Source organism: Hydra vulgaris, chromosome 04, assembly GCF_038396675.1.
Source record: "Hydra vulgaris chromosome 04, alternate assembly HydraT2T_AEP".
Classification (NCBI taxonomy): domain Eukaryota; kingdom Metazoa; phylum Cnidaria; class Hydrozoa; order Anthoathecata; family Hydridae; genus Hydra; species Hydra vulgaris.
In genome coordinates, this window is record NC_088923.1 from 46,912,973 (window position 1) to 46,982,500 (window position 69,528).

The 69,528-nt window shown below is 27.6% G+C and overlaps 1 protein-coding gene and 2 long non-coding RNA genes across 5 annotated transcripts in view; 2 read left to right on the forward strand and 1 right to left on the reverse strand.

The window, feature by feature from the left end:
* Positions 1-24,884, reverse strand: part of LOC136079847 (uncharacterized) — a 26,707-nt gene extending 1,823 nt beyond the window's left edge. Inside the window, exons 1-3 of one of the 3 annotated variants that reach the window (XR_010638267.1) lie at positions 24,194-24,884; positions 23,790-23,881; positions 22,798-22,882 (exon numbers count right to left, since the gene is read on the reverse strand). This is a non-coding gene — a long non-coding RNA (uncharacterized LOC136079847). Of the gene's footprint in view, positions 1-638; positions 1,105-22,797; positions 22,883-23,789; positions 23,882-24,193 lie in introns of those variants that run through there. The other 2 variants (XR_010638269.1, XR_010638268.1) reach the window with 2 other exon arrangements.
* Positions 24,885-34,769: 9,885 nt separating this feature from the next.
* On the forward strand, positions 34,770-35,148 carry LOC136079848 (uncharacterized). Its single transcript, XR_010638270.1, has 2 exons — positions 34,770-34,905; positions 34,989-35,148. It is a non-coding gene; the product is annotated as an uncharacterized LOC136079848 (long non-coding RNA).
* Positions 35,149-50,419: 15,271 nt separating this feature from the next.
* On the forward strand, positions 50,420-51,605 carry LOC136079098 (uncharacterized). The gene is made up of 2 exons (XM_065794819.1): positions 50,420-50,759; positions 50,875-51,605. Exons 1-2 carry the CDS (start codon positions 50,709-50,711, stop codon positions 51,259-51,261), a joined length of 438 nt encoding a protein of 145 aa, XP_065650891.1. The 5' UTR covers positions 50,420-50,708; the 3' UTR covers positions 51,262-51,605.
* The last annotated feature ends 17,923 nt before the right edge of the window (positions 51,606-69,528 follow it).

Below are 69,528 nucleotides of genomic sequence, written 5' to 3' on the forward strand. Positions count from 1 at the left end.
TACAGTTTCGGAAACTTTATTATATTCGTATTCTCATTTGTAATATACACCTCAAGATTTTAAAATTTACCATGAAAGTGTTTAATAATTTACCAAGTCTCATTTATAAGAATACGTTCATCTTTATTTACTTATGAGTACACTTAGTCATACATAAAAGTGCAAACATTCATCTATATGAGTACGTTCATACATAATTTTGTGAGTACACAGTCATAAATATATACATATAAATGCAAACATTTATCAAAAGCTCAAATTTTGCGTTATTTTTTATCAATTTAAAAAAATTGCAACATATTATTATGAATCCATAGGCAGTTTTATTAAATAGGTGTTAATCGTGATTATAAATGCTTTTTTTATAAAGTTTATATGATGTTCTCATGAAATGTATTTAGTTTTATATAATTGATGATGGCCTCATAAATCAAAAGTTTATTGGAATAACGAAGATTCCATGATGAAGATTCTATAGAAAATTCCATGGAAGATTCCATGATGAAGTTTTTTAATACAACCAAAATTACATTTAAACTCAATTTACAAAACAAAATCGACGAATCTTGCAATCTGAAAACTAAATAAGTAATAAAAATAGTTAGTGGAAGAGAAAAAGAATTGAATGAAATACATACCTCAAACGTCTTTTCTTCCGTATAAGTTAAAGCTGTATTGAAATATTTGACAATAAAATGAAAATTGACATGAAGTTTGACATGAAAAGCTGAAACTTAAATTTTTGTTTGTATAAAAATGGTTAAAAGAAAGTCAACAGAATGTTTTGCGTTTAAAAAAAACAACGAGTTTAGTCGTATAATAAATAAACTTATGCTTCTTTTTGGTTTTTTTTTAAAAAAGATAAATCTTTTTTAAAAAAAAAAACTAGCAATATTTTTAGTTTTGCCTAAATTTTTAAAAGATTATTCTGTTTATATTTTACTCCAATGACTTTGTTTTCAACCAAAAAAGGTTGTGGACGACTTGAGTTAAACGTTATACCTTAATTAATGAATTTATTTAAACCAGTGATTTCTGTTTCGTCAATAAAAAGAAAGGTAATGCGTAGTTTATAAAAAGAAGGAGAAAATGACAGATAATACTTCGGCGAATAATGCTATTTAGTAAATGAATTTTACGTGAAAAAAATTTAAGAACTAAAAAAAAATTGAAATAGTAATAGCTTTTATATACATATACATATGCACGCACGAACATACACAAATACACACAAACATATTTATTTATATATATACATACATATATATATATATATATATATATATATATATATATATATATATATATATATATATATATATATATATATATATATATAATATAAATAGCCATAAAGTTAAAATCTAATCATCACTAAATAATCATCACTAAATAATCATCGCTGCATCACTAACATCAAAGGATCTCCGCATTTTCTTGTCCTTTTTTTTTTTTGAATTTCGCGCATGATTTTACGTTTTGATTTTAAAAATATTTTCAAATAAATTTAATTAGCGCTAACAAAAAAACTGGTAAAAGGAGAAAAATATTTTAATCATACCCTGTATTATGATGGTACAATCTGACTTTGAGAAGTTTTATGCGTTTAAAAAAAACATTTATAATTAGTCTAAACATGAATTGTTCCGAAACTATAATAGAAAAAAATATATACCGGAAACTATACAATAACAAAAAACAAAGAATGCCGGAAAATAAGCAAAATAGGAAAAAAAAAAAAATAACAAAGTCGGAAACCATAAAACAAAATAAAAATCCATAGCAATTCCATAAGATGGCCAAGCAATTTATTATTGTTGACCAGACACAAAAGATAATTTACTAATTAAACTTATTCAAATCATGTGGGTTGTATAACCAAATCGCGTTTTTTTAAAAAAAAGCAGTTTATGAAGATTCTCCCACCCCCCATATTTTGTTTCGTAAATCGACCCTATATGCATATATTTGTATATATATATATATATATATATATATATATATATATATATATATATATGAGTATATATATATATATATATATGTATACATATATAGATATATACATTCATACATACATACATACATACATACATACATACATACATACATACATACATACATACATACATACATACATACATACATACATACATACATACATACATACATACATACATACATACATACATACATACATACATACATACATACATACATACATACATACATACATACATACATACATACATACATACATACATACATACATACATACATACCTGCATACATACATACATACATACATACATACATACATACATACATACATACATACATACATACATACATACATACATACATACATACATACATACATACATATATAATCATTTAAAGCATTTATTTCAAAAGCAGCATAGTCGTAAGTAAAACAACCTCTAAATTTTAAAAGACGCGCAGAATGTTGACAACGTTAGGTTAGGTGCTTCTTGATGACGAAGTTTACTTCTCTAGTTTACTTTCGCAGACCCAAAATTTATTACCCAAAAATATTTATGCTTTCAATATGGTAAAATATAAATTAGCAAATAAAAATATTTTTTGTTTAAAATTATTTTAATTTTTTTAACTTTACTAGAGATTTTTGTTACTTAGATAACACAAAAATCAATTTTCTTCGCGAGTATATTCATTAAAATAAATATGGTTTTCCTTGTAAGATATTCAATAGTATGTGTAATTTTATAATATAGTAACGCAATACCAGTATTTTTTTTAATTTTAATACATAGAAAAAGTTTTTTAAAAGAAAATATTTTGGATCTGCGTTAAAAGATGTCGATTAAGTTATTAGAGAATAATTTTTTTTTGATGTCAATTTTTAGTTTATTTGATGAACCAGAAGTTTTTAGTTTAAATGTAAACCAGAAGTTTTGATAAGGACTAAATTCGTTTTGCAAAATAACGTTGTTATGTTAATGTGGAAAAAAATCAAGAATGAACAGCAGACATCATTAAATTTGATGCTTAACCTAAACTAAATAAATATAAACTAAATAAGTTCTTAGAAGTTAAAATTATTATACATTATGAAAGGATCTTTTTGGAACTTCACATTTAATAAGTATTCGTGATTAAGATAAAGGTGTTTGGATTTAAATTGTTTGCAATGTGTTTAATACCTAGATTTGACAGAGTTACATTTTATTCTTAGTGATATTTTAACAAAGATTGCATAACCATAAAGTCAATAACAACAAAAAACATACTAATAGTTTAAATTCAAACATTCCAAGAACTATGTTTTTTTTCACATGCTTAACTTACATACTTAAAATAAAAGCTTGAAAAATCAAACGTGTTTAGTATGGTAGTTTTTAAAAGCAACTGCAACGCAGTAGCTGCGGATCAGTATTTAGCGTAGCTAATTTCGAATCAAACTCGAAATCGGAGCTTTGTGATAAAAAACAACAAAAAAATTTTTGGAGTACTTTCAAACCCTTCGGAAATATATTCTTCCAGCTACTATATATATATATATATCTATAAATGTAAATATATATATATATATGTATATATATATATATATACATATATATATATATACATATATATATATATATATATATATATAAATGTAAATATATATATATATATGTATATATATATATACATATATATACATATATATATATATATATATATATATATATATATATATATATATATATATATATATATATATATATATATATATATATATATATATATATATATATATATATAAATATATACATATACAGTTACTTTTTATCTTTTCGTCTCGTAATTCTGTATTTTTTATTTCGTAACTAATCCATAACTAAGAGGAGAAAATACTTCAATGTATTTCAAATAATTTAAATTCAGGTACAAAGAAATAAAAACATAGAAATTTACTACTGTGTACAATTCACTGCTCGCGACTATATATATATATATTTATATGCAATGTTAGGTATCTTGGTGCAACCTACACTATACAACAAGGGTTTTAAACATCTGATCACTGATAAAACTTCAAATATAAACAAAAATCTCTCACCATCTCCTAAATGTAAAAGTTCTATATGGACTAACTCATTCTCTATTCTTGATTGAGCATCCTCTAAATGCAAACTTAAAATCAAAGAAAGTATTTATATTAAGCTCGAAAAACCTTCTCTCAAAATAACGTAAAACACTATACCATTACCATAACTATTGTTATTTGCCGTTTTCTTGAACACATTCAGGTAAATCACTATACACCATTATAATTGCTAAACATAAAACCTTCACTCAACATACAGTTAAAACTACATCATTTCTATTATAACTGTTGCTCACTTGATTATAAATTAATTACATACATGAATATATATATATATATATATATATATATATATATATATATATATATATATATATATATATATATATATATACATATATACATATTAATGTGTATATATATGTGTGTCTGAACTCTGCATACAACTCTGCACCACATCCACTGCTTAGGACATTTTGCATTATTTTTTGATATAGCAATAAATAGAGAAATTAAAAATATTTCAAGATGAAAAAAATTTTGATAAAACTAATGTTAAAAATTAAAAATGGAAGTTACCTTTCCAGGTCATTTTTTTATGGCCTCAAATTTTATTATTTTCATAATCAATTTTAAAATTTCATAAACCATTAGTGTTTCCTTAACTGGATGTATTTTATTGTATTATAAAAATAAAGAATTTTTTTTTTTGCTGTTGTAGGTTTAAAGTCTAAGAAATGTTTTTAAAATTCACTGTCTCTCAATTTCTCCTCCTATAAAAAACTTCTACATAAGTCATCAATCTTTATTAAATTTGCAAAAGATCTCGTCACGGTTACAAAGGACCGTGACGTTGTAACCATGCAACAGTGAATAAGAAATAAAAAAGAAAAAGATCTCCAATATGAAGCTCTTTATAGTTCTAAACTTTTACCTACATCAAATAGAGAATAATTCATTTTTATTAAAAGATCTAAAACCAATCTAAAACAAAATTGAACCATGTAAAAAAGGAGGAAAAAGATCAGCTTCAAATTTCAAGTTTACGTATGGATAGTTATATATTCAAACACAAACATTTTCCCACTTAAATTTTGAAAAAATAACATAAGTAAAATTCTTGTTTTTGATATATTATGCTGTTTGTTTAGGATATACCGTTCCATTGTATTTGTTTTGAATCTACTGCTCGTTAAGATAAATAAATATTTGAATATTAGTTTTAGGGTGGCGACAAGCTAGCAAAAAAAAAATAATAATAATAAAAAAACAAACATTTGTACGTATTCACTATATATAGATATCTATTAATCTTTGTTAATCAACTCTTATACTCATCAATTAAAGATTGAACAAGGCAAGCTATTAACATAATTGATTGATTAAACTAAGCAAGTATTTAACATAATCTCTATTGTATGGAACATGTTTTAATTGGTAACGATTTTAAAATGTTATTATAATTGCAATACTTATATAAACTATTATATTTCTACGCTGGTCCTGGCAATAGCAAAGTCTAAGTTCTAAAAGCAGTATCTCTATGAATGACTCTTAAAAATGAAAAAATCTGAAGCATTAATTTATGATTAAATAGTTTAAAAAAAAACATCTTTGGAAAGCTCATTGGTGTGTCTTCATACAGTCGGTATTTGTACAGCAAATTGAATTTACTACATACATTAAATTATAAACATTATTACTTTTTATTAACTTTTACTGCAAACATTATATTTAAAACTTAATACATACAATGTGCAAATACTAGAACTTGTTCCCAGACATTATATTTAATAAAGAATATAATTTACAAACTTACAGAGTAAACAATAGAAAAATGTAAACAAAGATTCTAAAAATTTTACAACGTTGTGTAATTTCAGGTTATGTAATATAACCTTAAACATGTAAAATGTTTCTTCTTAGTTATTTTATTGAAGGATCTATTATGCTTTCAATTCGACAATAAATTTTTTAAAACGACTTATCAATAGCTATTGTAGATATAAAACAAATTTGTAACAGTCAGTAGTTCAACAAGTCAACATTTCAAGTCAACATTTTGCAAATTCAAAACTTTCAATATTGACATCGTACCTGTATATAACTACGACAAGCTTATTGCTTCAGGTTGTTACTTATTTTTTATCATTGCTACAATATGTCATTAATTGCTAATCGCAAAGGCGGATCCATTAGAGGGGGGGGGGCCATCGCATCCACCCCCTCCCCCTCCTTCCCTTACATGATTTGAAGAAACATTTTTTTGTATTTAGTACTTGTAACCTTTTATAAAAAAAACATAAATGATTTGTTGGTTGTTTTAACAACTTATATTACAAATTCTAATTTACGATTTCCCAATTTTGCAAAACAGTCAATGAAGTTTTCAACGTTTACTGTGCACATTAAGTAAGGCCAATCCGACTAGTTTGTTTTCTGTCGACCGTGTTCTCAGCCAATTTTTAATACTTTGCAAGGTTGAGAAGCTACGGGACACTTACAGCACATGATTTGATAATTTCAAACAACTTGTGAGTGATTGCACCTGGTCACATAAATCAAAAACAACAAAAAGATCAGTAAGTAGTGATGTGACTCCTCCCTTATTTACGAGAATATTTTATCTACGAAAGAATAGTAAAACTATTCTTTCGTAGATAAAACTTACATTTTTCTTAATTATTGATTTTTCTGCGGCTCTAAAAATTTCCTTAAATATTTCTTTGCAGTTTTCTCTTTTATGTTTTGAAACAATTAAGAGGTCAAGAAGAGGACATGTACTGCACAGCCTAAAGACACTATAAAACCACTTTCTCTAATTGATAATAACAAAATTCTTGCTTTTGAAGAAGATATTCTGTCATCCCATTTAGATATATTGTCCAGTGCATCAATTATTTATGGAAGCTCAACGCTAAACGTCAGCAAAGCATTATATTTTTCAACTTATCGTGTTTCGCAGAGTGAAAGCAATTGTGAATTTAGCATTTTTTTTAAATAAAATTTCGTTTCGCAGAAGCATTGAAAAAAACAACAACTTTGATAATAACCCCCAAACAATTTCTTATTGCTTGTACGAGCGAACACTGGGATAAAGTTAAATTTAAAACATTTTTTTCCAACATGTTTATAACCGATTGACCAATAACTTTGCCGTCGAGAATAGGTTTATTGTAAATGAATACATTACTTTTAGTTTGATAATTTTGATCGTGCAAATCAACAAATCCAAAAAAATGTTCTCCATTGCTGGTTTATTATAGTATTTCAAAAAATAACTTCCTGCTTCAACAGTTTGCTTCTGATATGTTGCTTTTCATGACTTGTAAGATCTCCGTCCTTACCAAACAGCTTAGCAAATACCTTGCCAAACAGTTTAGCAAACACCTGTAATGGTTGCTTAACTAGCATCTGAAGTGCAACTTGTTTGTGAGATCCTGCAGTCCGGTGGTATGAAAATAATGCACAATATTTGGAGTATAGTCCCTTTTTCCTATCTGAACATACAAACCATTCGTATTTTTCCAGATGAGAATAATTTCCTCGATTATTTATCTGAACGTGAACTAAGTTTTTATAGTTATATCATCAAAAGTTGTATCGACAAAGTTTCCAAGGACATTAATAAACCCAGCATTTGAAATCTGACTTAAACATGTTCGGCTAATTTTAGTGGTTGCAGAGTCAGGTTGAGGTTTGTACAGATAATTTTTTAAAAGAATTTTAGAGAACAAGACAGAAAAAAGCTGAAAAACATTAAAAAAAATAGTTATATTTCTCCATTTCGGCTATGCCTAACGTTCAGTTTATTATGTCACTTTGAATATATTTGAAGAAAATATTACTAATTTCAAATTAGTAGTAAAATATTAAATTGCGTCATTAATAAAAAACTAAATGGAAAGTAAAATAGTAAAAAGAAATGTGTTGTAATGTTTTATTAGCAAAAATAAAAACTAAGGTAAGTAATTAAATAAAAAGAATTTAGATTTAGAAATTCCTATAAATTTCTTTTCGATTTTAAACTTTTAACGTTCTATTTAAGTGTGATTCAATTAAGTTGTGTCGCGTAAATTTCAAACCGGACCACTGAGAAACCAATACATGACGTCATTTCATAGTTAAACTGGTTAAAGTTGTTTATTTAGAATTTTTAATTCTTAATTTTTAATTAAAGTTAAAAAAAATATTCAAACGAAAATTATATTTTAAAAATTTTGAGGTTGGTGAAAAATCGCCCTCCCTTACTTGATGGTCTGGATCCGCCCCTGGCTAACCCTTAAACAAAATTGCTGTCGTCGCTGTTTAGAGTGTCATTGGCTAGTTGCTATCCCATTTCTCACCAGGTATTTATATTGTAAATTGTCAAAACTTTTTTGTGTTATAACTAAACTCTCCGCAAAGTTTACAAAGCAATAATTAAAAAATCTTAAAATCAGTTAAAATTGTTTCAACCTCACTTTTGCTTTCATTTTTACTTTCTTATACAAACTGCTTTTTTTACAATTAATGCTTAACAAAAATTAAACAAAAAACCAAAGCCATTAGGTTCGTGAAAAATAGTTGTTCTTGGGCTGGTCTGGGCGGCTTCAAAACCTATATTGGATTAAAAGAAGAAGGGTCGAAGTTTATCCAAACGTATTCAGATTTTTACAGAAACTTTAATAGAAGTCACATTCAAACATGCTATTATTTTCTAGTCTAAAAAGTTATCATTCTCTGCATTTTTTCGGCATGAATTGTAGTTTTATAAAATATTTTACAATAAACTCTGAAAGCCTGTTTAATATTCTTCTGATTGATATATAATATATGGAAGCTCACTGGTGCGGTTTAAGAAATAAAATAAAAGTTCGAAATTATTGCTTTTTCACTAAACAATTGGTCTATAAAAATTGCAACTTTGAGTATCTGCGGGGAAGCGCCAAGTGGTTTAAAAAAAATATTATTTCAGACCATGAAAATATGACTAATTTGCAACAATCTTTCATAATCAAAACTCTTTATATCGGATTTTCGCAAATCTTGAATTAATGCCACTTTTTGATTATTTCAAACCACCATGCACAGCCTCAACATGAGACCATTCAATGGCTTTTTTTATGTCACTTGCAAATGGTCGGTGTCCGTGTCTGATGTTGTGACATCAATGATCCTGAAAAACTCTACGCTGTTGATTAATGATCAATCATCAGCGTAATATGATGTTTAAATTTGTCTCGGAGATTGTTGATGCACAAACATTATTAGTTCTAAAAAAAAACATGTGGCCACTTTTTCTAATATAAAAATGTTTCTCTAAAAAAAAATCTTGTGACATGCCACTGGTAATGTTTCTCTAAAAAAGAATCTTGTGGCAGACCACTGGTGATATTTTTCTAATATAAAAAACTTGTGGCTCGCCGCTGGTAATGTTTTTCTAATATAAGATGGTTTTAAGAAAATATCAGAAAGTCGTATTCTTGGATCACAGCTTTTCTGATGTCTTCTTAAGACTTATTTTTATAGGTATTTTTAATGAATAATTTTAATAACCCTAGCTAAGTGATCATTTTATCTAGTACAGGTGCATGCTGTCAAATCTCAATGTAGACCAGAAGAAATTGATAACACTTTACTTGTGTGTTAGTCCTATTAAAAAGTCTTTTAGAACACACTGCCTAAAGTAGTTATATTCAAAAAATAATTCTTGAGTTTAACAAAAAAAAAATTTTTTATTATATCTTGCATGGAGTAAAATATCATTCTTTTTTTTTCTATTTTTCGCAAAGCATTGCTCAATCTAAAATAAATAACCCTTTTCAGGATTTTACCTGAAAACCTTTTTACCTTTTTTTTACCTTGAAGTTTAAGAGACAGTTGAGAAACTAGTAAAAGAACTTGAACTTGAATTTTGCTGCAAATTCAGTCTTGATGTAAGTGAATCCATTTCTACATCAAACAAATATTGCTGAGCATTTCTGAAATAAGAGAAAAAACTTTGCAAGAATTGAGCTCAGAAGAAACATACAACCTCAAAATATAATTAGTTTTAAACAAATAAAGCATGTAATACTTTCTTAAAATATTCTCTTGATATCTCCAATGAAACGTGACTCGATATCTACAATGAAACGTGTCTTAAAATCTTCTTATTTTATTTTATGTTATTCACCTATTCACCTACTTAAAGCCAAGAGGGTCATTAATATCGAGGAGACTACATTTTGTGGTTACAATTTTTTCTCAACTCTTTAACTCCAAAATATGAATTTTGGCAAACAAGGGTGCTGCGTGGAGAAATAAGTTAAGCGTGGTGCTACAAGGGACGTTCAATTATAGCAATTATAGAATGTCCAAAAAATAAAAGTAAACTTTGAAAAAGAACAATGCCCTCTTCAATCCTTCAGCATCAACTTGAACGGCAAGATGAAACTTATAAAGGAATTGCTTAAAGTTTAAGAGAAGCTAGTTCCTCTTAGGATGCCATCTCGGATAAGTCAAAAGAAGTAGCTTCTTCTCTTGGTTTTAAAACTGACTTTGTTAAAAACAGAAGAGGGAGATCCAGCAAACATTGTTTTAGTGGATTTGCAGTGGCCCTATTTAGATATTTTAGGCGGTTCATTGGAGTTTTACTCTCCGATTACTTATCACTAAGTAACCAATGAGCAGAAACTACAGTGAACTACTCAAAATGTCAATGTAGATCGACTAAAAATCCGCTATATAATGTTTGCTGGTAAGATATATTCATCCAGCAAATTACAGAGCAATTTCAAGCTCTGAAACACCAATAAAGGTTCTTTTCCTTTATCTAGTTTACGCCTAGCATTAATTCATACTTAACAACCAGTCAAGAGTCTAAAGTCAAAACCACCAGTCAAGAATCTAAAGTCAAAGACCTTGTTCTTCTGTATCCAAATGATCTTAGTGAAGACGAGTTTCTTGGTGAGTACCGCCACTTTTCGTCTATTCGACGCCGTCTATTGACAAGTGGTCGGTCCTTAGAAATGGTGAATAGCAATTATGCGACGGAACTTTAAGATAAATTCCCCCAGATACACTCATTCTTCGTATCTTTCTTACTTTGCCAGCATTTAAGACTGAAGGTCCTTTAGCCAGTTAGCTCTGATCAGAAACTCTCCAAGAGTTAAAAAGCTTGTAAGTTTTTGGTATAATCTCCGAAAAACTTAAAACCAATTCCAGAAATGTTTTTTTTACCTGTTTTTGTTTAACTGTTTGATTTGTATAAACTTTTAATGATCTTTGTCGAGCATCGTGAAGTCTCTGTGCGTTCTTGATTGATACAATACGCAATTTTATATTGTATTATTTTTAATATTATTGGAATATATTTTTTTTAATTTGTTACTTTTTTTGTTTATTTCCAAGATTTTTAAACGAGTTTTTTGTTGTAGTTGTAGTGGGTGTTGTTCTTGTGGTAGGTTGATGTAAATTTAAAAAAATAGAATGTTTTAAAGTTTATCCTAGAACATAACTTTTAGTATTTTCAAAAGTTTATTAACTTGATGTTTTTAAGATTCTTGGTACAAAAAATATTCAAATAAAAAAATTGAGAGAACAAAAAAGAACAAAAAAATATTGCATTGACTATGGAAGAAAGACGCAAGAAAGACATAAGAAAAAGTTTTGTTTAAAGTTATATTTACTTTATTTTAAATTTGCTGAAAAATGGTAATAATGGATAATCTCCTGAAAGTATATTAAAGCTTAGAAACATTAAATTAGAACAGCGTACCCGACACTGATAGTTTTATTGAATCATCAAGTGGTATTGAAAAAATGGTACTTCATTTTGAAATAAATTTATTTGTTAAACTTTTCATAGTAGATTGCAGCCTCGCTTTCCAGGCCTCTTTACATTGGTTACTTTGGTTACTCAAATATTATAAATGTTATAACAATGCATTTCCAGAAGTTTCAAAAATTGGTTAAAACAAAAACGCTATTAAACCCTTGGATTACTAAGGGTATTCTTAAATCTTCTAAAAAAAAATAACGACTATATAACAAGTTTCTTAAAAAAAAAACCATTCGTAATGAAATAATTATAAAAACTACCAACGACTCTTCGAGTCAATTGTAAAAAAATCAAAAAAATAATATTATTCAGATCAATTAAAAAAGCATTCAAATGATCCTCAAAGTACTTGGCGTATTATTAAGTAAGCCATTGGTAAAAATAATTCTGACAGAAATACTACTCCAACATTTCTCAAATTTAATAATAACTACGTTATAAAGAAACAATTAGTGGCTGTAACACTTAATTAATTTTTGTTAATGTTGGTCTTTCATTAGCATCTAAAATTGAATCCTCTTAAACCAACTTTGATGCATATTTGGTTTCTAATAACACTAATGTTATGTCTAATGATAAACTTACTGAAGAAGAATTATTAGTAGCAGTTTCTTTAATCAAGCCCAAAAAAATTATAGGAGTTAACAATTTAAGTAGTAGCATCATTATCAATTCAGTAAAACTCATTACAATCCCAATCTTGTATATATTTAATTCATCTTTTAAAGAGGGAGTTTTTCCCGAAAAGTTAAAAATCGCTAGAGTTGCCCCAATTTTAAAGTCAGGTGATCCTTATGACGTTACTAATTATAGGCCGATTTCAATTCTTCATGTTTTTCAAAAATTCTAGAACGAATCATGTATAATAGACGATTCTTTCTTAAACAAAAATAATATTTTGTATAATAAACAATTTGGTTTTAAATCTGGTCATTCTACTGATCACGCAATCTTACATCTTGTACATTATATATTAAAGGGTTTAATGAAAAAAGTATACTTTAGGTGTTTTTATAGATCTAAGCAAAGTCGATTATATAATTCTTTTATCCAAACTCGAAATCTACGGTATAAGAAATACAAACTTGGTTTGGTTTAAAAGTAACTTCTTTAACAGGAAGCAATATATTTTATAGAAGGTGGAAAAACGGATAATATGACAATCACATGCAGTGTTACCCAGGGTTCAATACTAGGAATCCTAATGTTTCTAGTTTATATTAATGGTTTGAATAAGTTTTCTAATATCTTAAACTCAATTTTATTTGCCGATGATACTAACTTGTTTTATTCCAATGAAGATACTAATATTTTATTTTTAACAGTAAACAAAGAACTTGATAAACTAAGCAAATGATTTAAATCCAATAAACTATCTCTAAACATTATTAAAACTAAATACACATTATTCCATCATGCTTCTAAAAAAAAATATTCCATTAAACTACCGAATCTTTTTTATTGATGATAATTTAATAAGGGAAATATTGTTAAAACTCTTGGGCGTAATTCTAGATAAAAAAAAAATAATTGGAGAGAACATATAAATGTAATTGAGAATAAAATTTCAAAAAATATTGGTAAACTGTATAACGTTAAACAGTTTTTAAATAAATCTTGTTTGAAATACACATATTTTTCATTTATACATTGTTACCTAAACTATGTATAAATGAATATACGAATGTATATATGAATGTCGACTCTCACGTAAAAAAGTACTTTTTAGTAAACTCAATATATTAAATGTTTTCAAAATAAATCTTTATCAAATTCTTACACGTTTAAACTTGATAAAAAAACGGCACCGTCTTTATTGTACTCAATATTAAAAAAAAAAAAATCATATATACAGCACAAAGTTCTCAAAAAATAACTTTAGTAAATCCAAAACCTATTATTAAGCCACTAAATACTCAATTACAAATCGAGGACTTAAATAATGGAATACACCTTTAAATTCTTCTACTAAACGGCAATTAATTAAACTTCTTCTAAGGCGTTAAATAAGAGTACTCTTATGATTTGATTTATGTAATCATGAATATATTTATAAATTTTATATATATACATATGAAAAAAAAAAATCAATTGTATACTTTTACACGATTTAATTTTATCATTTGTTTATTACTGAGGATGTAAAAAAATTTATCCTATATATTCTTGAAATTTTATGTAAAAAAAACCGCTAATTGTTTGGCATGTATTTATATGAGAGTGTGTGCAATCACTTTTTATCTTTTTGTTTTGTTATCTATATGTCTTTTTGTTTTTGTTTTTTTATGTTGCTTTTTTTTTGTTTTTTTATTTATTTAAAAAAAAAAAAAATTTTCTTAATTATTCTCAATCTAACAAAAGAAATTTAAAAAAGAAATCGAAGCGACATTTGATTTGTGAATCAAATCGAATCGAATAGATTCGCAGGGCCCTAGTTCATATCTTGTTAAGCAGCATGTTTAGGAAGAAATGATTTTCGCAAAGTACTATTCAATAAATTTAGATTCCAAAACAGATTCATCTCATGTCGAGCAAACAAAATTTACAACAGAAAATATTATTTTAGCGTATTGGTTCTCCCCTTCATCGAATATCTGGTTTCGGATGGTCGGATTAAAAATATAAATATAGATAAAGCTGGCTTTGAAAGACTTTTTCAAGCTAAATAATACCTCAAAAACAAGAAATGAGATTCATGGAGCTATTTTTTAAATAAATATCTTTCCATCGTTATGCCAGTTGTGTGACCCAGAATATTAATTCCTAGTGACTTATGCAACAAAGTCATTGATAGTAATGCGAACTTTGATATGAAGATTCAAATATAGAAATATTGCTATCACAATTAAAGTTCTTTACAGTTAGAAAGTAACGTGGAATGCAGCTAAACTTGTTAATCCTTCCAAAAGAAATTGTTTAGAAACATTATCAGAAATCAATTCCATGATAAAAATGTGGATAAAACGTGCGGAATCCAAATTCCGAGAGAAAAAAAATTATGTAGTATTAGATAATGTTATTGGAGGGCTTACAGTTTATTTTAGCGTCGTTAAACATATTTCTAACAAATAGACTTTGATACAGTAATCTATAATTTTGCGGTAGTGGCAAAAAAAAAAAAGAATAGTTACGCTAGCACGAAGGTTATGATAAAAAAGTAATTTTTTACCATGTAGTAGAAATCTATGAAAATTTTAATATTAATTAAAAAAATCACAGTTATTTCATTCATTTCAAAAAAGCGAGTGCATGGATTTATAAAAGTTAAGTATATTACTGAAAATATCTAAAAGTATATCAAGTTGGATCTCAAAAGAAGCGAAATTTTATAAAAAGTTAAAAAAATAAAACTTTTAAAAAACATTTAGTTTTTTTAACAATATCTTCTAGAAGCAGCTTACATTTGAAAAAGATCTTTATTTATGAAATCTCTATAAAATTTCACTTCTTTTGAGGTCCAACGTAATATACTTAAGAAGAAAAATAATTTTGGTAAATAAAGACACTCGCCATGCCAGTGGGTGTTTTGGAGCAGGTATTTTTTTTTAGAACCAGCTCTAATAATAATTTTCAAGTAATTAGGTTACAAAAGTTCATCGTTTGCGACCACAGGAGATAAAAAATTTTGCGAAAACTTTTTTAGTCATAATTCTAACTTGCACTTTTATCTTCTCCGTGGTCCTGAATTCTAATTTTACATTGATTCGTACTTAACTTAAAGACTTAAAAAAATATTTTCTCTACATAAAAATTGCATATAAACTTATATATTGGAAAAACAAATATTAACATGCGAAACTAAACCTGCTAACGACGAATATTTATAAAACTAAACTTTTACTACAATATAAATAATAACAGCTTTGTTCTCAAAAGCTTTAAGGATAAGTTAAGGATGTCTTAAGGACGTCCAGACGTCCGTAAGGCGTCCGACGTACGTCTCCCGGACGACGCATGCCCACTGGGAATATAAAATAATAACAGCTTAGTTCTCAAAAGCTTCAAGGATAAGTTTTTTAAAAATGTAAACAAAAAATATTTTATAAGATTAAACCAATGAAGTGCTTATAAATTGCTAAAAGTTATTTGCAAGTATTCTGAATAAGGACCAAAACACTTTTCAAAACTTGTTTCAGAGTTTGTAATAAAAACTGTTAAAAAAAATTATTTTAAAACTAAGCGAAAAATACTTTTTTATTCAACCCTAACCATAAACCTTTTCTTAAATAACAAACAACAATTTTTTGTTTATGAACTTTATAACACACTTGTATTAGCTATTAAATAGTACTTAGTCTTGTATTAGCTATTAAAAATACTTAGTCTGGTAGCTGTGGTGGCAAGTAAATTTTTTTGTAATTAGTGCATCGTTGTTGTTTTTACCGAGGCTTTCAAAAATATAAGGTTACATAGATTTTTTGCATCTTGAGTTATTTACAATAAAGAACTATCCCTTGAAGGAGCTATTTGACTTGCTAAGGCATCTGGCGAGCCTTCACTTGCAAATACCCCAGGAAAATATTTATATTTAAATAATTTTTACATACATATTTAAAGAAAATTATTTAAAAAAAGAAAAAAGATAGGCTTTGGGAAGTATATTTTTTTACAAGTTTCAAATCACTTAAAAAAAGAATAGTTTTAAAGTTTTTAACAAACTTTCTGAACAAAGTTTAATGTAAAGTCAAAGTATGTATATTTTGCTTTCAGGTCAAAGTGCCTGGCCACTATTAAGCGCCCCAAGTTTGACCTCTCTAGCTCTTGTAAATGTACAACTAAATACGGGACTATCAAACAATTGGTTAAAGAAACTGGTCAGAACTGTAAACCAAACATCAAGCAGCAAGCAGCAAGAGCCAAATATTTATAAGAATTTCTTAAGAGCAGGTCAATACTTGAGTGATTTCTTGACCTGCAGTGACTAAAAAATTATCGACGGAAAAGAAGATTCTAGTACAGTTAGGGTTATTGCCTACTGCAATGATTTATAAAGTCTAGTCAATTATTTTATTCAATATCGCCAAATTTTTTAAGCTCGGAATAGATGGTTATAAAGATTTTTTCAAGTTTTGTTTAAGCATTGTTGATACTGCGTTTAGGGTTGATACCAGCTCACCGCCTCAAAAACATCCTCTCGCTCAAAGGACCGGCAAAGACACTGGAGTTAAGAGACAATATCTTGTTGCGGTATCTTAAGATTTGCCATAAACTCACTCCAAAATTGAACAAATCTGGTCACCGATTAATGCAAATGGAGTTAAGCTAATTTTGGCTTGCAATATGAAAGCTGCAAGTATGATTTTTGGCCTTCAAACCCATTCAAGTATGCACCCTTGTACATAGTGTGACTCAAACCCAAGTGTTTTGCCAAATCTGCAAACTTGCGAACACTAGGCTCAATTAAATCTAGCTTTGAGTTTTTTTAACAATCTGGCTGGGTTGTTGCTCGTGCAAAGTTGTTTGGCATTGTCATTCGAAAGCCAATCATCAGTGGACCTAACAATGTTCTGATTTCGGAAATAATCCCACCAACGGAATTGCAACTCCATATAGGAGTTGTCAATCATCTTTTCAAGATACTTAAAACTGCTTGGATAGAAGCTGTTAAATGGCCAGCTGCCCTCCAAATTTAACTGAGCCCGTATCATGGAGTCATGTTAATGGAAGTAAATGCAAGAATCTTCTTAAAAATGTGGATGGACCTCAGCAACTTTGCTGATACAAACTCGGTTCCCAACATTCTTCACGTAATTAAAACATTCAGAAGTTTTAATTTAGTTGTAAATGCTGGCTTTTGATTTATCTTTCAGCCGGATTTTGCTGAAATAATTAAATATTTTAAAAGGTATTACTTAATGATAACTGGTGCAAGCGTAACATCCAAACTTCACACCGCCTTTTACCACATCAAAGCTTTTATCAGTTGCAAAGATTATCCTCCTTGGGGCCCTATAGTGAACAATTATCGAAATTACTCATCAAGACTTTTATAAACATCGGTCAATATATAAGCAAAACAATAATCATCCAAAGTACAAAAAATGATTAGATATTATTTGATGGTTGTATAATGTAAAAAACAGGGTTTATATAGTTATTTTTTCATTTCATTTTGAAAGTCAGTATAATTAAGAAGGTTTTAAAGGGACAATAAAAATTCTTTTAACAAAAATGTTTTTTTTTTTTTTACCAAATGATTGTAGGTAAAAAATTTTTACCCTGAAAAATGAGTACTTTTAGTACTTTTTTTTGCATTTTGGCTGTAGTTTATACTTTAAGAAATATTTGCGCCATGCATAAGCCAATTCAAACCACGCTTCAAAAGCAAATCAATATTTTTGTCTATAGAATGAAAATGGTACATGTAGCAATAAAACAGTTGTAATAAAAATTGTTGATTTTACCTAGTAAAACACTCATGTAACCTTGAAAATAGTAATCGAATATCACAGTAAAAAGTAAGGTTTTGAGGTCTAAGTAGTAAAAAAATAATCAACTATAAACTAAAACTGCCACAAGTCTATAAACAGTAAACTATTCCGACTAAAATTTTATCCAGAGTTTGATGTCATGTTAAATTTGCACCAATTTTTATCAAATTATATGTAGTGGTTCTCATTCTTCAGGTGTTTTTATTGTTGCACTCTAAAGTCAAAATTTCACTTAATTTGAACATTCAAAAATTAAATTATTTTCATTGGACAAAATTAAAAGACTTTAAAATTTGCATCACAGGGTACCTAAATGTGTACGCTATCATCCCATATAGGTGGCGTTCTTGGGTCAGCTAGGTTGGCATTATTAGGATCCGTGCAAACCGTGAACAGTCTTCTGGAGCAACATAACCCAGCGGGCACAGACGTCAAACAGACATCTTACGGACGTCTTAGTTAGGTTGTGACGTCTCAGACCAAATTAAGACGTCCTAAAGTCGTCCGGTGAAGATGTCTTTATTTGGACATCCTAGTGACGTTTACATTATTACGTTATAATGTAGACGTCACCAGGATGTCCTAATAAAGACGACTTCACTGGACGTCCTAATAAGGACGTCTTCAATAAGGTACGTTATTATCTATATTTAGACATTCTATTGACGTCCCTAAGACCTACTTTAGACGCCTAATTACCTTAGAAATAAGCCGTCTAAAAGACGTTTAAAGGACGTCCTCAAAAATTTTGAAATTATAAGTAGATAAATTTATATATAACCAGGGTTGTTACGAAATAATGTCTGGCAGATCTGTCGACATATTTTCAAACATATTTTTTGCTGACATATGTCTGAAAATATGAAAATATGTAAATAAGTATATGTCCTGTATATTTTCTATCAACGTATTTTGACATAATTTTATGTCTGCATTGTTTTCTGTGGACGTTAAATATTTCTAACATGTTTTCTGTAAACATATTTTGACATAATTTTATATCTGATTTATTTGCTGTTTTATATTCTTGAAGAACAAATCAAACTTATTTGTTAACATATTTTCATTTTATTCATCAAAAACTCTAAAACTCGTAACTAAATTAATAGTTTGATTTTTATTTCAAGAATATAAAACATAAAATATGTGCGAAATAAGTTGTGTCAAAATATGTCAGACATATTTTGACACAGCAGAAAATAATTCTTTTACTTTTTTGTCATATGCTGATAGAAAATATGTCAGGATATATTTTATGTCAGCAGAAAATAATTCAGACATTAAATATGTCAAAATACGTTGATAGAAAATACGTGGGACATATTTAATGTTGAGAGAAAATATGTCTTAGACATATTTGACAGATAACAACCCTGTATATAACCTTAACGCATAAAATATTATGTGCTAACTCAGTTAATTAAAAATGTCTGCTTGATTATTAATTTTTTATCGTTTAAAGTTATTTTTCAATTTTCTATACAATTTTTAAATGAAAGTTAAAAAAGTTAAGTAAGTTGAGTATAGTAAGAAAATTTTGATAAAAGATACGAAGTGAAATGTTATAAATGGTATTTCACTTTGTATTTTATAGAATTATTCTAAGAATAATAGTGATATTTTGTGTGTCTGTGTTATATATGTGTGTGTGTGTGTGTGTGTGTGTGTGTGTGTGTGTGTGTGTGTGTGTGTGTGTGTGTGTGTGTGTGTGTCTATATATATATATATATATATATATATATATATATATATATATATATATATATATATATATATATATATTTATATATATATATACATATATATATGTGTGTGTGTGTGTGCGTGTGTGTATATACAGAGATGTAGGTCTTGAAACCAAAGTCTTGGTCTCGAGACGCCTTGAGACTCATATTTAACTGTCTCGGTATTGGTATTGGTCTTGAAGCCTAAATTCTTAGTCTTAGTCTTGGTCTTGAAAGCCTAGAGTATTGGTCTTGGTGTCGGGGCTCTAATGTCTTTCACTTTTTTGATTCTTACGAAAAATATCAACAATGAATGGATTAGTTACTAATAACAGACCGTAGATAATCGCAACTTCCCGCTCTCAATGAGAGTTCGTCGCGTTGGTTTGACAAGGTTCTAACTGAAATTTTTTATGTTAGAAGAATTTAAAAAAAATCTTTTCATTTTTTACCCCTTACATGTGTGAGCATGAGTTTTACTGTGTTGGATTTCTTAGAATCTAAATTTTGATCCCGGTCTTGTAAAAACTTTGAAAGTCTTGGTCTTGGTCTTGGGTTGATTTTTTAATGTCTTGGTCTTGGTCTTGAAGCAATCAGTCTTGGTCTTGGTATTGAACTTGAGCCCAAATATCTTGGATTTGGCCTTCATTGTTTTGACTACATCTCTCTCTATATATACACACACATATATATAACGTAATTATTGATTTACTTATTTCTGCCGCATAGATATTACAAATCTTTGCCGAGTAGGATTATTGTAAACCCACTATAGTAGCAATTTTTAATTATTTGTTGTGCGGTAAGACATCATATTTATCTTGAACTGTTTTGGATGTTACTAAGTTTTTGGTAAATTGTTACAATAAGGCACTATCTTTGTGTGGATTTACTATGATATTTAAAGACGGACCTATTGGAGTAAAATAAAGTTTTTGAGTTTGGATGACACCAAATTACTTTGTTTAAATTAGTTTTATTTTGAAATGTAGGATGGGTTCCCCTCTAAATCTTCTAATTACGAGACTTTCTAATCCTTGCTTGATAAACGTTTTTTTTATATGAACTGTGCTTTGAACCTGGTACAAGTTTTTTAGCTTTTTGCTGCTTTGAAGTCAAATAAAAATTTAACCAAAATGGATACCATGCAACCTATTGGAAGAGTAATTTAGCATTCTTCTGACAGATTAAAGAGATCCACTAATATCAATATCGATCAATGATGACTTAATTAACTATAATTGACTTTTGTATTTTTAATTTATTTTTCATTGTAGTAATTTTCTTCTATTCATAATATACTATTGATTATACTCTACAGAATATATGAGTTGTTAATTTAGAAAGTGTAACTTTGTTTGAAAATTTTTTCTTATCTTTTGTAAAATTAATAATTTATTTTTCTAGGACGTCGTGAAAAGATGTCTTTAGGACTGCCCTATCCCCGACATTATGTATTTTGCTTTATAATTTTTATGTTATGCATAAAAGGCTCCAATTATTGTATTATATAAAGTTTTACGTCATGCTGAATTTAAAGTCATTAGTTGTAATAACTTTAATGCAACTGTTTAATTGGTTTTTATTTTAGATTATACTTCATACTTACTAAACTAATATATTGAAGTATTATTAACTAATTGTTAACTAATATTTTATATATTATATTGAATAATATAATAGTATATCTGAGTTGGATAAAAGTTTATTGGTTTACTAATTTTCAAATTGCCAAAAGTTGTGTCATTTTATTTAAAAGTTATTCACCAAGGAGTTATATTGTAGCTAGTATATTATATCTCAATGTTTTCACGTAACTATAAATTTGGTTTATTGTTGTTGCTAGGTAAACTATGAAAAATGATTAAAATCGTTTTTTATAATTTGTTTGTTTTGGTGCAAAAGAAATTTTTGTTGAAAGTGAGATTTGCCTTTGGGTGAATGGGGAGAAAAAATAGCCAATGTAACTAAAGTTAGGTAAAATTTAATGATTTTTCAGTTCTAATTTTAAATATTAACAATTTCTTTTTTTCTTTTTTTTTAAGAATGAATTTTAACTTGATTGAGTGAAAAACTCTTGTGAGACGTAACTGCAGTATCAGTTTCAGTCTCCCAGATATCTTATCTTGAAGAGTGAAATTAATCTGCAATAATAACTTCCAATTTTTTAAATGGGTCAAAGACCCCTTGGGCTTATATTTGTGTTACGTTTTTGACCGTTAGCACTTTAATTTTATAAACTAATGTTTTTAAACCTAAAGGATGTCAACTGCTTTAAATAAATTGAATGATATTTTTAATTCTAAAAATATAACAATATATTTTAGAATTTTTAGTTTTTTTTCTTTAACAATAAATAAACGTTTAAATTGTAATTTTGGATCCAAAAAAAAAAAACATTGATATACGTTTTTAATACTTCACTTTTGATAACATTGGCGTTAAATGGTAATTGATAATTAACAACGTTAGTTGTATATTTGATAACTTTTTTAAATGACTGAATGAAGATTCAGTTAACTTCGATCATGTCATACCCAAATGTGACAACACCGTTGACTTCTGAAACTACTTTTGATTTTTCATTATTAACTTGGCAAAATGAAAAGAAAAGTACAAACAATTAAAAATATGGAAATATTTTTCCATGAAGAAAAATAAATTTTTTCAATATCTTAAACAAATATCGGCTGCAGGCTTAACATTAGCAATATTTTTAACTTACAGGAAATACAAATGATCAAGTACAAACAAGCTTCTTACCTCAAGATTGACTAAGTTACTTGTTTTTAGCTTTCTCTCTGTGTTGAACATTGGTACAATTAAATGGACATCAAAATAGTAATTACTAAAACAATAAAAAGTCAGTTACATCTTTTTGTATTATTCAATTTTTATTTAGTATCAAAATTATAAAAAAAAAGGTTGTTTCATTTTAAACTACAACAAAGAAAAGTTGCACGTCTATCTTGCAACGTTTGTCTTGACCAACGTTTAAAGCAAAACGGAATCTAGTAACGCAAATAAAAACACTAAAACATTTACGTATTGTAACTAAATGTTTGAAGTTTAAATAAAAGAACTGAAAGCAACACTTATATATTGTAACTAGAGTTCAAAGTTCAAAAAAGAAAACACTAAAACCTTTACATATTGGAACTTAAGTAACAATTATTTACATTAACTGAGATCATGTATTGTTACCTGATAGTATACAAATCTTAAAACGAGTCATGGTTCAACTTTAGTTTCACCTCGCTATTTTGTCTTTATAATTATATCAAATAAATACTTGCTGTAATAAAAATACTTACTAATAATAATACTTCTAATACTTACTAATAATACTTCTAACAATGACTAAGTAGAACATACTCAAAGAATTTAAGGTAACTCTATGAGGTATCTATGAGGTAACTCTATGAGGTATCTATGAGGTAACTCTATGAGGTATCTATTATTTAAAGTAACTTAAAGGTAACAATAATCAATTAGCACACGCTTAAACTTGAACATTAATTTTATTTAATGCATAAAATTAAGAAAGACGTCATCTCACTTTTGTTTTTATCATCTGATATTTATTAAAGCTAATAGAAATAGATGTATACCTTATAAAAACATACTTTGAATATGTGATCTTTTCCATAAAAAAGATTATGAGAAAAAGTCATAAAAAAGCAAATGAATAAAAAAAGGAAATAAACATTTGAAGTAGTTAAAGATTTCTTCAAATTTCGTTAATTCTTTTAAACCTTGACTCTTTGATTCTTTTATCTGTGGTTTTCCATTTTCTTAGGCTCTTAGTTTATGATTTAAAAAGTAAACGCTGGACAAAGTTTTCAACCTAAAAAATACAATAATTGAAATGAACTTATATATTATTTACAAATACGCTAAATATAAATATTTATTGTCTTTATTTTCTATTACACTAAGTTTTTAAAACCCTAATTTTTTTATTGCTCTTAATATTTATTACCATTACTTTTATTATTTTCCATTACAAACAGCATTTTTTAGCTTTATTCATAGTTAAAACTCATACATATTTAAAATATATATTAATGCTGAACAATTAATCATGTCTTTTTAAAATTTTAAACTAATTCTTAGAAAATAGTTAAAAATATTAAACGGTAAATTAAAAAAATCGAACCTCACGAAGCCACACTGCACTAAATCTCGTGGAAAATACAAAATCTTATTAGACCACAGTTTTTTTTATTTACTCCCACTTCTTAGAGTAGAAAATTTCATTCTGAGTCGATCTGGATCTGCTTAAAATTTTGACACAAAAACAAATCATTTAGAAAAAAATTGAATTTATAAAATTAGATTTTTATTAAAAATATTTTGTATTTTTAAAATAAAATAAAAAAGATCATTTAAATACATTTAAACATAATGACTAAATATTTTAAATATACTACAGTCTAAATACATAGCAATTAAAATAACCAACCAAATATACAAGAAAACTGAACTACAATTAAACTTTGAACTAAAAACAAATAAACAATCATTAACTCAATTTCTTGATACCGTAAAAAATAATCTGCTTTTTAATACAATAATTTATTGATTGATCTGTTAAATTGAGAAAAATATATAACTCTTTGTGCATCAGAAACTAAAGACATAAATCTAGTTTTGAATACGTAAATCTTACAATTTGCCATCGGCTGTCGTTGTTAACAAATGGTAGCTATCAAGTGTTAAAAATGGCTGCTATCAAATGACATTAAAATAAATAAATGATCGATTTGCTAAGTTAGGCAATAACTTTTTTGTCGATAAGAATATCTATAAAAAAAATTATAAAAAATATCAACTAAACATAAATTGTATTAATTGTAAACTAAATTAAAAAAATGAACAAATCAACCATATAAATCTCAACAATTTTTTTGTTTTTATTTAGTAAATATTGAGTAATATTTACTAAAGTAAATACTCTTTTATCATACTGAACATAAACTGTAGTTTACAACAAATAAAAAATCTGTACTTTGTACCTTTTTTATAATTGTAAGAATAATCGTTCAAAGTATTACTTGTATAAAACTATTGAATTGTACAACATTGTGATAGAGTGTAAGTTGTTTTATATATATATATATATATATATATATATATATATATATATATATATATATATATATATATATATATATATATGTACTATATCGTTATACAGTGTAATTTTTATATCATATTGGACTGTACTACATCATAGTCCAGCAGTTCAGTTGTTCTATTATATTAGAGTGTACTGCATCGCAATTCAGTGTAAGCTGTTATTTCATATTACACAGGATTAAATCATAATACAGTATAAATTGTTGCACCATTTTACATAGTACTACATCGTAATACAGTAATAATTGTTATAGCATATTATAATGTAAAAGCTAAGAATGTCCAATCAAGTTGCAAAGTCAACGGACGTTCGACCGCAGGGAATATGAGTTCTTCAAAACAAAAACTTTATTAATCATTGATGTGAAGTTAATAAACTCAACCCTAATTTTACATACTAGACAAATTGTTTTTTTATTGGTTTTTAATAAACTTTTTAACTGTATAGAGTAGAATAAGGTCAAATGGTTAAGGATTTTAATTATTAATAGTTAAGGATTTTAATTACTTATTATGGTAAAAAGATTTTTAATTTTTTTTTAAGTTGTAGAGAATATTGTTTTTTAAATATATTTTTAAGTATATTTTATAAATATTGTTTTTTTTAAGTTGTAGAGAATTTTTTTTTAAGTTGTAAGAAAATATTAAGCTGTATTTAAATATATAAAAATCAAATAATTTTTTTTTTAAGTTTTTTAAGAAGCCATATTTGAATAAAAAGAATTTATTTCATTTTACTCTGACACTCGGGGAGAATGAAATACTCAAATATATGTGTAATTAAAACAACACATTATAAAAAAACAAAAAAAAATCAATAATAACAAATTAAAAAGCAACTAATAATAACAATTAAAAAATCAATCAAATAAAATAAACTTTTATTCTTGTGATGATGTTGAGTCGTTTAGAGGTACTAGAGGTTAAGTTTTGTTTTCAGTTGTGCGGCCCTTTTTGGTGCAATAAAACTAAGCGCCTTTTACATATCGCTTTGGTATGCATGTTTAATATAGCCTAACATTGCAATTTGAATTTTCACACAGGTACCATTCCATATTTTGATTTGCTGAAGCTTTGCCTAAAACTTTTTGACACTTCGTAGCTAATATTTTTGTTGGGTTTGTTGCTGGATTTATTTGCTGTTCGCCATTAGAGTAAGCTTACGTTGTTTTTTAGCATGCTTTGCTGCTTTTTTGCTCTCAGCATCTTTCCATCTTTCAAGTATTTCAGGTTTGTTGAGACACTCCCCTTCGAATCTTGGCACATCTACATTTTTTCTTTTTTTTGTGTCAACGTGTTGGATACGAAACATTTATTGCAAAGCTTCTGCAAGTGATTGGGCTAATTGCAGTTGCTTTTAAACCTCTTTTTGAATTTCTTTTTGATTAGCCGGAGTTACTACAACATTAAAGGTTGTTTGCAGACAAGATGACTTTGGAGCGGATGCTATGTGACATATGCTGATGCTAGATGTTGGTGTGAATTCAGAGGGCAGTGGCAAAGGTAGTGAAGATCATGGTGCTAGTATTAATGTCGGTAGGGGAGAGTGGGGAGAAGTGGGACACGTAAATTATTTTTTAGGGTAATATCTTTTTTATTTGATGTATAAACTGAACCAAACAAATTTTTACAAATAAACCTTCTTTTTAGGCACCGATTTAATCCCCTTAGGTTTCTAGTCAATTATAGCTAAGTATATAAATTTTTGCTTTTAGAGAAACCGTGCCATTGGGGTAAAGTGGGAGAAAGGTGAGTAGAAGCGGGACATATAAATTTAAAAAAAATTTTAACACAAATTATTAAATAGAAACTGATAAAATCATAAAATCACCTTAAAATAACGAATGGTGAAAGCTCTTGAACATAAAAATGTTCAAGAGCTTTCACCATTCGAAATAACCAAATGGCGACGCGAAGAAGCGGGGCATAAATATTTCTTTTTTCTGTCCCACTTCACTCCAATGTAAACACTTTTTTTCAACTTTATTGATGTCAAGTGAAAACAAGCATTAAATCTGAACCCAGTGACTATTTGAATACGTGTAAAAACTTCACCAGAGCTAAAAAGTTTTTTTTGCAGGTGACTAAAACATTATTTTGATAAGTTGCTGAACTTTGTCTCAGTATAAAACTGTTGAAATAATTTGCGAAAAACTTCTCTGACATGGCAATAAACACCGACATCTAGTGGCTGCAGAATATGTGACGAGTGTGCTGGTTAGCAAATTAACAAGATATTGTTTTCGATGCAAATAAGTACGACCCTATAAGTGAGATGTGTCACATATCTATTTACGACTAAAATATGAAGACCTAAAATTAGATAACTAAAACTAGGTGTAATCTTTTGTGAATGTAAAATTAGATAAATATAGTTAGATAACTAAAATTAGATTGAACTATTTACTTGGAATTTTCTTAATGACGGGAACATACACGTTAGTGAGCCACTGCACAATTTGCTTATCTTCCATCCATCCGGATGGAGGTATAGCCTATATGACATCGTCTGGACCACTTAAACACCAATCTCTGTACAGACGTTTTTTTGATTTAAAAATAATGTATGGAGCAAGACAATTACCCGCAGCATTAATGCAATTTCCAACTGTATAATGGATTTTTTCATTTCAACTAACTTTAATGGTCGTATTGCACCATGCCGGCAAGCTATATTTTGCTTACCTTGATCACCAGAAAAGCCAATTTCATCAAAACTCCAGAAATGACGTGGAGTGTTTTGTTGATACCTGCTGCGTTGAATTCTCTTTGCAGAGTGTTGAAATACTTTTTTATTATTTCTTGCGTGCATGAAGCGGCTCTGAATGATGAAATATTGCCTATGGATCTGATGACTCCACCGGTTTATGAAAAAGTTATATATGACTCCACCAGTTTATGAAAAAGTTATACCAATCTCTTCCTGGTGCATCATTAGGAAACAAATGAGATTGACCTTAGTGTTGCAAATAGTCGGTACCTAGTGTGATGACGTTATTGTAAATTTTACGAAAGCCTCAATCGGATATTTTGATGAGTGTCTCAAAAGTGATTCAAGTTGTTTTGACAATCTTGTGCTTTTGTGCAGTTTTACTTTTGTGCGATTTTGTACAATTGTTTCACATATGCCGTGGACACGCCTGCGAAGAGTTGCCACTGGTATGCTGAATGATTTAGCAGATTTGTTAAGTGAAAATTCACCGCTTTGTACCTTAACCACCGCAACTTGCTTGTGTTGTTTTTCTTTTTTCTTAGCATACAAGTTGTTTCGAGGCATATTTTTTATTAAAATAGATTTAATAAATAATTTGAAATTTGTGCCCAAAATTTATAGAGATAGGTTGGTCACTTGAGATTTAATTAATTAATAAAAACCGCATTTAACAAAAGAGTAACTAGTGTATTCCATTCATTCATTTAAATCATTTAATAAAAGCAGTCTGTAAGATTTATTCATTTAAATTCAAAAAATTGTCATTGAAAAAAATTTTTCAAAGCAAAAAATTTGTAGTAAATTGGTAACTTGAGATTTAATTTAAAAAAAAGCCGCATTTAAGAAGTGAGCTATTGTTTCACTTATTATTAGCAAATTTTATTCAACCCCACAATTATCCTTTTCCGTTTTTTACTCATAACTCTTTTTCGAAATTGCAAATTTAATTTTGAATAAAGATTATTGATCAGCGTAAAAGTTATATCAGGACACTTTTTAAGTTCAATGATATTAAATTTAACTTCCGAGAACTTTAAGTTCATTTTTCAAAATGATAAGAAAAATCTTATTACGCATAAAAAAACTCAATCTTCACCAAAAATAAAATTTGATATCATCTTACTCAGGAAAGTATTCTCTAAAACGTGATTTAAAAATGTTTGCAAAAAGATTATCCAACATTCTACCCTGATATTTCATTTTACCCTGTTTTACTCTCGTAGTTGTTCTTATAACAACTTACTTTGAAGGTTTTAAAAACATGCGGGGAAATTTTGAGCTTACTTAAAATTAGTCATTAAATTAAATAATGGGTAAAATGTGTCATTTAAGAATTTTAATGACCAAATTAAATTAGAAAAAGCAACCTCGATCGAACAAATGTGGCAGTAACATAACACTAGCCAAGGCGTTTCGTGTTGGTAGTGTCAACTTTTTAATAAAAGGCTTCAAAAATAATTAGTAAAACAATCTGGGAAATGTATATTTTACGTGACGTCTAAAATATTACATATTATTCTATTATGTTTAGCTAATCTCTTTCAAATGATGTTATTATAGCTAATCTCTTTCAAATGCTTTTACAAATATTATATTATAATATATATGAAGACCACAGGGAAAAAGGACACATATCACATTTTCCAATTATTTGAGTTATGTCCCCTACAATATATACATAACCCTGAAGGTTAGCAAAATAGTTGTGGCCTTTGTGGCATTCAACATAGTAAGCCATTCGTGTCTATTATCTAAATTACCTGCTTATGGAATAAATGGCTTAGCATTACAACTAATAACGGATTATCTATTTAACAGAACCCAGTATGTTGCGTATGATGGGAAAGTGTTTGAGTCTCATAAAATCTCAAAAAAAGTTCCGCAAGATTCAATTCTTGGACCTTAGTTATTTTTGATTGAATTTAATGATGTATCACACGTTTTAAAACATAGCTCAATTATCAAGTATGCTGATGACACGGTTAATTTCGTAGCTGATAATGACATTTAATTAATAGAGGAAAAACTAATTGAAGACTTAAATGGGATATCAAAATGGTTTAAAATAAATGATTTATTGTTAAACCTTCAAAATGGTAAAACTGAAGCAATGCTATTTGGAACCGCAAGGAAATTATCTAAATGCCGGTGCTTAAATCTACATATTAATAAAGTTCAAATAAACAATACCAAAACATACAAATATTTAGGAATCCATCTAGATCCAACCTTTTCACTTAACGACGATTTTAATTTTAAATGTAATAAGATCAGTGAGCGTATTAGCTTACTAAATAAAACACGACACCTGCTAACAATAAACGCTGCTAAATTAATTTATGTCTCAATGATCATGCCAATTTTTACTTACTGTGGTTTAATCAACTTAAAATACACGGCAACCCAATTAAACCGCATCAACCGTTTATATAGTAGAATAAAGCAAATAATGATAAATGAAAATAAAATTTCAAACGTTAGTATAAATTTGCCGCATTTTAAAGAAGTCAATGAAAAAAAATCTCTAACTTGCGTTTTTAATATCTTAAAGAAAGAACTTGGTTCATGTGTATTTTCTAACAGTTTTAAGGTAATTTGTCGTTCAGCAAACACAAGAAACAATGAAATATCGCTGACCATACCTAAAGTAAAGCTTGAATCCACGAAAAAAGGTTTCTTTTACCAAGGAGTAATTTTGCATAATAGTCTCCCATTCGCTGTTTGCCAGAGTAAGAACCTGAGAGAATTTAAAACTAAACTACTGGATATTTCTAATTTTTAAATTTTATTTTATTTTGTGGTAAATCTACTAATATATAAATATTATTTTATATTCTTAAGTAACAGTTAATTTTATTTATATTTTAATGCATCAGGGCCCAATAGGATAACAGCCTAATTTATTGTGCTGATTTGGCATTACCTGTATGAATATTTTTTAATAAATAAATAGTAAAATCCAACACAAAAAAGGCCCATGTAATGCTACAGAAACACCCAAATAAAAGGAATACAGGGGGAAAAGGGCACAAGTCCAGACTGTAAAAGGGAAAAAAGGCCTACGTCACAAACAAGAATTCCTAAACAGATCATGAAACTAGCTTCAGCCAATCCACAACCTCCATTTTGTCAACAAAGCTCCACTACTCAAAATGGCAGATCAAGACACTCCATGCGTTACTAATAAGCCCAAAAAACGTCGATCATCTGGCAGAAAAAAAGATCAGTTGAAGAAAGTAGGTTTTTCAAGTCATCAAACAGGAGAAGAATGTAAGTGCAAACGATTTAAATATTTTTAGGCCACAACAAGAGAAAAGAGAGACCGCTTCATTACTGCTTTTAATGAGCTTCAAAACAATGGTGATCAAGACGCTTTTCTGCCTACACTAATCGGTGTACTAAATATTGCAAGAAGAAGACCAAAAACAGATGGCACAGATCTAAAACCAAAAGACAATCCTACAGTTACAAGATCAAGGTTCAACGGGATGACAAAGTTAAAGAAGTAGGTTCTGTGTCAAGGGATTTTTTGCCATTTTTGGAATCAGTCACAAACGAGTAAGGTCAATACAGACAGCTCTGAAAGAAACTGGTAGGAAATCTAGATTACTATTATTATTATTGTTATTTTTATTATTATTATTATTATTATTATTATTATTATTATTATTATTATTATTATTATTATTATTATCTTAATTATTTTAATATTAATACTACAGAAATGTTTAATGTTTAATGTCGTTTTATTAGTTATGCTTTGAAAGAACGCGTTCTCTAAATGCACGCGGTCATCGGAGAAAGATCTCTTAAGCGAGTTGAAATTTTTTTCCTAATGAAATTTAATCATTAGTTTAGATATATTACATAAAGAATCATACTAAGATAAATAATCATTGTTAAGATCATATTATAATTAAAGTAAGTATATAGAATAGTTGTATATACATTTTTATTAGATAAAGTAGAAAGAATTTAAATTTTTATTAGATGAAGTAGCAAGGATTTTAAGTAGAAAGGATTTTTTAAATCGTTTATATTTTGTTTGTTTTAGCTTTTTTTTTAGCACTTTTATTATTTTATTTTTAAGAAGAAAAATAGGGGTATGGAATTTATCAAAAGTTATACTAATGCTATTTCTATAAAATGGTTATTACTACTTTAAAATTTCTGTTAAGCTATTAACTATATTTGTTCTTTTTTAGAAAATTTAGAAAAATTAAATTAAAATTTTGTGCCAACACTGACATGACGTGTCACATGCTATTATATGTAAAGGTTAAATTTTGTTATGAGGATTCAGTTCTTATGAAAAAAAAAAAGGTAAGGAGTATTGTTTGTGTATATATATTTTTTGTTTATTTTGAATCATTTTAAATTTTCTCGCGTCATTTTAAAAATTTTTGTTTGTACACGTTTATAGTATGCATTTATGCTTTTTTTATGTGTATGTGGTAACAAGTGCTTGATAGTTGTTTTATCAATAATAATGTAATTGTTTTATCAATAATAATATAATAATGTAAAGTGTTTTTTATTGTTTGTGTATGTGTCAATATGTGTTATATAATTGTTTTTAAAATTATGTTGTTTCAAAGTGCTGTAACTTTGTAAACGTGTAGAGTAAGATTTGTCAACTTTGCCAGCCAAGTGATGTACTTATAACAGAGGGTTACACGAAAGTCTTTAGGGTCAAAGAATACATAAAAATGTATTTTAATAACATTTTGCCTAATGTTGTTACTTATGTTCTGTTAAATATGAACGTTATCTTACTTATTGTTATAAACATATTTTAACTTAAACTTATAAGTTATAAACATATTATATTAACTTATGGTGTGTGCCATTGTTGTGTGTTGTTGCTGTGGTGTTTTTTTGTTATCTTTTGAGTTGATAGACATTTGGCTTATCTTCATGTTGGTGTCTGTTGTTAAAAATGGTAAGTAGGTAATTTTATTAAAAATCACTGCTTTTAATTATTCACTAAAAGCCAATACAAATTATTTTGCCATATATACAATTTGTTTTATCTCAATTTAATTTTTTTTCTTTAGCGCTGTTTACTACATGATTTTGCTATAAATATTTTGGAATCATGATGTTCCAGCATAAAATATATAATATATATATTAACATATTTTAACGTCTATACATTTAAGTTCTTTTATTGTTTAGACACAGAATTGAAGACTGAAATAAGTCAGTGTTTTTGCTATTAGATAATTGTTAATAGGAATTTGTTTATTTGTACTGTAACTGGAATTTGAAAACTTCAAGTACTTAAGCTTTATTTTCTTTTTCTTTTAGGAGAGTTGGAAAAAAAACTAAGTATAAATTATATGATTAGTATAGTTAAATAAATAAAGCATTTATGTATCTATATCTGTACACTCAGTAGTCCAAGTCAGTTGTCACATTTTAGAAATTGTCCAGGAGAGAGTAAATAGTAAAATAATTAGTCTGCATTTGGCTTTTTTATTCTTAATGGTTAAATTTATGTTTTTAATTTAATTTGTCTTGAGGCACATGAAATATAATTTTGACAAAAATAAGAAGTTAAATAAAAAAATTGAAAAGTCATTTCTGAACTACAGACGTTTTTCCTTTGAACATTGTGGGGACACCAGACCCTTTATATTGACCAAACTTTGTTTCACATTGTTGCAGGAAAACAGTCTTTATACCTATGTAGATACTGAAAAAACTAAAAAGGTCCCATACATAACTCATTTTCACAAAAAACTGGATAACCGACCTTTGTCTTCTGAGGTACAGATATTAAAATTTAAAGTTTATTTTAGTTTTGGTTTAGTTTATAGTTAATTTAGTTTAGTTTTTATTAGTTTTAGCTTCAGTTATCTTTTTTCTTACTTTAGACAACTTCATGGAAGAAATGAGGGTAATAGGTAAAAAAAATTATAGTTATATATTTATTTATATGTAAATATAATTCTATCAATTATTCTGAGGTATATTTTTTGTCTTTAGTGTCTGGTAAAAGCATAACTGGTAGGGCTGTGTTTTAAATTTTATATATTTTTTATGTAGAAATATGTGCAATAGGTGAAAGATTTATTTAATATAAATATGACATTTTTAAACTGTTTGCATTTTACTCATATTTTTATTAAAATTAAATTTCTCACAAGTTTAACTCTTTTTATTTTACTTTTTTTTAATTTATTTTTAGCATCCTCTTCATCCTGTGAAAATGGTGAGGTTATGCTTTATATTTTGATTTAAAAAAATTGTAAATATTTTTAAATTTTATTATATCCTTCAATTTGTAATTTTAGAGTCGTTAACATTTGAGGAATATCAAAGATATCGCTCCCAACACCCAGGGCCTCTCTCGGAGAGGTCCTTCAATAAGTGGCGAAGTAATGGCTGTATGGATGAGCCATCCTTCAAATAGAGGGCTCATCCATACCGGGGTGTTGGGAGACACCAAAGAAAAAACAGCAACCAAAAGGTCGTAAATGTCTTCTATCAGTGACGATATTTATATTTTTTTTGTTGCCGTTTTTTCTTCAGTGATTTTTTTTTTTAATTTTGTAATTTTTTATAATATATTGTTGTATATTTGGTTTGTTTTTGTCTTTTTTAATTGAAATTTTATTTGTTTTTCACCAATTAAACTTAAATATAGTTAAATTGATTCATTACCCAATTATCATATAATGATGCTACATTCTATTGTTAAAAATAATTAATTGGTAGTTTAATTTATTGAACTCACTGCTTTTAAAATTTACTGTAAGCCAAGACTATATTTAGCTATATAAATGCAATTTATTTATATCCATTTGATTGTTTATCTTTAATGTTTTTAGTTTGGCTCCTTGAAGCATTTGTTTTTTTGCTTTTTAATTAAAAAACTTTAAATCTATTGTAATGTCTTTTAAATTTAACTAAAGTTTACTAAAAGCCAACGTGAAATAACGCCAAAAAACAACACCGACAAGTTGCATCATGACAGAGTTTAAGTATGACAACAGGCTACCGAAAAGCAGGTAAATTGTATTCCAGTTGTTGTTTTTTTGTTTTATTTTGTTTTTCTTTTATGTCTACTTATCTGTTACAATTTTTATTTTAGGTTTGTCATATGACGCATTAATGCAATATAAAAAATCAAAGTTTACATATCTTTTACAATTTGTTATACACATGTTTGAATATAAATCAACTTTTTTTTGTTTGAAACGTATTTGTACTCAATTGCTTAGTTATTTATAATAAATTTATTTAGTTGTGTGCATTTATCGTTTTAAAGACAATTTCCTTTTTTAAAGAAACATGTATCAAGGGGATACCAAAAAATTAATAACTCATAAATAATTTACGTTCACTTCATACTAATCTTATTAATTAAAGTTCATGTTATAAAAAATATAACAAGAATTTAGCTTTAATCTTTCGTCAATTTAAGGCATGATGAAGTGTTATTATTTTGTGTCAGTAACTAAAAACGTATTGTGTTGAACTTAGTAATGTCTAGGAAAGTGGTTCTGCCATACACTGATATGACCTATGTCAGCTGTAAATTACTCAAATAACGTTAAATAATTGGTAAATTAATTTATTTAAGTTTTACAGAAGCTTTAATTTTTTAATTTGAAGGCGTTTTTCTTACAGGGTATTAGTTAAGGTTTCGCAAATTTAAATTGTGGAAAACAGCCACTAGAAATTAAGTAACAGACCGACCGTAACCCGTATTACGGGTTGCTTTCTGCTAGTTATTATTGTTATCATTGTTATATTGTCAGTTTTGTTGTTGTTTTTCTCATTCTGATAATAATCCTGTTTATTATTATTATTGTTATTATAATTGTTATTATTATTATTATTATTAGTAGTAGTAGTAGTAGTAGTAGTAGTAGTAGTAGTAGTAGTAGTTGTTGTTGTTGTTGTTGTAGGAGTAGTATATGATGCTGACAGGCTATTATTATTATAGCCTATATTTACACAACCGGCTGGTGAATCTAGGCACCGCAAGATATTATGACAGGCTGACAGCAAGCTACAAGTTGCTGACATGAATGCCCTTTCCTCACCCTCCCTCTTCCCCCCCCCCCCGCTACCCTCCCCAGTAATATCAGTTTAAGCAAGAGGAAAATAAAATATACAATAAGAGTTAGAGGAATTTTAGTCAATTTTTGCTAATCTCTAATGAATTTCTGTTAGCGCTAACGTTAATCCCTAACTATTTGTAATGGATTTTTTTTTATAATTTTATTTACACTTTGCCGATAAAAAAAAAATTTACAGTCGTAACTTATAAAAAAATAATTACATGACCGGGGCTAGAAGAAGACAAATTTAGTCTTATCATTAAGCCCCAAAAAATGAGTCATTACTAGACAAAATATAGTTTGACAATAAAATATAGTTTCAATGTATATATCTCTGATATATATTATAAAAGAAAATTTAAATATATCGCATATCGTTTAAAATTTATAGTTTTTTAAAAAATTAGGTATAACAATTGCTTTGTAAAATAAAAGAAACAAAATTTATTAAAATATTAAATGACAAAAATAACATTTAAGAATTGGTTTGAAAAATAAGAAGATATGACTTTATATAAAAACATTTTATTGGTAGAGCATTTTATAGTTTAACTTATTTAATTATATTTATAATACTTTTCAATGCCAATTAAGTAAAAGCAAATAAACAGTATAAAATAAAAGTAAAAGATTAATAAATAACGCAAAAATAAAAAATAAATTTCTCAAAAAGAAGATTATCATTTAAAATGATAAAAATATATGTACAATTATGGATTAATTATGTATTAATAACCTAAAGTAATTAATTAATTAACTATTAATTATTGATTTCTAATATAAAGAAGTTTTATTAGAAAAAATTTAATTCATTTTCAGTTAACAAAAGTAATTGCTTAAGTTTTGCTTTGAATTGGTTTAGAGAATAATTAGTTTTCATTTCATTATTTAATATTATGTTCCACAACTTTGGTCCTCGGTTTACAATAGAGAATTTAGTAGCGGAATAATAAGTTTTGGATTGAATGTAGTTGTATTTTGAAAATCTAGTAGGGTATATGTGATTTATTTTTTCAAAAATTGAATAAAATAAGATTGGTAATATATTTTTATCAAGTTTGAACATGAAAATAAGAACTTGATAGAAGTGTAGTTTATATACATTTAGGATATTGAGTTCATTAAATAGTGTTTGTGTGTGTGAGAAGCGATCTACGTTTGAAATTATCCTTATAGCCTGTTTTTGTTTGCTAAGCAATTTTTTTATTTTCGTCGCGTTAGTGCTACACCAAGCAATGTTCGCATAACTTAAGTAGCAATGAATAAAAGAAAAGTAAATGTTTTTTAAACAAGATCGATGTAATAACTGCTTTGCTTTGTACATTATACCTGAATTTTTTGATATTTTATCTTCAACTTCACCTATATGACGAAAATGTAACCCTCCAGGTTACATTTTCGTCTAGAAACACGCCTAAAAACTTTATTGACACATTGCGATTGCGGTTCTGTAGTAAACGGACGTGCTTTTGCTACAAAAGAAATAAAATAATAAAATTGATATTGCAAGTTGTATTTGTTAATTTATTTATTTTTCAAATCTTGTCAATAATGAGTTCAAAACTTAACACTGAAGTCTCAATAAAATTAGTTCGTGAAATATTTCAAGAAATGTTCTAAAAACAACAAAAAGATATTTTAGCGTTAATAAGTGCAAATTTAAAACTGGCTAACGATCGAATTGATGGATTGCTAAAAGAAATTAATACGTTAAAGAATTCTTGTGAAGTTTTAAAAAAGGAAAACGAAAACCGAAATACCGATCTTAAAAAAGTAAAATGAAAAAATACAAAAAGACATTGAAGAAAGTCTAACGTTCTATCAGGATTGCCATGATAAAAAAGTCAGCGATTTGGAAAAAAAATTGATAAATGATAAAAAAGTCAGTGATGTGGAAAAAAAAATATGGTCGAATGCAACCATAGGGGAGAATGAAAAAAATAGATTTAGACAACTAGAAGGTCGTCAAAGGAGAAACAATCTTCGAATCGAAGGAGTCAAAGAAAATGATAACGAAAACTGGGATGATACGGAAGTAAAAATAATAAACCTTTGTGAAAATAACCTCAATGTAAAAGATGTAATCATAGAAAGAGCGCACAGAACTGGTATTATCGATATTAAAAAACCTAGAGCAATTGTAATTAAATTACTAAATTATAAAGACAAAGTAAAGATTTTAAAAAACGCCAACAAACTAAAAGGTTCTGAATTTATATTAACGAGGATTTTTCGCTAGAAACTACTATAATAAGAAAGAAACTTCTTGAAGAAAGCAAAACGAATAGGACAAACGGTAAATATTCTGTTGTTATATATGATAAGCTCATTGTTAAAGAATTTAGGAAAAAAAAATCATGTTAAATGATTTTTTTTTTTTTTTAGTTAAATTTATATTGATTTATTTTTTTATTTAAAATGGCTGATAATATTGTTTTATCAAACATAAATTTTAATTCGCAGAAAAAGCCAATAATTTTAAACAACTATTCGGATCTTGATTATAATTTTTTTAACGATAGTCAAGTAATTAAAAATACTAGCCCGATATACTATAACCCAAATTCAAAAAATATTGATAAAGGAATGGAAGATAATTCGTTTTCAATGCTTCACATTAATATTAGAAGTATTCAAAAAAATTTTGAGTCATTGAAACAATTTTTACATAAAGTTGACATTAGATTTCAGGTAATTTGTCTCAGCGAGACATGGTGTAACGATGTAAGCATTGAAAACAATTCCAATATTCAATTACCTAATTATAAAGTAATTCATCAAGTTAGAGCATCAAATAAGGAAGGTGGAGGTTTGTGTATATACATAAAAAATTCAATTTTATTCAAAAGGAAACCACAGTTAAGTTCAACCACTAATGATTATAAATCTTTATGTGTTGAAATTATTAATAAAACTTCAAGAAATATCGTCATCCATGCTTTATATAGACTGCCCTCAGGAAGTATTAAGGTATTTGAAAATCACATTAAAAGTATAATTAAAAAAAAATCATCTTTAAATAAATCGGTTTATATTGTTGGTGACATTAATCTTAATATATTAGAATACGACAAAAATAAAAACATTAAGAACTTCTTTAACACAATTTTTCAAAATAGTTATATTCCCCTAATCAATAAACCAACGCGAGTAACGAGAGAAAGTGCAACATCTTTAGATCAAATTATTACAAATGATTTCGTAAATATTAAAATAAGGACAGGTATATTTAAATCTGACATTTCTGATCACTTCCCTATTTTTATTCTATCGCAAAAATGCATCGACTATGATGCTCTTAGTGATAGAAAAAAATTAATTACAAAACGGTTAGTAAACAACGCTTCCATCAAAAATTTTCATAAACTTCTTACTGGTGTCAACTGGGACACCCTACAACTAAATTTAAATGCCGATAAAGCATGATATCTTTTTAACTGAATTTCTTAATCTTTATAATAAAGCATTCCCGGAAGTTACTAAAGTTATCAAAGCAAAAACACTTTTAAACCCCTGGATTACGAGGGGCATTCTTAAATCCTAAAAAAAAAAAAAAACGTTTATATAACAAGTTTCTTAAAAAAAAAACTCTTAAAAATGAAACTAGTAACAAAACCTATAAACGGCTATATGAATCAGTTTTAAAACGCTCAAAGAAACATTACTATTCGGAACAATTATTTAAACACAAAAATGATTCGAAAAAAACATGGCAAATTATAAAGGAGGTAATCGGTAAAAAACGTTTATATTGTAATTTACTTCCGAAAAATCTTAAAGTTAATAACAATTGTATTGTAAATAAATCCTTTGTGGCCGAAATACTTAATCAGTTTTTTGTAAATATAGGTCCTATTTTATCATCAAATATAGCAACTTCTAAAATACACTTTAAGTCTTACGTAACCTCAAACAACATTAGTGTTATGTCTAATCCTAAACTTACGGAAAATGAATTATTAGACGCAGTCTCTTTGTTAAAGCCCAAAAAAAGTGTAGGTTTCGATTCTATAAGTAGTAATGTCGTTATTAAATCGATAAAATACATCACAATTCCATTATTACATATTTTTAACTTATCTTTAAAACATGGTGTTTTTCCAAAAAACCTAAAAATTGCAAAAATCATTCCAATTTTAAAATCAGGCGATCCTTCTGAAGTTGCAAATTATCGTCCAATCTCAATTCTTAATTGTTTTTCTAAAATATTAGAGCGAGTTATGTATAATAGGCTTTATTCTTTTTTAAATGTAAATAATATTCTTTACCATAAACAATTTGGATTCAAATCTGGCCATTCCACCGATCATGCAATCATTCACCTTGTTCAGGACATATTTAAATCGCTTGATGAAGGCAAGTATACCCTTGGTCTTTTTATCGATTTAAGTAAAGCTTTCGATACAGTCAATCATCAAATCCTTCTATCGAAACTCAAAAATTATGGTTTAAAAAATACTAACTTGTCCTGGTTCGAGAGTTATTTGACTAATAGGAAGCAGTATATAGTTTATGATGAAGGAAAAACTAATTATGAGACAATTACATGTGGTGTTCCTCAAGGATCAATTTTAGGGCCACTTCTATTTCTTGTTTATATAAACGATTTAAATAAATTTTCTAACATTTTAAAAACAATTTTATTTGCAGATGATACCAGCTTGTTTTATTCCAATAAAGATATCAATATATTATTCCAAACATTAAACAAAGAACTAGACAAACTAACCCAATGGTTTAAATCAAACAAGTTATCTTTAAATATTACTAAAACAAAATACACTTTATTCCATCGCCTACATAAAAAATCAGATATTCCCTTAGAACTTCCGGTCCTTTTTATTGACCATCAATTAATAAAGAGAGAGCAATCAATAAAGTTTTTAGGCGTATTTCTAGACGAAAATGTAACCTGGAGGGAACATATAGGTGTAGTTGAAGATAAAATATCAAAAAATTCAGGTATAATGTACAAAGCAAAGCAGTTATTACATCGATCTTGTTTAAAAAACATTTACTTTTCTTTTATTCATTGCTACTTAAGTTATGCGAACATTGCTTGGTGTAGCACTAACGCGACGAAAATAAAAAAATTGCTTAGCAAACAAAAACAGGCTATAAGGATAATTTCAAACGTAGATCGCTTCTCACACACACAAACACTATTTAATGAACTCAATATCCTAAATGTGTATAAACTACACCTCTATCAAGTTCTTATTTTCATGTTCAAATTTGATAAAAATATATTACCAATCTTATTTTATTCAATTTTTGAAAAAATAAATCACATATACCCTACTAGATTTTCAAAATACAACTACATTCAATCCAAAACTTATTATTCCGCTACTAAATTCTCTATTGTAAACCGAGGACCAAAGTTGTGGAACATAATATTAAATAATGAAATGAAAACTAATTATTCTCTAAACCAATTCAAAACAAAACTTAAGCAATTACTTTTGTTAACTGAAAATGAATTAAATTTTTTCTAATAAAACTTCTTTATATTAGAAATCAATAATTAATAGTTAATTAATTAATTACTTTAGGTTATTAATACATAATTAATCCATAATTGTACATATATTTTTATCATTTTAAATGATAATCTTCTTTTTGAGAAATTTATTTTTTATTTTTGCGTTATTTATTAATCTTTTACTTTTATTTTATACTGTTTATTTGCTTTTACTTAATTGGCATTGAAAAGTATTATAAATATAATTAAATAAGTTAAACTATAAAATGCTCTACCAATAAAATGTTTTTATATAAAGTCATATCTTCTTATTTTTCAAACCAATTCTTAAATGTTATTTTTGTCATTTAATATTTTAATAAATTTTGTTTCTTTTATTTTACAAAGCAATTGTTATACCTTATTTTTTAAAAAACTATAAATTTTAAACGATATGCGATATATTTAAATTTTCTTTTATAATATATATCAGAGATATATACATTGAAACTATATTTTATTATCAAACTATATTTTGTCTAGTAATGACGCATTTTTTGGGGCTTAATGATAAGACTAAATTTGTCTTATTCTTGCCCCGGTCATGTAATTATTTTTTTATAAGTTACGACTGTAAATTTTTTTTTTATCGGCAAAAGTGTGTAAAAATAAAATAATAAATAGCGAAAATTAGTTATGCTAACAGCAGCTAATCTTCATAACCCAAAGTAGTAGTATGCTATTGTTAGTGTTTTTTGTAGTTTTACTGTTGTTTTTGCTCTGAATTTTTGTCTGTGGTCTCACAATTCTGGTTCTGTGTGTTTCTTACATGATTCCCATCAAAAGACAAGCGAGGGAAGCACAACAACTATACTCTAAAGCTAACAGCAGATATGAGAGAGATTGTGATTACTCATGTTGGCTCATTCAAGGGGTGTTCATCCAACTACTCACGCAAAAAGTCTAGTCGCCTCTACCTGCCAGAAATACTCAACATTACGAAAATGTTTAATCTTTTCTTTGAGCAGCATCCTGGTGTTACTTTTTTATATGAGTCGGAAACTAGAACCATATTCAACGAGTACTTTAATATTTCATTCGGGTACCCTAGGTCTTACACCTGTTCTGCCTGTGATGAGTTTCAAGCAAAAATTAGCAGCATTGACTCTCAGCTTCTTGCCCGTTCTGGTGATGAGGCGGATATACAGGCAAGGAAGGCTAAGCTCTTTGCAGGAGCCTTCTCAAAGCAAAGCAGAAATATTCTACGAACGAAAAAGGACAGCAAAGAACACAGGTAAGCAAGATCAAAAGTCTTTTGCAATCGCCTTTGATTTTCATAAGGAGCTGCCTGTACCAAACAAGATTGCCAACGATGTACTTTATTGACGCCAGCTGTCCCTTACTCATTTAACATTCACGAGCTTGCAGGGGACAATGTGTACTACACATTTGATGAAATAGTTGACAAACGTGTACTAGTTGACAAATGTGTACTAAACATATAATGAAACAGTTGACAAACGTCGTTCAGACAATGTGGCTTCAATCCTGCTTCGTTTCATTTTGTGTTTCACAGAATGTGAGGACTATTTAAATTTTTTGTGATGGTTGTGCCTGCCAAAACAAAAACTGGACAGTGTTTAGGTTCTTATTTGCTCTTGTGCATCTTTGGAAAAGGTTTAGCAAAGTGAAAGTAATCTTTCCAATCCGTGGTCACTCTAATATGGAATGCGATCGGGATCTAAGCTTGGTTAACAAAACAAACCTGATTGATGTTCCTGATCAGCCAAACCGTCCAATCATAGAAGTTGTTTTCTCTATAGACCATCCTATGTTCATGCATTTTAGAAACACTTAGCATAGGCATTACGAGTCTGCAGTTTTATCACCTAGAAGAAAGACTCTCCCAGCAAATATAAAAACGGTGTTGAAGTCCAACTTGGAGAAGAATTACCTTCAACCACGAATACCCCTGACCAAGTTTGAGGGCCTGCAAATGTTGACGAGGTTCTGCGATCCAAGGCACCATGCATTCTTTGATAATCTTCCTCTTGATAGCAGCATGCCAAACAACCTCCATAAGCAAAATTCAGATTCGGAAGACGAGTCTTAGCCTTATTACATACAAATCTTGTCAAAAAAAACAAAAACTCAAACACTGTCAATAGCTAATGATTTTTGTTGTAATAAACAAGTTTAAAAAAACTGCTATGGTATGTTGTGTCCATTCAAATAACTAATCGTACAGGCATCAAAAATAAAAAAATCAACTTCAATTCCATCATACCTAGCAATTTACCACAGCAAAATAGGTATTATAATCCATTTTACATTGACTGTGTACATTGCAATTCAGCTTGTAGAAGAAGGTCTCAAGTTAGTGCTCTGTAAAGGGGAAAAAAGGCAAATGTCCATGCCACTCATGTGGTTTAAACCCTCCACATTTAATTAAATTATGCAATCTAGACAGAGAACTTCTCATGAATACAAAGGAAGTGATATATCTTTAAGAAAAAATACTTAGTGTCCCAAGATATATAGTAACAACAAACAAGCATCTTTTAAAGACAAAATTTCTTTTATCTCAAAAGTGGAAATGTGTTACATATGCCTTTTTTCCTCTGTGTCTTCATATATAATAAATTGCCTTTTTATAAATTTATATTATATATTATTTAATTTTATATACTTTATTTTTTTGCAAAAAAATTGGATTTGTTTTTTATTTAAATTTAACATATATTTAGAACACATATATATACAGTGCTTTTTTTATCCTAAAACGCATAAGAACGGTGTTCTAGTACCTTCTTTTAGTTGATAGTTTTCTTTTCCTTGCTTTACTTTTTTTTTTTTTAATGATCTTATTTCATTTAAATGCTCTCATTTAAAAAAAACTGTAAGTTTGCGTTCAATATATAAAATTTTTCTTAAAATTTGGTAGCTAATTTCTGAATCAATTTTCTATATAATAAAAATACAAATTAAATTTTGTTTTCGCAAAAAAGAAATGTATATTAAATTAGACTTAACAATAATGTAAACATAACTTTGATATAAATGACAAATAGATACATACATAACTTTGATATAAATGAGGACGTTTTCAAGCAAATAAACTCAAAGAAATTATTTTTCTTATAATTGTATATGTTAAATTAGCTCAATAGGCTTGTATATTAGACTAAAAAAAGAGAAGATATAACATTAACGCTCAGCTGACATTCAGATAAGCTGAAATAAAAAACTTGATTAAATATAAAAGAAAGAGAAATGATTTGTGAATTCCATGAAAACCTTGGAGTATCTCCATTTCTTCATGTGAATGTGGACGAGGGTTTTCACAGATGAATTTAGTTGTCATGCAATTAGAGCTTTATTAATTGTCAAAACAGTTTCGTTTCTGTTATTTGTCAAATCAGCAGGACCACCACTAACAATCGATCCATCAAAGTATGTTTATTTGAGGTAACTTTGTAAAGACATCAGCTGAAGAAAGAAGACGAGATAATTTGTATGACAAAAATTGGAAAATCTTGGATTTTTTTATAGAAGTCAGTTTATAGTTTTAAATTTTGTGTCCTATACATAAACTAATTTAAAAATTACCAGCTAATTTTTTCTTTACTTTTTGACATATAAAAACATATAAATAATAATAATTTGTAAATACAAGATGTTTATAATTAGCTATATAATAATTTGTGATCCTTATTATTTTTTTTCGTTCTGGATCTGCAATAATGTAAAAAACTACAATCATTCACTTAAGCAGATGTAAAATATTTCTAACACGATATAATTAACAAAAACACATGTAAGTTACATATATTGTTTTTAACACAACATATGTATCAAAAGTTTCTTAAATTTTTCAATTAACATTGCAACTAGCTGCTTGTAATTAGGGTTTTTATAACTTCCTAGGAATCCACAAACTACATCACAAAATGTACACTAAACTTCTTTTTTAACTTTTATCAATGCTCTATTGAGTTTCTCTGACTTCAACATTGCTTTAATTTGGGATCCAATGACAGCAGGTATTGTAGAAGATGGTATGTCTAAAAGCATAACTCTCTTAAGCTTTTCTGTACTTTGTAACATCATCATACAAAAGTAAAAGTCATTGTTGTTATTCTTAGGCTCCATTATACTCTAGGAAAAGCAAAAGACATTGGCTTTCTTCTACCTCGTAACCATTATCGTAGCCTTTTTTCCAATATAATATCCAGATACATAGGAAAACATATCAGAAAAATTTCGACATCCTCTATTAGCCATTATGAGAAGAACAAAACTAACCTAGTCAATTAAAATACCTATATAATGCTCATTTGGTAATTATTCTTCGGCTCCTTTATATTCTAGGAAAAGCAAAAGCCATTGGCTTTCTTTTACCTCGTAATCATTTTTTTAACCTTTTTGTCCATATAACATCCAGATACATAGAAAAACCTATCTGGAAAATTTCGACATACTCTAGTAGCCATTATGAGAAGAAGAGAACTTATCCAGTCAATAAAATAAGCGTATAATGCGCATTAGGTACGTGTTTAGTTAGATTAAGATGTTTTTAAAATAAATTACTTTAGTCTTGAGCACAAACTTTAAATGCGTATTTGATAAGAGGCATTTAAAACTTTTTAAAAGATTTTACAGCACAGAAACGGAAAACGACGTAGTTAAAGGACCAAATAATTACGTATTTTTTGCCTGCAATATACGCAATATTATCTGTTTTGCAACCCACTGCTTTTATTTCCTTATCTAAGTATAGGCTGCGAGAGAAGCACACTAACTACCTCCCATGCAATGTTTTGTGTGGCACTGACAATATATAGTTGCTTAGTTGCCGGTTGGTGCTAAAAACGTTATAACTTTAAAACTTTAAAAAATTTTGCATCTTTGGAATTAGCAGAGAAAGTTAATAAATAAACAATAAAAAAACCTAAAGTTGGCAAATATTTAGTAAAAATTTGTAACACTGGGTAAAGAATGAATTTAAATACTCGTTAAAGTTTAATTCAATCATTAATCGTAGTAAAAATTAACTGTACTTTTTTAAAAATTAATTGTACATTCATAATATATGTAGCTCAGTCTCTTTTTATTCTAAACGAATCATTTTACACTGTTAAACCATGAGACAGTTTAACTTTTAATAAGGTCTCGTACAAAACTCCGCTCAAAGTTTAGTTCGGTTGAGCAGAGTTAGATTTTTAGGTTTGGCTGAGCAATGTCAGATTTTAAAAATTAGTGCCAAGTTTTTAAAATGAAGTTTGTATTTTTTATATTCGCAACATGTTAAAAGTGCTGCAGATGAGTTTGCTTAGACTAGGTAATGACGTATCTGTCAAATTGTGCAAATTCTGTACCATGTCTTTTGATGTTAGTCGTGTGAAGTTAATGTTTTTTTTCTTATTATTTAGAATTTTGTATCGTTTTAGATTTTTGTTTTATGAAATAGTTAAATTATGTTTATTTAAACAAAATAATGCTTTGAAAACTTTGAAAGTTTTTTGTCATTTATATAAAAGTTATGCATATATTTTTATCAAGTCTAATCTGATATACAGTAAACCGGGGTTACTTGTCTTACATTCATTGTCTGAGTATGTTCAACAATTGAACATACTCAGGCAATGAATGCAACAAACCACCAGCTTATTCAAATTTAAAATGGCAACTTATAAAGCTAAACTTGTTTTATTGAAACTTTGCCGAATTGTGTCTCGAAAGTTAGTCAAAGTAACAGTTTCCAATTCACCAAGACATTTTGCTAGCCCTAGCGCCTCTTATTGAGTTTCATCTGTTGTACGTTCATCAGTAGTAATGGCATCTAAAGCAGATTGAATATTCTTGTAACCCTTCAAAAAGCACTTGTTGCATCAGCATGTGTTGACCAAAGTAAGTCTGATTTTTCAGGCAGTGCTGCATTTTCTTTATTTAGCGCTTTAGTCAGGATTGTACATCGATGAGTTGAAGCGCTAAAGAATGTGTAGATCCGTTGCACAATATCAAAAAAAACAAGGGCTGAACTACTGACTGAGCAATGCAAAGTGTGTAAATAGCATATTCACAAACAGATTAAACATGAGCCTTAAAACCATTGTAACATACAGACATATTCGATGCATTATCATACTTCTGACCCCAACAGTTTAATAATTTTCTCTAAGAACTCCAGTAATGCATTTGATAATCTGATTCTAGTTTGACTTTCAAACTTAATGAATGTCAAAAAACACTCAATTGGTTCACCTTTGTTTACAAAACGAACTATCACAGAGTGAACAAGTCAGGTGTTGAATCAATCACACGCTATAGTACTTTGCTTTTTGTATTTCATCAATAATAAACAAACATACTTTTTGACCCATTAAGTTAATGAGTTCATCACAGATAGTAGAAACATTATGATGTTTTGCTGCGACCTGGGTTGCCATACTTGTTAATATGTGCAGCTAAAAAAGGATGATTAAAAGCAAATTTCTTTTCATGTCTACGAAGTAGCAAAGAAGTATTTTTTTTCGTGGAGTGAACTTGAACCATTCAGTTAATTTTGTGAGTTTCTTATTGACTGTTTCAAATAAGAAGTCGATGTTACTATTAGAGTAAAACAAGTTTGTGTCATCGGCGAATAAAATTGAAGTTAAAATATTACAAAACTTATGTAAGTCGTTTATATAAATAAGAAAGAGTAGTTGTCCGAGTATTGATCCTTGAGGAACACCGTATGTGACTGTCATATATGTTGATTTTCCTTCGTTATACGATATATATCGCTTTTCTATTTGTTAAGTAACTTTTGAACCAATCAATGTTTGAGCTTTTTATACCATAATGTTTTAATTTAGCTAGAAGAATGTTATGATCAACTGTGTCAAACGCTTTGCTGAGATCTATGAAAACTCCTGTATATTTTTGATTTTATAACTTTATTGATTTTATAATGACGCAACAACTAATATCATTATATCCTAAACTTTTTTTAGGTTTTAAAAAAAACATTGCATCCAACAGTTCTCTTTCTGTATGTTCACTATTGTCTATTACATTGGTATAATGAGAATTTAAAAAAGATTTGAATTTTACTTCTGAGGTTGCTATTTTTGATGTTAAGTTAGAACCTACATTAACAAAATACTGATTAAATGGTTCTGCAATTAAAGATTTATCTGTAATAATTTTATTATTTGATTTAAAATTGATTGGATCCAATCAATTTTAAATTCCATGGAAGGCTATTCCGATTAGGATTTTTTTCCAGTTACCTCTTTAATTATGTTCCAGATCTTTTGCGTTTGCTTAACTGTTCAGAATATAACGCCCTAAAATTGATTCAAAAAGACGCTTATAGTTTTTATATTTGGTTTCATTTTCAAGTGTCCTTTTTTTGATGAATTTATTGTAACCGCTGTTTTTTTTGGACGACATTAGAATAACCTTCACGGCATGGTCGTCTATATTAACAGGCCTCGTAAACGCGTAAATCAGAGCCTTGGGCTGGGGGCCAATAAAGAACAACAACAACAAAGAAAAAATGTAGCTGAACATTTGCTTTTAAAAAAGCGTTTACATTAAGTGTAAGTGAACTATAGTTAATCTATTTATTTTACTTAAAAACTTATTTACTTATAACAAGCTTCCAACAATGATAAAAAAATATTACTTAGCTATAAAACTTTGTCTATAAAAACTTTCCTCAGCTATAAGATGCAAATTTTTCACAAAATCACACAAACATATAATTTATAGTATATTTTAAAATGCTGAAGTTTCAAAAAAACATAAATTGAACATATTTAGTAACAACAAAATTTGTAGCAAAGTTTTTAAAATATTTCAGATAAAGATTAAAATACTAAACTTTTACCAAAATCACTAAACAAACAAAAAAATGTAAGTAACTTAGAGTTGTAGAGTTTTCGTAAGTAAAAAACACACACACAATAGGTTTACTTTGAAAGCTTTTTTTTTTTTTTTTTTTAATTTTATGTTGCCGTATAATACTATTTACAATGAGAAAAATCCTTTACACATATAATAAATGGCCGGAGCAAGAAGAAGACATACTGTCTTATCACCGAGCCCCGTTAACATAGAAGCCGTCAGTTAATATTACAATTTAAAAACTTTAAACATAAAAGTATATATATATATATATATATATATATATATATATATATATATATATATATATATATATATATATATATATATATATATATATATATATATATATATATATATATATATACACATTTCTACAAAGATATTATAAAACTTATTATAAGATATTAAAATATAGTCTGGTCGCTACATGTAAAAAAAAAAAGGAAAACTAAACATTTTGAGTGGACATTTTAATTTTTATATAGACTTGTTCCTTGTAACTTAATAAGTTTAAAAATTTTTACGTGCCACTTGGAAACTGCTTATAACTTTAGTTAGAGACAAAAATAAATGCAACTTATTGAAAGGATTTCAAGTATAAATTATCCGCCATGTTGTTTACAAATCGAATACCGCAAAGCATTGATTTAGTTTTCAAAAATTATTAACAGGGGGTTGATAATATGTAAAATTAAATGTTTTAAATATAATTATTTAAGTATTATTTCATCAAAATTTCATAAACCTTTTTTAAAAACAAATTTTATTATAATTGTTTTTTAATATTGTATTAAAATAATAAAATAGTTGTAATTTAATGAATCTAAAAAAGAAAATTTGTTCCCGTTATTTGTTTACGTTAAAAAATGTTTACTTTTCAAAAACTGTTTACTAAAAAAACGTGTTTTATTTATTTTTATTTATTTATTAATATTAAAGTAAATAATGGCGGGTAGCAAAAAAACACAGCATCTTAATCTAGTTCCTAGAAAAGAATTTAAAAATGCTTGCATACTTCATCAAGGAGAAGTTGCCCATAATAATGAAACTGCGGGGTTTTACTAAAAATGCGCTTGCGAAAGAGAAGAATGCTTGGTAAGTCACAAACTAAATGTCCAACTCAATTTATTTTTTTATATATGCCTAAAACAATGGTACGGAAAAAACAATAAATAGCATGGATTTGATAATAATATTTTTTTTTAATATAGTCAAATTCGAAATGACTTTAAAATCATAAACATTCTACCTGATACGTGCCCAACAACTCTCTTGTTCCATCAAAGATGTTACGATAAGTATGTGAATATAAAAACATTAAAAATTCTACAACATCGGAAAAGTAGAGCAGAAAAAGTTAACGAGAATGTAGGCGTGAATAATGTATCCTCATCTAAGCGCAGAATCTCAGCTCGGAAAAGAGATAGATCAGGTAAATTAAAAAACCTTTGGGTGGGAATTGCAAAGCAAATAATATTACCCTCAGTTTTCACGTTTTTTATTGTTTTATATACTACTTCAAAGTTAAAATAATTCCCTTGTTTTAGAAAAAAATTATTGCGGATGAAGAATGTTGCATTTGCTATTGCAAAAAGACTAATGAAGATAGGAACGGATATGAAACACGTACAAAATGCGTAACGGAAAGTGCAGCAAACGTGTTAAAAGAAAACGCTGAAAGTAAAGCTGACAACCCACGACTCATGGCTAGTATATCAGGCACAGAATGGCAACCTATAATTTCCTTAGAGTTATATTATCATCGGTTTTGTTACCTTAAATATACAAGACCCCAAAAAACTCCTTTTATTACAACAGAAGATGCAATTATGTGTTTGCTCTTCGACTATGTGAAAGAACACGTATTAGACAACTTAAAGATTATTCATACAAGTAAGCTATTTGAATTTTACAAAGAAAAACTGCACAGATAGAACAAAGATTTCAGATAGAAGGACTTTACAGGATGCTGTAGTTGCAGAATTCGGCGGGTCTGTTCAGTTGTGGTCACCAAAATTCGGCTATTCTTTCTTATATAACGATACTATTGAGAAAGGAAAAATCATTGAAGTTTTTTTAAAAACAATTGAGAATCTAGAAAAAAAGAATAATCCAAAACCGATTGAACAGCTTATCGATCATGTCGCAAAAGAGATTCGCAGCGAGGTTTTGTCTATGAAAAAAACATATTTTAAATGGCCTCCTAATGAAGACGAATTACTAAGAGTTAAAACTGAAATTCCACCTCTTCTGCATCAACTTTTTGCAAAAATTCTATTTTGTGCTAGAGTTAGTAAAAGTGGAATTGTCAAAAAAAACTCTCTTGGTGAAGATGTTATTTATAGCGTAACAAACGGCCATCATCGATGCTCTAAACACATGTTATTAGGGTTAAGTACCAAACGAAAAACTGGATCAAAAGAGTTAGTGAAATGGCTAAGTAAATTAGGACATGGAATTTCTTATAAGAAGTAAATTATTTAGAAACATTTCTTGCACAAAATGCAATGCAAAATCAAATTTTTAAAAGTTTTTGTCCATCTGTTCTCCAGCCCTCAAAATTTGTGACCTTCGTTTGGGACAACAACGACATAAATCCTGAAACTTTAAATGGAACTTCTATGCACGTCACAAATGGTATTGTCATTCAGTTACAAAATATTGGCCAAGTACACAAAAACGAGGTTAACGAAATAATTTCAATAAAAAGAGAAAGATCTGCCTCTGTACGTAAAAAGAGTTGCCTCTGTACGTAAAGCATAATCGAAAAGAACCAGATTACCTATGTCAAACAAACGCGTAAAAGACAGTAAGTTACTGGTAGTTTCAGAGAAGCTGGATTTCTTTTGGACCTTACTATATCTTTTTTCTAGTGATATCCCAAGCTGGACTGGGTTTAACTACCTAATTACACCTAAAAGGATCTCAGAAGACATCCACACTATTAGCTATCTTCCTGCTATTACCTCATCGCCTCCAAACTTGAGCACAGTGCTTGAAGTTCTGCTCCAGTCCAAAGCTAAAGCCGAGAATCTTGGTCTCTCAGAAATATTATTATATAAGTAATAAAAATTATTACTTTGTTTTATTTATTTACGTGGTATAAGTTATTTCTGTTTTTGTAGCGTATCTTATAAAATTATATTATACATAAAGGTTTCAAGCGAGGAAGTTGTATCACTGCATACAACTCAAGAAGAGGCTGATACAAAAGTATTCTTGTGCTCTAAACACGATGCATCTATTGGTTTCGAAACCGTTTGCATTCACACGGTTGACACAGATATTGCTATTTACGCTTTGTACTTCCAAAACCAACTTGAAATACACTTATTTGTGGATATTGGCGTTTCTTCTGAAAGGCGGACTCTTGATATAAATCTGATTGCCTCACAGTTAGGTACTGATTGTTGCAAAGGTCTTCCTGCTCCTCATGCATTTAGCGGGAGCGATTACACAAGTGCATTTAAGTACGGGATTGGCAAGTCAAAATTCTTCAAACTTATGAGACAATCTGAAGAGTACAAGTCAATTTTTTCCAAGGTTGGGGACTCCTTTACCTTTGATGCAACCCATTTCGACCAAATAGAAAAGTTTATATGCCAATTATATGGATTGAAATGCAGTAATACAAACGAAGGAAGATACCTCAAGTTTATTGCCAAGAAAGAAGCTCTGGAACCCCGAAAGCTTCCACCTACTAGGGATGCTCTAATGTGTCATTGCAAGAGAGTTTCGTATGTAACAGCAAAACGATCACTAGAGGCAAATCACAATATTCCAAAACCCAATGGATATGGATGGCGAGAAATTGGCGATCAATTTGAGGTTGAATGGATGCTCATTCCACCTGCTCCAGAAGACGTTTTGCAGTTAATTTCCTGTGCGTGTAAAAAGTCAAAATGTGAAACACTGGTTTGTCTTTGTCAATCGCATGGATTGACTTGTACGGATTTGTGCAACTGTTCGTCTTGTGAAAACACAAATGATTGGGACGATACTTTAACAGAATATTATTCGACTGATTCCGATGCAAGTTCAGGATTTTTTGAAACTGATTTAATATTTATTTATGATATATATATATATATATATATATATATATATATATATATATATATATATATATATATATATATATATATATATATATATATATATGTATATATATACGCACACACACATACACGCATGCAAAGAACCGAAAATGTGTTAATCCTTGATGTAAATGAAGTCATCAATTAAGAACTTCGACCCTTGTAATATTTTCCCTTTTAAAAATCTGTTCACGAAATTCTTTTTGGTTATTCTTTTTTTTATTCACGAAATTTGGAAAAATTATTAGCGTGACGTCATCAGTACCAAGTAAGGGCTCAAATTTGACCCTTTAAGCACTTTTAGAATCGCTCGTAAGTTTTTCTCAAGATTTTTTATTTATTATAAGGTTTTCTCAAGAGGTTATCTAACGTTTGACGTAAATATGTATTTTTTAGTTTGATTTAAAAAAAATATATCAGTATGACGTCATCAGTACCACATAAGGGCCCAAATTTGACCCTTTAAGCACATTCAGAAAAGCACGTAAAGTTTTTCTCATTCAAGATATCAATCTTAACCTATTTAACTAGTTTTTGTAATGTCCACTTCATTTCCAAGAAAAAGTTACACGTAGCGTCCAGACTCAGGAAGTTTACATTTGATTCTCTTTTAATAACTGAATTATTCATAAAAAGATTGGGTAATTTTAGAGGGAGGTGATCACTCTTACTAGGTTTATGAAACAACAAAAATTTAGTTTTCAGTACATTTAATGAAAGTTTATTACAAATAATCCAATCATTAACTTTTATTAGTTCTTCATTAAATATTTTAAAAAGATCTTTTATATTTTTATTTGAGTAAAAAAGATTAGAGTCGTCAGCAAACAAAATAAGATTTAAAGTCTTTGAAGCTAAATATAAATCGTTAATGTACAACAAGAATAATAGTGGTCCTAGGATGGATCCCTGGGGAACACCACAAGTTATAACTTTGTTTCCTATTTAATTTTTTTTATACGCTATGTATTGTTTCCTGTTTGACAGGTAATTTTTAAACCAGAGTAGGTTATTGTTTAATACTCCATAGAGTTCTAGTTTTTCTATAAGTATATCATGGTCAACTGTGTCAAATGCTTTTGACAGATCAATAAAAACTCCTAGTGTATAACAATCATTATTGAACCCATCGGATATATAGTTTATTAAATCGATTACTGCATGATCCGTTGAATGTTTTTTTTTGAATGTAAATTGTTTATTATACAGTATTTTGTTTTTGGTTAAATATTCATTAAGCCTATCATACATAATACGTTCTAACAATTTTGAAAAGCATGGTAAGACAGAAATAGGTCTATAATTTGACATAATTGTGTTATCGCCAGTTTTAAAAATAGGTGATATTTTAGCAATTTTTAATTTCTCCGGTACAATACCGGATTGTATTGAAAGGTTAAAAATATGAAACAAAGATGGTTCTATGATATCGAAGATTGCTTTAACTACGTTCACGCTAATTTGATCAATGCCAGCGGATTTATTATTTTTCAGACTATTGAACGCATTACGCACCTCAGTTATATTTAAACTAACTTCTTTCATAGATATATTGGTTGGTTTTATATAGGATTTGAAATTTGTGGTGTTTTTTGGGATTTTATCTGCTAAATTTGGGCCAACTTCAAGGAAATAGTCGTTGAGCTTTTCAACGATGGTTTCTTTATTACTGATCATTTCCCCATCAATTATGAGTTTTTGTGGCAAATTATAGTTAGAACATCTTTTTTTACCAATTATCTGGTTAATCACATTCCAGGTTTTTTGAGTGTTTCCTTGTGTTTTTTTTAGCATCATAGCATAATAATTTTTTTTAGAGTGTTTCTTTGTTTTTTCAAATAAACTTTTATAATTTTTGTAATTTATTTCATTTGTAAATGATTTATGTTTTAGATATTTTTCATAAAGTTTTTGTTTTCTCTTAGATGATTTAAGTAAACCTTTGGTCATCCAAGGGCTTAAAAGTGATTTTAAATTTATAACTATTTTTTTTATTGGAAATGCCAAATCGTAATAATTACAAAACTGCGCCAAAAAAAGATCATACGCCTTATTTGCCTCTTGTGATTGTAATATAAGGTCCCAATCAATTTTTTCTGATAAGAGATTTCGAAAGTGCAACAAGGAGTTTTCATTGATCTGTCGCATTTGGATTGTTGATTTTAAAGCAGAATAATTATCAGTTATATTATTTGTAATTAAGAATATTGGGAAATGATCTGTTATGTCAGTTTTGATTATACCAGATTCTAGGAGGCAATTATGAATATTATTAGTAAATATATTATCAAGTAATGTTGATGAAGTGTTAGTTATTCGTTGATTTGTTTATTGTTGGAATTATGTCATGTTGAATTAAGGTACTTAAAAAATATTGAACATTTACATTTGAAGAATGATTTAACAAGTTTATATTGTAGTCACCAGTTAAGTAAACGTGTTTCTTTGTTATGTTGGTGTTGCTTAAAAAATTTTTTAAATAAGATTTAAATATTTTAAAATTCCCATCTGGCTTTCTATAAATAGAATTAATGATTATATTTTTGGTTGCTTTATTTGTTATTTCGATGCACAACGACTCACAATCTGTATCATTAACATTGACGTCATTACGCAATATAAAGTTAATAGATTTGTGAATAAAGATACTTACACCGCCACCAACGTGGGTTTTACGAGGTTGGTAAATTGATACGTAGTTATTTAATTCATAATTACAATTTTTTTTCATTGCTTTTTAACCATGTTTCCGTGAGACTAATTATTTTATAATCGTGGTTTAGATCATGCAATAATAGTTTTAGATTATCAAAGTTTTTATTAATAATTCGAATGTTTAGATTTAAAATTGAAAATTATTATTTATTTTTTTACTAAAAAATTGATTAGATTCACGGACTGAATAGTATTCACTTACAATGTTTTTTTCATTGAAATAGTCATCAAAGCTGCTATTTTCCTTATTAAAATTGAAAAGAAAAAATAATAAAATAATTTCGTAATCACGAAAATAAGATATTAAAAATTTAAAATACTAGGATATTAAATTATTACTTTTCTTTGAAGCCCAATCGCGTATGATTAGCTTATCATACGAGATGGTTGCAAACTTTCCTGCCATATAGATATTTTTACCTTTAAGATTAGTGGTCTTTTTAAGAATATCGATTTTATCTTTAAAGTCCAGAAGTTTTATTATTATTGTTCTTGGTTTAACTGAGTTTTTTTGGCCAGTTCTGTGTGCCCTTTCTATTTTAATGCCTTTTAGACCTAAATAATTTTCAAAAATTTTATTTACCTTCATTTCGCTGTCTTCCCAGCTTTCCCCATCGTTTTCTTTAACTCCGTCAATTCTCAGATTGTTCCGCCGTGATCGATCTTCCATTTCTCTTAGTTTGCCTCAAATTTTAATAAATGCTGATTCGTTACTTTGAATTGCGCTTGTTGTTATACACTTTAAGATCTTTTGTTATACTTCTTTAAGATCTTTTGTTGTGACTCTTTAGATTACCTTGTTGCATATAAATTACCAGTTTTTAAAAAAAATGTTTGAAAGTGTAATATCCCGTTTCTTTTCCATATTAAAGTTAAAAGAGCCTGATAATAACGTTAAAATATTGCAGAGTGACTTTCGACAGACATTATGAACAATTTTATGAAACAAAATATAAGAAAATATGGTCCACTTACAAACATTGTCATTTGGTATTTTCCAACCTTCACGATTAATTTAGCAGTATAATCGCCAAATTCTTCATAATAAAATTTAGCTTCTTCTTGCTCTTCAACTTCATTTCGCACAATATATCCAGCTATATATACTAATCCTGCTTTTGTATCTATTTGCACACTCTTTTCTAGCTCAGGCAAATTGACAAATATATCATTAGCATTACTGCTAAGAAAATATCCACATTTCTGGCAGTTATGTCCACTTTCTGCAGATAAAAAATCAAAGTCTATACCGACATTGAGACTTAGTTTTGCTCGTTGAATTCTTACTTTTTCAATGGCTTGTTACACATTGATAAAATATGTGCCTCCAGATCCTTGTCGGAGTTTTCCAAACATTTTTTCTAGTGGGTTAGTTGTAAATTTTCCCAGTATTACATAATTAAAAAATTTCTGCAACATAAACTTTGTTAGGGTTACTAAACCACAAACGTATGAGCTAAGGCTGCACCTGTATTTCTGGTGAACTGATATTGTCTGCTGGTTTGTTTGCTACTCATTTGTTCTGCTATTGTTGCAAGACTGAGTAAAAATGATAGTCTAGCATTTTCTGAAGTTGATATAACTGCTCTATTGGATCTTTATATCAATTATCAGCATATAGTCCTTTTGTATTGACAATTTTCCAGAACTTAACAAATATTTCAATCAAAGTTATGATGTCATCTGCTTCTTTTATGTTAATGTTAGATTTTAAAACAGTTACAGTTTCATCACAAAAAACTTGTAGACAAGTAGACACCTTTTGTTTTTCAATAGGTTTCGTTGTAACAGACACACTTGTAAGTTTAAACAGTTTTACAATATTATTTTTTCAAGTCTGAACAAACTTAAGATATTAAACCAACATGCATATTTAGTTTCCCTATTATATTCATAACGTAACTTTCGGCTTTTTTCTGTAATCCAGTTATTACGAACAGATTTAAGTAGATGCACAAAGTCATATAACAAAAACATATTGTCTTTGGTCAACCCTTGATTAATACATTCAAACATTTTAAATAGTGCTTAATTTATACTATTATTATCACATGTTATGGCAACCGGTATCTCTCCAGCGCTCTTTATTCCCTCTAAAACAAATTGATTTTGTTCAAATAGAAATTTAGAATCAAGCTCACAAACAGGTAAAATTCTGCAAAGAAATTGCGGTCCTCTATCAAGTGAAACTAACATAAAACTTAAAATAGTAGCTGCTAAGTCTGCTTAAAACTTAAAATAGTAGCTGCTGAGTCTGGTTTATTTACTGCTTTTCCAAAGATTGAGCCAGCATGGTAAGTAAGTTTTGAAGTTTCGAGTTTTGAAGTTAACTTTGTTAGGAGAGAAATACTTGAAAGTTCATAATCTTCCCTTAATCTTCCATATAATGATCTTGATATTGCAAAGTATTCAAATGCTCATACAATAGTTTCTGTGGTGTATTATTTTTCCAACTGTAATAGAACTCATATCACGGATGTGTTGCAAAAGATTTACTTTTTTATTGGATTTTGTTAAGTTTTTTAAAAAATTAATACCTTCTTGTAACTTTGAGCAAGAATCGATTATGAAAATCCCGTTTTTAGATAGAGATTCGATTTTATGTTTAATCCCAAAAAGTGTCCCTCAAAAGTAAGATCATTCTTGATTTTAAGCATAAATTTGTCAATTGAAGAGTTTTCTTCAAAATCCGTTGACTGAATGATCAGCAACTGTTCACCAGAAAAATACCAAGTTACATCAACTGTACCAAAATCAATTTCTTTATTTTGTAACTTCTGATGTAATGAGCTAAAGGATGTAATTTTATCAGCAGCTAAAAATATATCAAGTTCGTCGGTTAATGGAGGTGGAAGAGTAGGTATTAAACTAGGTTTGATACATATAAAAACTGATGGAGGATCACGAGACCTTTTTTTTGAACTGTCCGGTATATTGTCTTGTGGTATAGCATTCAATCAATGAGTATATTGTTCTTTTTCATGAGGAAGCCGGAAAACCTTTTCTTTATTTTCTTAATTATATTTACCATTACAGTTCGTCACACAACATTTTTTAGGCATTTTTTGTATTTATAAGCTAGATAACTGTTGTACTTTAGTTAAAAATTACTAAAGACGACGCTTGCAATAATTAAGCAAAATAGTTTTATAATATTGTTTGCCCCCAGCCCCATGCCTCTATATACGCGTTTGTAAAGCCTGTTAGTAAAAACGGCTATGCTTCAAACGCAGTAAAATTAAATGCAAATTTATGCAAACGCAGTAAAATTAAAATTTTACAGAATTTTAAAAACGGCTACTGTTACAGCACTTCAAATCAAATCAAATCAATATATTTTCACTTTAATAATAACTGTATATATATACAATCGTGCGGGACATTTACAAACAGTTATAAACTGATGACGTGTGAAGACCTATGATGGTATAAATTATAGAATCATAGGTTAATAATAATATTGATAATAATAATAAGTAATAATAATAACAATAACAGTAATAAATAGTAATAATAACATTAAATACAGTAATATAAAAAAGTATAATCTGTATATATATTTTACTATATATAGATATATATTTTACTATATATTTATCTATATATATAATAGTGATAATCATTAATAATAATGCAAAATAAAAAATATAAAAATCATAATAATATCAATATCAAAAAATATAACAAGTAAAAAGAAGGAAAGAAAATGGAGAGAAGTTAAACGACTTGGAAAAAAAAGTCAAAGAAGGAGAAGTCCTAGGAGAGTTTTGTTATGTACCAGAATTTTTTAATCATAGTATTTTATAAGGAAATTAAAATATTGAATATGTATTAAAGTATAATAAAAAGAGTTTAAAAAAAAAAAATTGTTTTAAAGAATTAAGCGGGGCATTGCATGGAAAATAGTGTATTGTTTATTTATTACATGTTACATGGTTTAGTAACAATGCCACAAATTTTAGAGCCATTTAAACTTTACAGAATGATCAAAATGAGGGTATTTGGTTGTGACTAAATGAACATTTATATATTTTTATGCTTTATTTTTAGATTTTTAGATTTTTATTTTATGAGTTTTATATTTTTATTTCTATTTTTTGGTTTTATATTTTTATTGTTATTTTTTATTTTTATTTATGAGTATTATACTTTTAGTATATTAAAAATTTAGTTATAGAGAATAGCTTGGGGATGATTGCGTAACTGATAGTTCATTGATTATTTTTATTGAGGATAAACTTTTTTACATGGGTTATGAAGACATTTCTATTTGTCATTTTGGAGAATATTTTTTTAGTTTCAACAGGAAGAGAGTTTCAACAGTGAATTGATTGATACTTGATTGAATTTATGCCATACTTATGTGTTTGTTTTAAAGGCATAGAGAGACTACAATAAGATACAGACCTAAGTTTATAACTATGAATATCATTTGTGAATCTAAAGTAGCTTGTGAAGCAGCTGGGCGTATTATTGTGGACAATGTCCCATACAAGAACACAGTTTGATAAGTAGATAAGTTCGTCAAGCTTTAAAATTTTAGAAAGATTATATAGTATGTCAGAACTAAAACTGTTAGGTTGAAAGTGAATTACTCTTAAAGATTTATTCTGGAGATTTATAAATTTTTTTTTATAAATGGATGAACTTTGTCCCCATATCTGACAACCATAGCGTAGATGGGAGTTAAAAATAGCATGCCAAATATTCACAAGGGTTTCGTAATTCACAAAATGCCTTATTTAAGCATTCCATTTTCTCGACTTAGTTTGATTGCTATGGATTTAATTTGTTGAATAAACAAAAGATTTTCATTTAATAATATGCCCAGATATTTTATTTTATCTACAATATTTAGTTTTGACCACTAATTCTAAAATTAAGTTTTTTGGTAGTTTTTTTGCCTTGAGGTTTAAATAGAACTAATTCAGTTTTTTTGACATTCAAAGATATTTTATTTGATCGCAACTATTGAACCAGTGATGCCAGGTCATAATTTAGGTACTTATTTTGCTTTTTTAAAGACTTATATACAATCAAAAGGTTAGTGTCATCAGCAAAATGATACACCTTCGAGTATTTAATACAATTGTTTAAATCATTTATGTAGATAAGGAAAAGAAGGGGACCCAGAGTTGAACCCTGAGGAACACCTATAGACGTAAACTTAGTAGTGGATGAGATATTACCAATAGAAACACTTTGTGGACAATGGTTTAGATATGACTTAAACCAGTTCAGAGCAATTACCCTTACACCATAATAAAACACCTTTGATAATAGAATTTCATGGTTGACAGTATCAAAGCCTTTTGGCAGATCAACAAACACTCCATCAGCAAGTTGTTTTTGATCCAAAGCCTCGCTTATGGTTTCAGTTATATTTATCAGTGCTTGGTTAGTAGAGTGTTTCTTTCGGAATCCAAATTGCAAACTAAATAAGCTATCTGATAGATTTAAAAAACTAAGTAGCCTGTTATACATAAGCTTTTCAATTAGTTTACCTATATTTGAGAGTAAGGATATAGGCCTATAGTTACAAGAATCTTGTTTACAGCCGCTTTTAAAAATTGGAACAACTTCTGCAACTTTAAATAAGTCAGGGAATATCTCTGATTGAAAAGATTGCTTTATTATAATACTCAAGGGGAAGCCCAATTCTTGAGATGCTAAGGTCATTACTTTGGAATGAACGCTATTGGGTCCAGTGCTTTTTTTTTGATTCAAGAGGGAGATATAGTCATTTACTTCTTGAGAAGTAACTGGAGATATAAAAAAAAGTATCAGAATTTTGGTTTTTTAGATAGTGACTGAAGTGAAATCTAGGAGGTATAATTTCTTCAGCAAGATTATCTGCAATTGAAGAGAAGTAATCATTTATTGTGTTTGCAATTATTTTCTTGTTAGTTATAGTTTTATAATTAATATTTAAACTATCTATATTATTGTTGTTCTTTGATTTAATATAAATAATACTCCTTATTCCTTTCCAGGTGTTTTTAAGGTTATTTAGATTTTCACTAAAGTATCTTACATAATATGTTTTCCCCTAGTATCGCAGTAGGTTACTAATATAATTTTTATAATATTTGAATTTTTGAAAGTATTGTAGCTTTAAATTCTCATTTTTACATTTTATAAACTTCTTGTGCAACTTATTTTTAATTTGTATTGTCGTAATGATTCCATTAGTAATCCATGGCTTTGATAGAGATTTTATTGGCTTTTTGGTAGACATTTTGAAAGGGCATGATTATCAAGTAATCGTTTAAGTGCATCCAAAAACTTAGAAGTGGAGCTATTAGCACAATAGTTCACTTGTTGGTTTATTGAAAGCCAATCAGTTTCTTTAAGGTCTTTAAGAAAACTTTTTTCATCAAAATTTTTAAAACATCTACGATATAGTTTAAGATGAGACTGTTTTAAGTTCTTGCATGGAAAGGATATGAACTGAATAAGATGGTCAGCAAGGCATACTGTTAGGTTACCTGATTTAGTATTAGGGGTGTGAAATTTTAAAAATATATTATCTATGAGTGTCTTTGATCTTGGAGGAATTCTGGTTGGTTGAGTAATTAATGGAAATTGAGAGAAAGAGCACATAAGACCTAGAAAGTTAGAAACATCATTGCGGGAGTCATATTTTAAAAGAATAATGTTGAAGTCTCCTAAAAGAATATATTTTTATTCTCTAGTGATAACTTGTCAAGTAGGGTTTGTATATAAGTGATATTGAACTCACTAGTGTTCACACATGGGTGGCGATAAATGCAACCTACAACAATATTTTTTTCTGATGGCAGTAAAATTTCAATAAAGGTTGATTCTATTTCTTTTTTTTTCTGAATTTTGAGGTCAGATCTCAAGTTTTAATTTAATTCAGATTTTATATATATAATAGTTCCTCCTTTATTAGAATGAGAATCAGTACGTTCAAAGACATAGCCATTTAAAGTGATATCAGTTCTAAGTGTTTTATTGTGATTTAAGCAAGTTTCAGGTATAGCAATGATATTGGGTTTATTATTCATAAGGGAAAGCAGAAGTTTTAGATCATCAATTTAATATGTCAGAAGCGTCATAAAATAAATGAGTAAAAGTATTTGCACCATTTATAGTGATCTTTAAATCTTTATCTGTCAGAGAAGAGTATGGTAGAGTGTTTTCCAAGCATTTAAAACAGTACCAATAGCCAGTTTCAGTCATCAAAGAGTTGTAGAAATTTTTATCAACATTATTACACCTAATGTGGATCCACTTATTGCAAGAGTCGCACTGTATAGCTTTTTGATTACATGTTACGGCTTATAACAAACACCACAAGGAGACTTAACAACCATATTATTCACTTCAGCATTTAGGATAATGAAGATGAAAAAAGGTTATTTGGTTCAACTAAACTTATATTTGTATTTTTATTAGGTTTTTATTTTTAATTTATGAGTTTTTTATTTTTATTTCTATTTTCTGAACTTTATATTTTTATTTATGACTTTTATACTTTTATTTTATTAGTTTTATTGTATTTGGTTTCAAATTTTAGTCTATATTATATATTTATATACTAGTGAACACTATGCATTACTGTGTGTGAGTATTTTGATGAAAAGTAAGAATGTAACAATATTTTAAAAGTAAAGAATGTAACACTTTTTAATAATCTGTTAGAGTTCAAAGACATAGCCATTTAAAGTGATATCAGTTCTAAGTGTTTTATTGTGATTTAAGCAAGTTTCAGGTATAGCAATGATATTGGGTTTATTATTCATAAGGGAAAGCAGAAGTTTTAGATCATCAATTTAATATGTCAGAAGCGTCATAAAATAAATGAGTAAAAGTATTTGCACCATTTATAGTGATCTTTAAATCTTTATCTGTCAGAGAAGAGTATGGTAGAGTGTTTTCCAAGCATTTAAAACAGTACCAATAGCCAGTTTCAGTCATCAAAGAGTTGTAGAAATTTTTATCAACATTATTACACCTAATGTGGATCCACTTATTGCAAGAGTCGCACTGTATAGCTTTTTGATTACATGTTACGGCTTATAACAAACACCACAAGGAGACTTAACAACCATATTATTCACTTCAGCATTTAGGATAATGAAGATGAAAAAAGGTTATTTGGTTCAACTAAACTTATATTTGTATTTTTATTAGGTTTTTATTTTTAATTTATGAGTTTTTTATTTTTATTTCTATTTTCTGAACTTTATATTTTTATTTATGACTTTTATACTTTTATTTTATTAGTTTTATTGTATTTGGTTTCAAATTTTAGTCTATATTATATATTTATATACTAGTGAACACTATGCATTACTGTGTGTGAGTATTTTGATGAAAAGTAAGAATGTAACAATATTTTAAAAGTAAAGAATGTAACACTTTTGAAGTTTATAAACTCTAACAGATTATTAAATATTTGTAGTCTAAAATATAGTTACTTATAAAATATAGTTACTTATAAAATTATAGTTACTTATAAAATTATAGTTACTTATAAAATTATAGTTACTTATAAAATTATAGTTACTTATAAAATTATAGTTACTTATAAAATTATAGTTACTTATAAAATTATAGTTACTTATAAGAATCAGATAGTAATATATAATATAATAGATATATTATAAATACTATATAAGTATTATGATACTGCTTAAATAATCTTTATTTTAAAATAATAACTAATAATAAACCATTCGTTGACAACAGATTTAGTTGACAACATTTGGTATAAAAATTCGTTGACAACATTTAGTATTAAAATTCGAAAACCATTCTTTGACAACAGATCATTTGTCTATTTTCAGCTATTAAATGCGCGTCTAACTAATTATTAAAATTATTATAAAATTATTGAAGTTATTGAAATTATTATAAAATAAACTTTAAGTTACAAAAAAATATGTTTCCAATAAAATAAAAAAACTTTTTAATGTGAATAAAATATACTTTTAGCAAAAGCTACTTTAGTGTGGTTTGTTTACAATTTTTGGAGCTTTTTTAAAAATATTTTGAGCTTAGAAATATTTTCAGATTTCTTTTTTTAGGTAAATATACCTTTAATCTTTTTTTACTGTTTACTAATATCAGGATTCACTTTTTAAGGTTTAGAAGAAATTTTAGATTTAACCTTTTGTACGCAGTTGCTAAGGACCTTACCAACTGCATACAAAAAGTTAAACCATAAATTTCTTAAAAACCTGAAAAAAAAAAAAGAATTCTGATATTAGTAAAAATTTTTAAATTTTAGCAAATATATATAAAAAATATATATATAAAGAGTATCTTTAAAGGAAATGAGTAACATTACATATGAAGCATATATATATATTATATATATATATATATATATATATATATATATATATATATATATATATATATATATATATATATATATATATATATATATGCTACTTATGTTATACTAGTCATTTCCTTTAAAAGTACTCTTTTCTGTTATATATGTGTATATACATAGATAAGTGTTTTTACTAATTTATTATTGCTCTGTTTTTTTAGAACATTGAGCACTCTGTTTGTAGAATACATACTAACATAATTTATGTATATATATATATATATATTTATGTATATATATATATATATATATATATATATATATATATATATATATATATATATATATATATAACTGTCATGGTGGTAAATGTGTTTTATGAAAACAATTGATTTTAAAATACCGACATTTAAAGACCTCATTCATTTTTTTTAAAGATAAATATTTGTTATAAATATTATCAACTTTTATCATAAAAATAAATAACTTTAATTTTGCACCATAATGTACATAACAGACAGTCGACAAGGTTAATTGGATGCAGTGCTGTTGATTTATTTGATATTATTGACTAAATCAACTGTGCGAACATCTATTATCTATTTTTAAAAATTGATAGATGTATATATATATATATATATATATATATATATATATATATATATATATATATATATATATATATTTATATCTTATATATATATATATATAAGATATAAATATATATATATGTATATATATATATATATATATATATATATATATATATACATATATATATATATATATATATATATATATATATATATATATATAAATATATATATATATATATATATATATATATATATATATATATATATATATATATATATATATATATAAATATATATATATACAGGCACGGATCCAGCTTTTTTTGTTACTTTAGATAACTAACTTCCAGACATAGTACAAACTCCAAACATTTATATGTTTATATTTATATAAAATAAGGACCCTTTGCAAAAAAATTGCGATAATTGGAGTCAGTGAATAAAAAAGCCCTAAAATTTTGACCACAACTACCCCAAGTAGTATTATTTCTCAGCGTTCAAAAATTATGACCATAAAAAATTTAAATCCTCTTGATTCGAGGGGGTTACAAAATTATATGGTCATAACTTTGGAATGTTCAAAGATTAATGTATGAAACTTAAAATTTATCGATGAATATAATTTTAGTTAAGAATAGTAAAAAATGTATTATGTAAACTTGCTGCTCTCACGTTTTGGGTAAATGTGGCTGAGATTTTAGGGCTTTTTTGTTCCCAGGCTCAAATCATCGCTGTATTTAAACTATGTTGTATATACTATACTTATATACAATGAGAATAATATACAGAAAATGTATGCAAAGAAATTTAGTAATGAAATATTATTTGGATATTAAATTTATATGCATTATATGCATACATTTTTATAATTTTTATAACATTATTAGCTATTTAAAATAGTTAAGTAAACCATATATTATATGTTTAGACATAGTTTACTAAATTTTAGAACCTATTATGTAAGTTTTATTGATTTAAATATAACTATATACATATATTTAATCAGCAATGCATATATGTATGCTTCTCACACATATAAAAACAAGACATAGGTCACTTCAGCTAAACTTAAATATAAAAATTTAATGTCTTAATTTAAAAAAAAAAAGTGAATATTCGGATCTGAGAAAAAATCCAAATCAAAGTAAGGTATACATAAATTAAAAACCAAAAATTAATAAGTTTCTACGCTCAGACTTTTTAAAAAAAAGTTTCAATAATATATAAACAAATTACACTTTTTAACAAGATTATTGTCGAAGAGAACCATTTTTTTCAAAATTTACTTTATTTAAAAGTAAATGTAGTTAATTAACAAAATATTCTTGTTTATTTAAAATTAATTCTAGTTAATTAAAACTTGTATAAAAAAATTCTATATTAAGTTATTTAAATATAAATACGTTAAAAAAAAAAATTGTACACGTGACTAAATCTTATCATCTAAATATTAAAATGCTAATGAATATTAGTGCGCATAGTTACGCCTAATGTTCGTATTGTTAATTGCGGTTCTGTATTCTGTAAAATACACTATTTCTTAGTTTTTAAGTAGTTTCTAGACTTTTTCATGCGCGGTTATATGTACCATGCGGTCTTTCGAGTAAAGTCAGTAAGCAAATTAGAGCTGATATACATTTATTTTCAAGAAGAATTGATGGTGTTTGTTGATTTTTGTTGTTTGTTGAAGAATTGATGTTGTTTGATGTTGATTGTTTAAAATAAAAATTTAAATAATCGTATGTTTGTTGTTGGTTGTTTTTATTTTTCTAATTTGTATAGCCTGTTTTCATTTTTTAGAAGAAGTTAGAACTAAATTGACTGTTAAATGGTAAAATAGTTTTTTTAGTACAATCTAAATATGAATACTGTAATTTATCAATGTTTCTTTTTTAGTAAACTATTTCAGTTTTGTCGTTAGTCTTTTTAGAAAATTTTAAGCAAGTATTGTTTTTATTTTCTAGAGCAGTTAAGAGGAGCTGATGGCTTTTTTAGTAAGTTCAATTCATTTTCTTATTTATAGATTAAGATTATTTTTTGTAGAATGAATAATAAGAATAAAATTTTATTTATGTGTTTAATATGAAAAGTTAAATAAAATAAGACTGTTGTCATAAGTTACATAAGTTTGCGTTTATTTCAATCTATTTTAAATTTCTCTATATCTATATGTATATTTTATATTCTTAGGAAAAATAACACGGAATAGAAAAATTAAAAAAAATTCTTCTGGAATTTGTCAAAAGATTGTTGTGTTATGCTTCATTTTAAGGTATCTGAATATGTATTTATTAGAAATTTTTAATTTTGTGCTCAAATGGTTTCATCTTTTTCATTACAATTTGTGAATTGTAGTCTGCATTCTTTGTTACATTAAAATAATTGATGCTAATAAATGTTGTCTTATAGTTGTTAAAGGTTTGCATAAATGTTTATATTATGCTCAGTTAAAAAGTTTTTGATAAATACGTGTATGTGGTGATATATGTTATATAGTTATTTTATAAATGTGTTTATATAAATTTGTTTTTATAATAGTATGAAATGTATTTTATGTGTACATGATTGTTAAATGAGGTGTTTTTATATGTTATATAACATTAAAAAAAATATTGTGTTTTATAGTTAGTATAACTATAAAACACAGTATATTTGAGATCTAGATCTAGAGCAAGATGATTGATTGATGTACCAGCTATACCAGCAAATGATGTACCAATTGAATAATGTACCAGCATAAATTATTTTCTAAAATCTAACATGAAATAGTAATATTTAACTACTACTACTACTCTGGTAAATCTATGATCCACTTTCAGCAGTAAATTTTAGAATGCGACAATGTGGTAATGATCTTTGCTTAAATGGTTTAATGTTTCAATTCCAAAATTTTATTAGCGAAGAGAACCCAATTTCTCCTGCATTTAAAAACATAGCTCATGTGGAAGATAAAGAAATTCGCCGAACAGCTAAAGAAGGTTGCTTAGTCTCAGTTATAAAAAAGACCTTACTTGAAGGGCAAGATAAGCGTTGCTATAATCTCCTTTCACATGATGTTGCAGTTGTATTTGTTGGAAAAAATAGTGCTCCACCTGCTTCCAGGGAAGTTGTTTTCTACCCAAGAGGTCATCCTCTTAAAACTATATCAAGTATGTCTGCCAACTTAAATTCCAAGGGGTGATGCTGGTTGGCATAATCAAATGGTTCACAACCTTGAATGTGCTACATTGGTTAGAAATCATGTTACATTATCTCAGTATTACAATTGTAGACTTTCAGTTAGACAATTAACCTAAACAGAGAAGCAAGCAGTATGATGTCTTACACAAACATGTAAACAACTTTGGAAATGATCATAATAGTAGACCAGGAGGTGTTGTAGTTTTGCCATCAACAATGTAGGAAGTTCTAGAGCTTTTTTTAATTTAATTTGTTTAAATATATTAGTTTTAATTAAAAAAATGTTTGTTCCAGATTTTTTGC

Excerpts from the sequence above, each read along its gene's own strand:
- LOC136079098 (XM_065794819.1), top strand. The coding sequence starts at position 50,709 with ATGTATCCTCATCTAAGCGCAGAATCTCAGCTCGGAAAAGAGATAGAT. Across the intron at positions 50,760-50,874 it reads TCGGAAAAGAGATAGATCAG|AAAAAAATTATTGCGGATGA; the intron begins GTAAATTAAAAA and ends CCCTTGTTTTAG.